General features: G+C 37.4%; 1 protein-coding gene across 2 annotated transcripts; it reads left to right on the top strand.

Moving 5' to 3' along the window:
- On the top strand, positions 24,914-26,158 carry LOC109851225 (vegetative cell wall protein gp1-like). 2 transcript variants are annotated; one of them, XM_020421261.1, is made up of 3 exons: positions 24,914-25,462; positions 25,532-25,591; positions 25,661-26,158. In XM_020421261.1, exons 1-3 carry the CDS (start codon positions 24,929-24,931, stop codon positions 25,880-25,882), a joined length of 816 nt encoding a protein of 271 aa, XP_020276850.1. In that variant the 5' UTR covers positions 24,914-24,928; the 3' UTR covers positions 25,883-26,158. The 2 variants fall into 2 exon arrangements, with proteins under 2 accessions (XP_020276850.1, XP_020276849.1); XM_020421260.1 differs by having other exon boundaries at positions 24,914-25,438; positions 25,508-25,591; positions 25,661-26,155.

The raw sequence follows: 72,089 nt of genomic DNA, 5'->3' as shown, positions 1-72,089 counted from the left end.
TCCTCGTATACCCATCGGAGGAATGAGAGAAGCAGTTTAACCTCTTATAGTTATCGGAGGAATGAGAGAAGCAGTTTAACCTCTTATACTCATCGGAGGAAAGGGTTCTCATTCGGCTTATTTTGGCGTTATGATGCCAGTGTCAAACAATGCTTGAATGCTGTTCTTGGGAGTGAAGCAAGCCTGGTGGGATGAATGATCCTCCTGTGGTATGTACAGTACTTTGGATCCAAAGTATTGTTAGCTTCCTCCTAATTTGTAATATGTGGCAGCTTGATTTTTTTATTTTCAAGGAGGCATTTGAAGATAGCTAGAACCTCTTCATCCTTGAAGGAGTACTCTTTTTAGAGTCTCGAATCCGGAGTCCTTCGCTGCTTCTGAGGTTGCTGTTATGACATCTGATTAGCGTCAACCACCGCTGCAGGTGCCTTTCCCTTGCCACGAGAAGCAAAATTTGAGTTCGGGGGGTTAGTCGTTGGTTGGCCTCTTTTAAGCTTTTTTCTTTTGAAAAAGCGTTCGGCCTGTTTCCCGCATAGTTTTAATTCTTTCAATATTGTGGATGACACGACTCCTAGGGCTTCCAACACATCAATGGAGAGATTGTTGTGGCATGTCTGCAAGATGAATTCCTTTGTGACAGGATCTCTGCAATTCATTGCCTTGTTACGGAAGCATTTAACAAAGCTGTCAACTGACTCCCCATCCTTTTGCTTCTCATCTAAAAGGGCTCCAATCGACACTTTGGTATCATCGTCGAGGATTTTGGCCATTTGTTTAGCGTTGATCATGAACGCCTCATGAGATTGTCCTGTGCTAGATACTGTATTATCAGAAGCGATCGTGGAGTTAGCGTCTGACGTTTCATCCTCCGAGGAGTATCCTCTATCCGGTCTAGGTCGTCTAGTTCCTGACCGTAACAAAGCGATGCGCTAATATGCCTCCAAGAAAGAGTCAGGGCTGTAATGCCTTGTCGATTTTCCTTTATTGGCCACATTGATGGTAATTTCTGGAAGCTCGTCATCATGACCAGGAGATTTCTTCTTGTAGAAGCGTCTTGATTTAGATTTGGATATTTCGATGGAGATTCTTTCAAATACCAAGACCCTCCGTGGAGCGGCCTTGGGGCAGCTACATTCTGATAATACTGTCCTGATTAACCTCTCACAAGGACACTGAGAGTCTAATTCTGGGGTACTTCTCTTTTGAGATTTATTCGTACCCCCAGCCCGATAATATAACTCATCAATGTTGTAGTTGGAGCAACATATCAGTTGTTGGTTTGAGTCTCTAGGTATAACATTATCGTTTGACAGTCACATTTTCTTTTGAATAGGTAATACCTTGTTGGTGTTCACAAGAGTTGCACGTTTGGGACCATGCCCTCATGAGGGTGCGTCCTTAACGTGCTCCCGGTTTTCTACATGCACCCCCAAATGGGCGGTTACAGGAATGGTCTTGTTGGGAGGTCGTGTATGACCCCCAGTCCGGTGAGTTGTTCTAAGTTCATTCACTGGGCCCAAACATTCTCTGACCGAAATTTGCCTCGATCCCCATGCAAAGGACCAAGGAGATTTGTGATCTTCATCTTGAACTGAGAAAGATCCACGCTGCTGTGGGACTTCACCAAAGGTACTGGATCAACTTAAACAGGAATGGAAGCGGACGGGGATTTAGAAATGGCAGCGGGACGTGATGCAAGTGCCTACCAGGCTGAGCTAGCTCAGCCATGGTGCAGGCTAGCTTGAGGTGGCTCGGTCTTGGCCGAGCCACCCTTTGCGGCCGAGCCACGCTTGGCTGGCTCATAATTTTTGGGTGTCTCAGCACTTGTCTAAATCGCTATTTTAGATTTTGACCTCCATTATTGATGTGGCTTTGGTGGTTTCTTGGCCACCTTATCCTCCTTCATGTCTTGTGCCTTTCGTGCTAAGTCACGCGCGCAACTGTTTTGGATGCGCTCCTTGAGAGTTGAACGAGTCCTTTTGATACGGACCTATTCGCTGGTTGATGACTTAGAGGAGGGGCTATTTGCTTGATGTTAAGGTGCTTGGCACTCCCTGAACATCAGATCCGTATGATAACGGATCCCATTAATCGGCTCTAAGGCCTTAGCAAGCTAACGTGCGAGGCGTTGACATTGCCTCTGACGAGCCCTCTTTGTCAGAATTGGCGTGCCTTCTTTAAACAACTCCTAGACTAAAGAGGAGTTGTTGTGATCTAAAATTTTAGCTTCCTTGGATGCTGGAGGAGCGTTGTGAGGAGAAGCCTTAGCAATAGTTAGGCGGGAGTTACCCCGAGCCCTCTTTGATGCCAATATCTTCCTGTACTTGCAGGATGAGGAAGATCTTGATGAGGATGAGGAGAGGTATTCCTCAAACTTGGTCTGGTTGAACTCGTACTTGACCTCTTCGTCAACCAGGATCTTGATCTGTGGTTGTAACACGACAGTCTTCGCAGCGAGACTGTTGGCTCTCACTGTGGTCGCCAACGTGTTTGCGTCGAAAGTTATTTTTATTATTGAATCCATTATACGTTTATCGATTACAGATCCAAAGTAAAATTAGTCTTTTTATAAGACTTTCTTACACAGTAAAAATAAGAAAAATACAACTCTCTAGAAACACATGCAGAGGACATTTATTACCCGCTGCTTGCGTGGGATCTTTACCTATGCCGGAGATGCGTTAGTCCGTGGACCGTCACGGATCAGATCTGGTTGACAAGACGAAAATTTAATGCTATTGCTTCACAAAGGAAACGATCGCAGAGGTGATAATCTCAACCAAGTGAGATTACAACTCTTCTCGAGATCAAAACCAAGTTTGATCCGGAGGAAAGGGGAATGTGCCTCAGATCTCTCAAAATCTCCCTCTTTATGCTGAAGAACTTCGCCAAGATCTACTAGCCTCTCTGAAATTCATGATTCACTCTTCACAGGGATAGCACCTCGTCTAAATTTCAGATCCCCCACGTATAGGACCCTAGCCTTGTATTTATAGGTTTCAGATGCAGCGTTTTAGGATAGGAATTGATGATTTGACCTTATCCTTAGTTAACAACCATTTAACCATATTTAGAGATGATATCAAAGTAGTTGGGAGACTCTAAAACAAACAAATCACGTGAAAAATCGTCGAAAAACGCGTTTTGGGCACTTCTGGTCGCGAGCCACCCTACGATGGCTCAGAACTGTACGAGCCACCCTATGGTGGCTCGGCCTTGGCCAAGTCGTTTCGATGCGACTCGACCGCCAGAGGCTTTTTCATTTTGGTCTTGTTGCGTCGTTTTGCGCATTTCATCGTTTTGTTGACTCGTACGCTTTGTTGACTTATTTCGTGCACTTATTAGCTCTTTTACAACACAGATAATCCTGTTTGACTCAGATAATGGCGTTCATCACCTTCTCTTCATTTTGAGTTATGCACAGGAACCTATAGGTAATTTTTAAGCTTACATGGGTCGATTCCAAGAGGAGTGGGGTCGGTGGTAAAGCCTAGTGAGAGGTAGTAATTCTGAGCACTTGAGGAAGTCAACACGGGCTAGGCCAATACTAGAAGGTCTATTGTGTAGTTACAAGTGCGAGTTGTAAACATTTGTCGGTGACCGTAGAAAACCGAATTGTGAGGTGTAAACGTTTTTGGGTGAATGTCGAAAAACCCATTGTGATAGTGGAATTCTCCCCGGGTGTCGGGAACTGAGACGTAGGTCGGAAGGACCGAACTCCATGATCATATTGTGTATTTGAGTTTGCCTTGGTGTTATATTTGTGCTCATTATTTATTTCGCCATTGCTCATGTTTATTTCTCTCTTAGATTAATATCCTTGCATATAATCTTCTTGAATATCATTCTTGCTAGGATAATTAGTTAATTAGTTTTTAATTGGCATTAAATCGGATTAGATTTGCATATACCTTATTCACCCCCCTCTAGGGTACTTTCAATTGGTATCAGAGCTTGGTGCTCTTTGATTTGTGGCTTAACCGCCTTGTGTTAAAGATTCAAGCTTTCATATTGTTCCTAATCTTGTTTTGATAATTTTCATATTATTTGCACAATACATTATGGATATGCATGGTGCATCTAGCTTAGGTTATGCTATTAATGTTGCTCCTAAATTAGATGGTTTCCCTTATGCTCAATGGTGTGTTAGATTTAAATTATTTGTTCGATCTAGACACTTTGATTTGTGGGAAATAATTGATTGTGGGTATATTTTACCCACTTCGGAGAAATCTAAGTGGAGTAAAAATGATCATAAAATATTTACCATGAACAAGCTCTTGTTAGAATTTTTATACAATGCTTTTGATTCATCTTTATCTAACAAGCTTGCTCATTTTGATAGTGCTTACAAATTAACAAAATTTGTAGAAGCACATCAAGGGAACTTGAAGGAGATTCGACGCATTTTGGTGGAATCGACTTCAAGTAAGGTTGGAGCACCATCATCTTGCACACGGCCATTAGGCGATAGCCCTAGTGTGATAAGCGAGTCCGATTCCGATGATGAACTATCTATTAAAGAACTCGCATGTGCATATGACAGGTTAATGCATGCTTACACTAAGTTGCATAATAATTTTATTGATTTAAAAATCAAGCATGTGAATTTAAAATCCGATCATGAGACGCTAGCTTCCAAATTTAATATAATTAAAAAAGAGAATATAAAGCTTAAAGAAAACAATGATATGTTAAATTTAGAAAATAAAAAATTAACCTCATCAATTGCTAGCCTATCTCATGCTAAGATTGATGCCATACTAGACGTGAAAACTATTAAAAATGAATTTAATTCATTTAAGAATGATCATGCTCATTCTATGATAATCATATTTTTATTACAATTTTATACCCTCATTATCTATTTTATATGAATAAATATACCACTAATAATTATTTTTATCTTTAATTGCAGGTTAATGAAGAATAAATCTCAAACTCCCATCTCTCAACAAAGACCCTTGAGTAAATGAAGAAATAAGAGAAATTCAACAAAGACTTAGTGAAATATTTGAATTTTGAAGGACAAAAGCCCAAATTTGTTCCATTCCTACATGAATTGTCCTCTGAGATTTTGATAGCTTGAAGGGCCAAAAGCCCATTACACCCATGAAACTCCAAGTGGACCGACTGCAGAGTTGATTTTGGAAATACAAATGACCGGACCCAGCTTTGATTTTTTTTACTTTGGACTTGATTGCTGCAATGGACTGCTGGACTGCTGAATTTGGATGGGCCGGAGTTGCTTCTTCATTTTCGGTTTTAATATCAAATGAATTAGGCTGGACTTGCTCAAATAAATGAATGGAATTTGGTTGCTGTAGATTTGTTTGGAGAAAAAATGGGCCGGACTTGATGATCATAATGAAGACCGGATGTGCTGCTGCAGCTTTAAATTTTAATCACAAGAGAATCATGAAAATGGGCCGGACTTGATGATCATAATGCTAACTTGATTTTCATTTATTTTTGAAAATCAATTGGATCTCCTATGTTTGGGATAGAGAAGAACAAAAAGCAAATTCAAATGTGAAGATTGCTTTGCTTGGGGCTCAAGATAAATCCAATGGCTCATATTCATTGATGATTACTATAAATAGGGGTAGAGAGTGAGGGGTTAGGGGTGTAAAAAATTTTGTAACTCCTTTTGGAGAGGAGGACTACTCTTAATTGAGAAGGCCTTCCAAAAATTATAACTTTAGTTGCAATTAATAATAATAATTTTTCTCCTCTTTAAATTTGTTTTTTCTCCTCTTTATTAAATGATGAGGATGGAGATGAAGAGCAATTTGAAGGTTTGCATTTCTTTTCTCTTTTATTTCTTTTTTGTAATTTCTTTATTATTGTTTATTAGTTAGATTTACATTCATGCTTGTAGTGTAGATTTATTTTCTTGTCTTTTTATTTCTTTTTGCACTTTAATTTGTAGAGTAGATTTATTTTTCTTGCATTTAATTTCTGCAATTTATTTTGTAGTTTAGATTTTTATTTTCTTTGTAGTTAGATTTATTTCTTGTTCATAGTTTAGATTTTTCTTTTCTTTTTATTTTTGTAATTAGTTCTTTTTCTTGTTTTTATTTCTTAAAGATGTGAATTTAATTCTTGTAGGAAGTTTAGAATTATATGAAACTAGTCTAATTTCCTTTATATTGTATGAATTATTCTCTTGTACTTAAAATGTTCATGTTTAGGATAATCAACTAGAGAACTAATCGGTAGAAGAAGAATTTGATAATCTATGCTTATCTTAAATGGTTTGATAGGTTATGCTTATGAATTCTAGGATTATTATCATGTTGTTGTTCTTATCATGAATAGTAATTTTAACTTAGATGATAATTTGATAGGTTACACTTTCCTTAAATGGTTTGATAATCTATGCTTAATAAATCTAAGTTGAAATATGATAAAAAGAGAATAGTTTATATTTTGTAATTGAAATTGGTTAGTGAATTATATTCTAGATTTCTTACTTCTTTTGATTCCTCCATCTTGACTTTCTTAAATTTTCTTTTCATTCTTGGTTTTATTTCTTGATTTTATTCATTCATCTTTCTTGCCTTGTGATTTCATTTATTCTTTAATTCTTTCTTCTCTCCTCTAAAAATTTAATTTATTATTTTTTGCATATATTCACAACAATCACTCATCACAATCACACTTATTCTTTATTCCTAATTGTCACGCACAAAACATAAGAACCATTTCTAATAATCTCTTAAAATCACCTTCCTTGTGGGATCGATAACTTTTATACTATAACTTGATCAATTGTGCACTTGCAATTTTGGTACATAATTATGCCGCATCAAGTTTTTGGCGCCGTTGCCGGGGAAGGTGCTAAAATAGGATTTTATTAATTTGGTTCTTTAACTTGTGTGTTTTTCTTGTGAAGAAACCACTTGGAGCTTGAAAATCTTGGATTGAAGATCAAGAATTTGGAGCATTGCTTTCGGGTAAGTCTTCTTTCTAGTTTTTAATTCCACCCTTTTTAATTAGCTTCACAATTAGAGACACTTAGGATTTAAAAAAAAAACAAAAAGATTTTATTTTTATTGACCATAATAAAATTCACCTTTCACTTGGACATTAACTAACAAGATAATAAATTCAAACATGAGCCATCTTCTCACATTTGATTGTTGTTGACCATAATTAAAAAAAAGATTTTCTTTTTATCATCCTTTTTAGTCGCTTTTAATTTCTAGGGTTGCATTTCATATAGTGTAGGAATTCACCAAAGTGATTGTAGCACTTGATTTGGCACACACTTAAAACATTCCTAAGGGCAAAACCCCAATCAAGATAAGGTAAGGGATTTCATCACCCTTTCCTTAGCCCACAAATCACTAATTCCTTACTTCACAAACCCTAGCATTCTAAAAATCATTAGACGTTGGCCCCTAAGGATTCGAGCTCAATAAGGAATAAGAAATCCTTAAATGAACCGGTTTAAGTTTTCTCAGAATAGTTGGTGTCTAAGGCAAGGTTTAGGGGTTACATAAAGCGCTCTGCAAGGAAAGTGGTACTTAATTAATATTTGATCAACCTCTAGTACTATCCTTACCTGGCTAACTACCTGGGTAAAACTTTGATCTTTTCACTGTAGGAGTTTTTGGTTAGGAGCTGGTCTAGTGGAGTTAGGTTAACCCTAGAATTAGAGTTGATTGAAAAGTGATTGCTTTGATTTGTTTTAGTTAGGATTTTTCTTTTCCTTTATCTTCTCATAAAAAAAACTAATTTTCTTTCTTTCTTTCCTTAAAAAAAACTAATTTTCTTTCTTTCTTTAAAAAAAATATATTTTTTTTATTTTGGTGTATGCAAATTTGGGTTCGGGATAATTCTCATCGCTTAATCCGTGTTGAACCAATCCAAGAAATGGCAAATCAACCAGTTCTTCAGGATATGTGTTACCCCACCAGAAATGCAATTCCATCTTGCATAAGACTCCCCGAAGTAAATGGAGCAAATTTCGAGCTTAGACCGCATTTCATAAACATGCTTCCCAAATTCCTAGGTAATGAAACAGAAGATGCATATATATTTATCTCGGAATTTGAGGAAGTATGTATTATGATAAAAATGAGAGAATTAACCGAAGATGCGATTAAGCTTAGATTTATTCCATTTGCTTGCTCTTAAGGACAAAGCTAAAAAATGGTTGTACAGCTTACCGATAAATTCCATCTCAACTTGGGAGGAATTTGTCACCGTTTTTCTCAAGAAATTTTTCCCTATTCATAAAACGGTAAAGCTTAGGAACAGTATTCAAAACTTCAAAATTGTCTCAGGAGAGCCATTCTGGAAATACTTTGACCGATTTAAAGATCTTTTAATCTAATGTCCTCATCACGGTCTAGAAAAATGGCGATTGTGCCAAGTCATATATGAAGGATTGGACTATTCTTCAAAAACATCTTTAGAATTGATGTGTCAGGGAGATTTTATGAGGAAAAACGCAGATAAAGCTTGGGAATTTCTAGAGAATTTATCCGAAAAAACAATACAGTGGGAACACTGTGATGACAGGGTTTCATCAGTTCCCCAATCTAAGTCTAGTGATCTTTCCCTGGAGTCAAACATTGCTTCTGAAGCGAAGATGGCGACGATTATGCGGAGGTTAGAATCCTTAGAAGTTAAGGAACGAGCTCCGGCTCAAATCAATCATATTTCTGCCCCGGGATGTCATAACTGTCAGTCTCCTACCCACGTTTCAGAGGAATGTCCTCTTCGCTTTAGAACAGATGAATGCTGCATTTCAGCGCCCTAGAAATGATCCATTTTCTCCAACCTACAATCCAGGTTGGAGAAATCATCCCAATTTTTCTTGGAACCAAGGAAATTCTCATGGAAACCAAAACTTCATTCTCGCGTCGAACCAACAATTCCCTAGGGGAAACACTGTCCCATTGAACGCACCGAACAATTTTTCTAACCCACCTTTTCCAAACCAACATTCTAATCCTCACCAGCCCACAAATCAATCAAATTCTGATCATGATAAACTTTTAAGTGTCTTAGAAAAGGGTTTAGAAGCTATGATCAAAGCTTCTACACAAACTACCAACATGTTAACCCAGTCATCCACCACTCTAAATTCCTTCATGCAAACCACCGGCCAAGTGCTCAACTCGAACACTCAAGTCATAGCTCGGTTAGAAACCCAACTTGGGCAACTAGCCACTGCCGTAAGTGAGAGAGAAAAAGGAAAATTCCCAAGTCAACCTGTTGCCAACTCTAAAGACACTGGATCCAGTTCCAACAATCCAGCCCAACTGAATGCAATTCAAACTCCGAGATTAGGAAAACAAGTAGACAATCAAGTTAGAATGCCACCGGATCAAACCCCTTCTCCCATCCAACACACTCCTTCCGATGAAGCAATTCCTTCCGATGACCAAAATGCTGAACTTGAGATTGAGCCTGATCTAGATAGGTATAGGCCCGTTGCCCCCTTTCCAGATAGACTCAAACCTAGGAAAAACTCCCCGCAGGTTGAGAAAATCCTAGAAACATTCAAACAGGTCAAGATCAACATCCCTCTCCTAGATGCAATCGAACAAATTCCCTCTTATGCAAAGTTCTTGAAGGACTTATGCACTAAGAAAAGAACCACCAATGTCCCCAAGAAAGTCTTCTTAGCTGCCAACCTCAATGAAATTTTTTCAAAACCCATGCCGTTGAAATACAAGGACCCTGGTTGTCCCACAATTCGATTTTATTGTCTTAGAAACACAGCCCGTTTCCAATCTCAAAAGTCAAATCCCCGTCATTCTAGGAAGACCGTTCTTAGCCACCTCAAATGCTTTAATAAATTGTAGAACCGGTCAGATGAAACTATCTTTTGGGAATATCACTGTTGACCTTAATATCTTCAACCTAGGAAGGCAGCCTATTGATCCATCTGATGAACCCATGGAAGTGAATTTCATTCAAGGAATATCCAGTGAACAACAAGAGGGAGAGTGTGAGTCTGATACAAATGCATCTGATTTAATGATTGAGGAACTTTCTGATGACGAACTAGAGATAGAACCGCTGGACAATCATGTTTTTGCTGTTGGCTGGCAACGAGAACCTTTAGAGATAGAACCCCGAGTCCAGCTTCGCCCATCTGTGGAGGAACCCCCTAAGTTAGAGCTCAAACCTCTACCCGAAAATCTAGAGTATGCCTACTTTGGGGAGAACGAGTCTTTACCAGTTATCATTTCTTCTGATTTGACTACCGGTCAAAAGGAAGCTCTCTTAGATGTTTTAAGAGAGAATAGGGAAGCCATTGGATGGACCATGGCTGATATCAAAGGGATTAGTCCAACCATTGTTCAACACCGAATCCATTTGATAGATGATGCCAAACCTACTAGAGATGCAACGTAGGTTAAACCCAGTGATGAAAGAAGCCGTAGGAAAGACATTCTGAAATGTCTCAATCATGGGATCATTTATCCCATTTCTGATAGTTCATGGGTGAGTCCAGTCTAAGTTGTTCCAAAGAAATCTGGGATCACCGTGATCCAAAATGAGGCTAATGAGCTGATTCCCACTCGAATCTAAACTGGATGGCGAGTCTGTATTGACTACCGAAAGCTCAACTTAGCCACTCGGAAAGATCACTTCCCTCTTCCTTTCATTGACCAAATGTTAGAGCGTTTAGCAGGACACGAGTTCTATTGTTTCCTGGATGGATATTCAGATTACAATCAAATCCCTATCGCTCCCGAAGATCAGGAGAAAACCACCTTCACTTGCCCGTATGGAACATTCGCATACCGACGCATGCCTTTTGGCCTGTGCAATGCATCGGTCACATTCCAACGTTGCATGATCAGTATTTTTTCTGACATGGTAGAGCGATTTCTCAAAATTTTCATGGATGACTTTTCCATCTTTGGTGACACATTTTCCCAATGTTTGCATTATCTTAAACTGGTCCTAGAACGGTATAGGGAGAAAAATCTGACTCTCAATTGGGAGAAATGTCATTTCATGGTCAAACAAGGCATTGTCTTAGGACATGTAGTTTCGAATAGGGGAATCGAAGTGGACAAATCTAAGGTAGATCTCATTTCTAATCTCCCTCCTCCCAAAACAGTCAGAGATGTCAGATTGTTTCTTGGTCATGCTGGTTTTTACCGACGTTTCATCAAGGATTTTAGCAAAATTGCTAGACCCTTGACCAATCTTTTAGCCAAGGATACATCATTTGTCTTCTCCCCCGACTGCCTTAAAGCTTTCGAATATCTGAAAAAGGAGCTAACCATAGCTCCTATTATTCATGCACCGGACTGGACCTTACCCTTCGAACTGATGTGTGATGCATCTGATTCTGCGATTGGTGTTGTCTTAGGACAACGGTTTGATGGAAAACCGCATGTGATCTACTACGCCAGTAGGACTCTGAATGATGCCCAACAAAATTATTCTGTCACAGAGAAAGAGTTTTTAGCTGTAGTATTTGCCTTAGAAAAATTCAGGTCCTACCTCATCGGTTCCTTAACCAAAGTTTTCACTGATCATGCCGCACTAAAGTATCTTTTGACCAAAAAGGATGCTAAAGCACGGCTCATTAGATGGATTCTCCTTCTTCAAGAGTTTGACATTCAAATTCTTGACAGAAGGGGAACAGAGAACCCCGTAGTAGATCACCTTTCTCGACTACCAAATACACCAACATTAACCGTTCCGATCAATGATCATTTCCCTGATGAACAACTCCTACAAATCCAATCTGTCCCATGGTTCGCTGATATTGTGAATTACATAGTCATGAACCAGATCCCTTCTCATTGGTCCAAACAGGATAGATCCCGTTTTCTCTCCTAAGTAAAATACTTTTACTGGGATGATCCATATCTGTTCAAATACTGTCCTGATCAGATCTTTAGGAGGTGTGTTCCCACTGAAAAAACTAGGAGTGTTCTATCCTTTTGTCATGAGCAAGCCTGTGGGGGCCACTTTGGCCCGAGAAAAACAGCTGAAAAAGTTCTCCAATCTGGGCTGTATTGGCCCACTCTCTTCAAGGATTCATTCGAGTTTTGCAAAACCTGTAACCGCTGTCAGCTTTTAGGAAAGGTCACTAGAAGAAATATGATGCCCTTACAACCCATCTTATCCGTTGAACTTTTTGATCTGTGGGGTATCGATTTTATGGGACCATTTCCAAATTCCTTAGGAAATGTCTACATTCTAGTAGCCGTTGAATACATATCAAAATGGGTTGAGGTGGTAGCTTGCAAAACTAATGACAAAAAGGTCATTGTCAAGTTTTTGAAAGAGAACATTTTTGCCCGGTTTGGAGTACCTCGAGCGATCATCAGTGATAACGGTACACATTTCTGTAACCGTTCTTTTGAGGCTTTGATGAGGAAATATTCAATCACACACAAATTATCAACTCCTTATCACCCCCAAACCAGTGGACAAGTAGAGGTCACAAACAGGCAGATCAAACAAATCTTAGAAAAAACAGTTAACCATAACAGAAAAGATTGGTCTGTAAACTTGTGTGATGCTCTGTGGGCGTATAGAACAGCTTTTAAGGCCAATTTGGGGATGTCACCATACTGATTAGTGTTTGGGAAAGCTTGCCACCTACTAGTGGAGTTGGAGCATCGAGCAATGTGGGCGATAAAACAGCTAAATTTTGACTCAGACTCGGCAGGTAAGAACAGATTGCTCCAAATAAATGAGTTGGAAGAAATTCGGAATGATGCATACATAAACTCAAAAATTTACAAAGAGAAAACAAAAATTTTTCATGACAAATCAATTTTGCAAAAAAATTTCTCTCCAGGACAAAAAGTTTTATTGTACAATTCAAAATTACATCTTTTTTCGGGAAAATTAAGATCAAGATGGACATGTCCATTTTTGTTAAACAAGTTTTTCCACATGTAGCTGTCGAGATAGAAAATCCTAAAAATGGTAATATTTTTAAAATAAATGGTCAACGTCTGAAACCATTTTTAGAATTTTCTACACTCGGAGAGAAAGAGGTGTTGGTTCTTCATGAACCTCATTATCTGTAAAAAAAAAACTAGTTTTTATTTTGTTTCTTAAAAAAATAAATAAATAAATAAATAAAAGATAATAAAAATTTGTTTCTTAAAAAAAAAAACATAACAACATTTGAATAAGTAACATAGGTTTAAAAAAATAATAATTACTTACAATTTTCCTCTTATTTGATTTCTTCATCCTCATACTAATAGTAATTGCAGATCCTTATCATCATTGTCAACCGAACAACTGTAAGTTCTTCAATTTTATCTACTTTACTTTATGCTTTAGCGAATTTGCATTGAGGACAATGCAAAATTTAGGTGTGGGGGTGAGAAATACATATTTTCCTCTTTATTTTACCTTTTTAGTTATATTTTTCTTTCTTTTTGTTAAAAAAAATTATAAAAATATTATCACTTGCCAAATTAATAGTATATTTTTCTTTCTTTTTGTTAAAAAAAATTATAAAAATATTATCACTTGCCAAATTAATAGAGTTAAATAATAATTGATCAAATTGATAGATTTTAAATTTTCTAATTCCTAGTTAGTGACATATTCAAGTTCACCTTTTATGATAACTTCAAATAAAATTCTTAAGAAATGATTTTTCAACTAGTATACTTTACTTAAGTCTTACCTTAGATTTTTAATTAAAAATAATGAAATTTTTGCATGCTTAACTTAGAGTTGAAAATATTTTTTTCAAGTCATCTTGATTTACACATTTTTTTTAAAAGACTATATATACTTACACATATATATATATTAAAAAAAAACTAACCTTATAAAAAAAGAGTGCGAAAAATGGGCACAAAAAAAAAACTCTTAAATTCAAGGTGATTCTATCTTATAAAGCCTAAGTTGACTAAGCAATTAAGCCCAAGGAGTATCTCTATACTTAATGACCTAAGCCCAATTGGGTTGGGATTCATTGGCCCAAAACTCGTTAAATGGTCACTTAGAAAGCCCGTTAAAATAGAAAACAATCACCAAGAATTAGAGAGTGAAAAAAAATATATATACATATATATAACACTAACAATTGTTTTTATATATTGTTGTTTTGTATATATGGTCTTGAAAAACAATTTTTGATCAAGAGACTTGAAAGTTATTTAAAACAAAGAGTTGGCATGTTTTTTTCAAAACTTTTTAATTAAATTTCTAAGATTTGACTTGGTTTTGTATTGCTATAATGAAAAAGATTTTCTAGGGGATTTACATTGGAGTTATATATAAAAACGTTTTCTTGATTATTAACTAGCTTCAATTAGATTGTTTAAATATATTAAGGAGAATCTGTTATTTACTGACTTATTTAACTTGGCAAGTTGACCGAATTTTATGGGTATATTCACTGCAAACCCTCACGAGACTACAACTCGTCCACTAGGGTAACCTAGGGGTTTAAAGGCTTGTTGTATTCGCTAAATACAACCGCGATTCCTGCGAAAATGAGTTAGGATTTTCTTTTTATTTTCTTTGCTAGAGGACTAGCAAAAGTTTAGGTGTGGCGGTATTTGATAATCATATTTTTATTATAATTTTATACCCTCATTATCTATTTTATATGAATAAATATACCACTAATAATTATTTTTATCTTTAATTGCAGGTTAATGAAGAATAAATCTCAAACTCCCATCTCTCAACAAAGACCCTTGAGCAAATGAAGAAATAAGAGAAATTCAACAAAGACTTAGTGAAATATTTCAATTTTGAAGGACAAAAGCCCAAATTTGTTCCATTCCTACATGAATTGTCCTCTGAGATTTTGATAGCTTGAAGGCCCAAAAGCCCATTACACCTATGAGTCTTCAAGTGGACCGACTGCAGAGTTGATTTTGGAAATACAAATGACCGGACCCAGCTTTGATTTTTTTTACATTGGACTTGATTGCTGCAATGGACTGCTGGACTGCTGAATTTGGATGGGTCGGAGTTGCTTCTTCATTTTTGGTTTTGAATATCAAATGAATTGGGCTGGACTTGCTCAAATAAATGAATGGAATTTGGTTGCTGCAGATTTGTTTGGAGAAAAAATGGGCCGGACTTGATGATCATAATGAAGACCGGATGTGCTGCTGCAGCTTTGAATTTTAATCACAAGAGAATCATGAAAATGGGCCGGACTTGATGATCATAATGCTAACTTGATTTTCATTTATTTTTGAAAATCAATTGGACCTCCTATGTTTGGACTAGAGAAGAACAAAATGCAAATTCAAATGTGGAGATTGCTTTGCTTGGGGCTCAAGACAAATCCAATGACTCATATTTATTGATGATTACTATAAATAGGGGTAGAGAGTGAGGGGTTAGGGGTGTGAAAAATTTTGTAACTCCTTTTGGAGAGGAGAGCTACTCTTAATTAAGAAGGCCTTCTAAAAATTATAACTTTAGTTGCAATTAATAATAATAATTTTTCTCCTCTTTAAATTTGTTCTTTCTCCTCTTTGTTGAATGATGAGAATGGAGATGAAGAGCAATTTGAAGGTTTGTATTTCTTTTCTCTTTTATTTCCTTTTTGTAATTTCTTTATTATTGCTTATTAGTTAGATTTACATTCATGCTTGTAGTGTAGATTTATTTTCTTATATTTTTATTTCTTTTTACACTTTAATTTGTAGAGTAGATTTATTTTCTTGTATATAATTCTTGTAATTTATTTTGTAGTTTAGATCTTAATTCTTTGTAGTTAGATTTATTTCTTGTTCATAGTTTAGATTTTTCTTTTCTTTTTATTTTTATAATTAGTTCTTTTTCTTGTTTTTATTTCTTAAGATGGGAATTTAATTCTTATAGGAATATTAGAATTGTATGAAACTAATCTAATTTCCTTTATATTGTATGAATTATTCTCTTGTACTTAAAATGTTCATGTTTAGGATAATCAACTAGAGAACTAATCGGTAGAAGAAGAATTTGATAATCTATGCTTATCTTAAATGGTTTGATAGGTTATGCTTATGAATTCTAGGATTATTATCATGTTGTTGTTCTTATCATGAATAGTAATTTTAGCTTAGATGATAATTTGATAGGTTACACTTTCCTTAAATGGTTTGATAATCTATGCTTAATAAATCTAAGTTGAAATATGATAAAAAGAGAATAGTTTATATTTTGTAATTAAAATTGGTTAGTGGATTATATTCTAGATTTCTTACTTCTTTTGAATCCTCCATCTTGACTTTCTTAAATTTTCTTTTCATTCTTGGTTTTATTTCTTGATTTTATTCATTCATCTTTCTTGCCTTGTGATTTTATTTATTCTTTGATTCTTCCTTCTCTCCTCTAAAAATTTAATTTATTATTTTTTGCATATATTCACAACAATCACTCATCACAATCACACTTATTCTTTATTTCTAATTGTCACGCACAAAATACAAGAACCATTTCTAATAATCTCTTAAAATCACCTTCCTTGTGGGATCGATAACTTTTATACTATAACTTGATCAATTGTGCACTTGCAATTTTGGTACATAATTATGCCGCATCATTTTACTTCTATTTCCAATGCATATGTGCATAACAATGAGTTGAATCATGTTAAAAATTACATTTCATCCTTAGATTCAACCCTTACTACATGCATTGAGAATCATAAGAAGCTTGTGAATATGTGTTCTAGGTCTAATAAGTCAAAATCATCCACTCATTATGCACACATATATAGCAAAGTTTACAAGAGCTCTATTTGCGGCCGTAAAGGCTATTTAGCTAATTTTTGCTATGATGCACATAAACACTCTAAAATAAAAATCTAACTCCATGTGCATCTGACAAAGTTTCCTCATCACACACACACATGCACATGCACCCATTGTTCATCATAAGCATGCTCATCTGTTCAAGTGTGAATATTGTGGTAGATTTGATCATTTGGCCAAATATTGTTTTAATTTGAAAAAGTTTTCACATTTACAAAATAATTTTAAAAGACCATTTTTGTTTGCAAATATTTCACGTGCACAAATTGATGGTCAACATAAGCAAGTGCACCCGTTCTATTGTACATATTGCAATCGGAATGATCATTTGAGTGATTATTGCTATGACCGATCCCGTGCACTAAATGCGCCCAAATGGGTTCATAACCCTAAAGCTTTGAGCTTAACTGATAGTGGTCATGTCCCTAAATCTTTCGGCACCAAGAATGTTTGAGTGCCAAAACATTTTTTATTTTTAAACCAAGATTTTTTTTGCGTTTTTATTTTTCATTTCTTGGTTTTGAAAAACATTTTTCAATTTTTTAAAATAAAACAAAATTTAAGTCAAGACTTTTGTTTTTCATTGTATTGGTTTTGTTTTTGATGAGAGGTTTGTGTTTGAGCAACCCCCCGGATTTATTAGTTATTTATTTCCAAATTGTGTTTAGCGGGTGCTAAATGTTTATATGGGCTGAAACAAGCTCAAGAGCTTGATATAGTTGCCTCTTTTGCTTTCTTGTCACATTTGACAAAAATTGATATTGGTTTGTTTTATCCTAAGCGTATTTCCTTTAGTATCATTTGTGGCTTTAAGGATTTATTAATTAATCAATGGTTTTGATTTTTGGTTTTAATTTTTAGTTTTTAATATATATTTTATAGATATGTTTTAGACCCTTGTGACACTTTGTCTTAATGATACACATAAGTGTTCACTTGGTCTTCTTCAATGTGAGTGGTGTTTGCCATACTCATATTGAATATATTCTTTATGCCTTTTTTGATAGGGAGAGCTTTTCCCTATTTCATTTATTTTTTTTATTCTCACCTATGCTTTATGATAGGGGGAGCTTTCGCTATCTTCATTCTTGTTATTTCCCCCATTTTTGATGTTGACAAAGGGGGAGAAACATTATGAGTATAGCTTTGGTTTTATGCATGATGTTTATGATTTACATATTCTTTTGTATCATGTATATTTTTTATCTCTTTGTGTAGATTATTTGTTATCATAAAAAAGGGGGAGATTGTTAGCCTTGTTAGGTCTCATGTTTATGAGCCTACTCCCTAATCTTGTTTTTGTTGGCCTTCTTGTTTTGATGATGATTTACAAATAATTTACTACTAATGTTGTTTGTCTAGTGTTTGTGCATTCCTATGTATTGTAGACAAACAACGTTGTTGGAGGTTGGATGGATTAAGCCTACACGATCATATCAAGAGGAGGTTGGCGGAATTGTAGAGTGAAGCAACGTTCCATTCAAGTTAAAGATCAAGTTCAAGCTTCATCCGCATGTGTACCAAGTTGAGCTATAATGAAGATCAAGATCAAGCTTGGGTAATCTAGTTTAGATTTTATATTATGTGTGTTAGTACTTTAAGCTCAATTATATACACACATACACGTTTTGGTTTTTGTATATATATATAGTTATATATATACATATATGTTTTGGTTTGATTTTTTAGATATGAAACAAATATATATTCATATATATGTTCATATGTTTCATATTCTATCATATTTGAAAATATATTGTGTTCTTGGTTTATGGACTTGATAATATGTTTTTATATCTTTTCCTAAGTCTATAAAGCCATACAAAAGTTTCCAAAAGTTGTGTTTATGTCAAAACATCAAAATTCATGTATATCAACTTTTCATGTTTTAGACATACTTGCAAAATAATGAGTTTTCACAATTGAGAAATGAAAATTGAAAATATATTTTTGTAACATGTTTGTTTTCATGTTTATAAACATTTTGCAAAGTTTCATCAAGTTTGGAATTGATTTGTAATGTTTAATGGAATTTACAAAATCATGTTTTTTTTGTTCGTGCATGTTCGTGCATGTTTTATAAAACAGATAAGTTTTCATAAATGGGAAGTGATATTCAAGAAATTATTTCTTTAACATGTTTAACTACATGTTTAGAAACTTTCCTCAAAATCTTACTATTTTTGGAGTTGATTTACTGTACCTAATTGATTTTACAAAATCGTATATGTCTGCAGTTTTTCAGAAACTGTAAATCTGTGTTCAAACATTTATTTCTCTCAACTGGGAAATTCTTTTTCAGAAATTCTTTCTCTAACATGTCATTCTATATGTCTAGAACCTTCCCACAAAATTTTATAATTGTTGGAGCTGTTTTACTATTTGTTACGGATTTTATAAAACCGGATATACCTGCTACAGTACCACCGGTCGACCGCGCTACAGTACCGCCGGTCGACCGACGAACTGTCTGGAAAATTTCTCCGCTTCTGACCTTGTTCGCGGTCGACCGCGATTTTCTTCGGTCGACCGTTATAGTTCCAACGGCTCTTTTTAGAGCCGTTGCAGAATGGTTTTTTGGGGTTTTTGGGGGTTGGTTTCTTCAAGCCTATATATACCCCTTTGCCATAACTATTTTCTATTATCTAAGAGAGTTTTCAACCAAGTTTAAAAGAGTTTTAACAAGGATTTTAGTTTGGTTTAAGTGTGTTTAAGAAGCTTTTAAGCATTTGGAAGTTTGAGTTTGAGAAATCAATTTCACAAGAGCTTGAGGAGATCATCTATTGGTGTTTGAGCATCCAACTCTTCTCCTTCCACTCTTGATCTATTGAGAAGTTTTCTAAACTCAATCTAGCTTTACATTTTATTGTTTGATTATCATTTTATTAAGCTAGTGTTTATATTGAGTTTAGTTGATTTTATTTATCTCTTTGTACACACACAACCATTGAGCTTATTGTATTTACATTCATAGTATAATTGGGTTGTGGGATTGTGTAACCTAGAGAGTGAGCTTATAATTCGTTCTCATTCATTATAGAGAACAAACACTTTGTATTGAGCCTATTTGTGAGGATTCACTTGTAATACACTTGTACACTTGTTTGAGTTTGTCTTTGGCGTATTTGTTTTCGCATTCATCTTATATCGCCAATTGTGCATTGCTCATTTATTTCATCCACTATCTTATTTAGATTATTTACCCTTGTGTTGTTTATATATCCTTGCATATATTTCTATCATATAGGATATATCTCATTGTTCATGTTGCTTATCCTAGCTTATATTCTTGTTGTATTTCATACTTGCTAGGATAACTTGATAATTAATTTTAATTGGCATATAATCGGATTAGATTAACATAAGACCCTAATCACCCCCTCTAGGGTCTAACAGTTTTGATGATTACAAATAATTCCTAATAACATGTGTCGAGTATTTGCATTTGTTTTGTTAGGTAATCTACACAAATATTTGTTGGAGGTTGATTGGATTGCGCCTACACGATCATATCCATTGGAGGATGGAAGGAATATCGGAATGAAGCAATTCACAATGCAAGTCGAAGATTCAAGATCAAGCTTCATCCATGTTACCAAGATCGAGTGTCATGAAGATCATTACTTGGTATATTTAGTTTTTAGGAGTTTATACTTTGTGTGTTGGTACTTAAAGCTTATATATACACACATACACGTTTTGGGTTTTATAGCTTTCAAGTTTATATAAATATGAAACAAATAGTTATTTTTATATACTTACATATTTCATATTTATTGTTTTTGGTCTAGCTATACAAATATGAAACAATAGATATATTCATATACATACTCATACGTTTCATATTTATCATTTTGGTTTTTATAAAAATGCATATATTATGCAAAACATCATTTTTGAGAAAATATTATCTTTGTGGATTATAGACTTGATAATATTAGTTTGTACCTTTTTCTAAGTCTATAAACCCATACAAAAGTTTTCAAACTTTAGTTTAAGTCAAAATGTCAAAATCACGTGTTGTTGAGTTTTCACATTTTTGGACTATTTTGTAAAATGAAGAGTTTTCATAATTGAGAGATGCAATTTGAAAATTTCTTTTTGTAACATGTTTATTTTTATGTTTATAATTATTTCCCAAAGTTTTATATTTTTTGGAATTTATTTGCTATTTTTTAAAGAACTTTAAAAATCAGATTTTATACATAAACAGTGCATGTGCATGTTTATAAGTCGACTTATGTACTGTAGCAAGTCGACTTATGAATTGTTCTGGAAAATATAGTTTTTTTTCTGCTGAGTCGACTTATACTTCAAGCAAGTCGACTTATATATAATAGGTCGACTCATGATTTTTGCAAGTCAACTTATATGAGTTCTTCAGCCTGTAACGGCTAGTTATAAGTCGACTTATGTACTGTAGCAAGTCGACTTATAACAATATAACGGGTAGTTTTTTTTTTTTAGATTTTTAGGTTTATGTTTTTTTATCCTTTTCCTTGGTTTTCTCTTGGTTTTGGGGCTTGTTCTATGATCCTATATATACCACATACCCTCTAATTTCTAAGGGAAATTAAGAAAAATTTTAAACAAGTTTAAAAGTTTGTTTAAGTTTTGTTTCAAGTTTGTGTTGGTGTGAAGACATTTTCACAAAGAGGAGGCTTGCAATTTTGTTTGAGGAATTCATCCTCATTCTCTCTTCTATATCTCGTTGTGAATTGGAGAAGTTTTCTAAACTCTATTATGTAGCCTTTTATTCTTGAATTTTCATATTTATATTTGCTAGATTAATTTGAATTTGATTTCATTTTACTCTTTGTTTACACACACATAACCATATTGAGCTTTTAGTAATTTGTACATTATATAATTTGGGTTGTGGTGAGTGTTATTTAGAGTGTGGGCTTACATTGAGTTCTCATCCATTGCAGAGAATAAATTATTTGTATTGAGCTTTTATTGTGTGATCACATTGTAATACACAAGGATACCGAGAGTAATGTGTGGTGAGAGACGAGGTCGATTTCAAGAGGAGTGAGGTCGGTGGTAAAACCTAGTGAGAGGTAGTAATTTCGAGCACTTGAGAAAGTCAAAACGGGCTAGGCCAACACTAGAAGGTGTATTGTGTAGTTACAAGTGTGAGTTGTAAATATTTGTCGGTGAGCGTAGAAAACCGAATTATGAGGTGTAAACATTTTTGTGTGAACGTCGAAAACCCATTGTGATGGTGGAATTCTCCCCGGGAGTGGGGAGTGGAGACGTAGGTCGGAAGGACCGAACTCCGTGATCATATTGTGTGTTTGAGTTTGCCTTGGCGTTACATTTGTGCTCATTATTTATTTCGCAATTGCTCATGTTTATTTCACCCTTAGATTAATATCCTTGCATATAATCTTCTTGAATATCATTCTTGCTAGTTGCTCATGTTTATTTCACCCTTAGATTAATATCCTTGCATATAATCTTCTTGAATATCATTCTTGCTAGGATAATTAGTTAATAAGTGCATATAATCTTCTTGAATATCATTCTTGCTAGGATAATTAGTTAATAAGTTTTTAATTGGCATTAAATTAGATTAGATTAGCATATACCCTATTCACCCTCCTCTAGGGTACTTTCAAAATCGTATCTCCAAGTAAGTTACTATTATAATGCATTGACCTCACAAAACAATTTTTATAGCATTATATAAATGATACCCAAATTATATGTGCAACAATAAATATTTTATTAATATTCAAGAATATTTCATAATACATATTGGATGTTCAAAGGAATATCATAACTACTCTAGCACTAAAGTGCATATAAGCAAAGTTACAACAAATATTATTAGAGTTTAATCTACTCCTCTATACAAATGGGAGAACCCAATATTCACTATTTATGATACAGTAACATTTACTGTAGCAAAAAATAAATCTGAACACTACAGATTTTTTGAAAAAATACTACTGTAGTACACAGAGATACTATAGAAAAGGCGGAGGTACTGTAGCATTTCAAAAATCCAAAAAAACCACTGGAGCAGTTAAACCGAGATTACTGTAGCAGAAAAAAAGTATGTCGTGCTTGCTCGGTGTTCACACTAGTTTATTAGAAAACCATAATCCCCAACCCTCATCATGACTTTGGAGTTTTGGAATAGTGGTATAGACATTTGATTAGAGCGATCCACGTTCAAATCCCACCGACCATAAATTTAAAGAGGATTTTTTATTAAAAAATTAATAATATTTCATAAGTCTAGGTTTCGGCCCATAGACCTCCCAGTAACTAGGATCTCTCCACATCGCTCATGTGTTTATTAGCACTCTGCTTTCTGCAGGGATATATCGTATCTATCACTCTTCAGGGCTTGGTGCACCTTCTCAGTAGAAGCAAGTAGAAGCAAGATGACTAGCTTTAGATAGTGTAACAAATTGCATAATGCTCAGCACTGACTATATGCTTTTGTTCCTTCTATGAAATGCGTTCTGGTTTCTTTTTTGGGTAAATTTCACAAAACCACTCGGGGATTTGCCGTGAAACCCCCAACCTGTATTTAGACACCCTAGAGGTTAGAGGGTTTTTGTGGGAAACCCTCCAAAGTTCATGGGGGTTTTTGCAAAATTTACCCTTTTCTCCATGGCTGATTTCATTAAATGGTGACCTGAATATCACAATATTTCTCAGCATGTATCTATTTAATTGCGATGTCATTAGTAAAATCTTCACTTTTCCTAGTCTATAATTGTCCCAGAAAATCATTGGAGGCCTTCTCTGCATTAATATTTTTCTCAAATTTTTGTTTATTAAAGCGTTAAGAAAATCAGATAAGTATTTATTGGATATGCATAAAAACATGGGTTTCCTTAAGGTGGGTTTAGTAATGCACTCTATGTAATAATTCAAACCAATTTTGCAGCTTCACCTGAACCAGTCGTTAAATCGGTCTAAACATTTTGGGTGCACGATATTTGGCCGCATGTAACCGGGTCCTATTGTTTTATTTATGACCTCAAAAACAATATGACTCCAGGCTGTTTGGTTTGCTGCCATAGAAATTGTATTTAAGTGTCAGTTGCGTTCAAGTTAAATTTTCTCAAAATTACTGAAAACTAACCGATTCGACCATTTGCCCGCCCCTATTTGGTATGGTTTTAAAATTTATGCAATCTCAATTTTAGAGGCTTGATTTGGGGTATCAGGTCTCTTTTGGACTTTTATTTGAGTTTAATCGCAATAGGAGGTACAGCCCAAACACCTGCATTTTATGCTTATAGATCTGTGTAAATCAATTGCTATCCGAGAAATTTTTCGGTTGTACGTAATCAAAATTAAATTTACTAGTTGCAATAAAACAAACAACTGCGACCAATATATCACACGGTTGCATGCTACTACGCAACGAACTAAACAATCCTGAGGCATTTCTTAAGTCGTTTGTGTTTTACTGGGGAGCGTACGGTCAATGTTAGGGACAATGCTTTGGCCACCTGTTTCACTTAGGCACAAGTTGTTATTTTATATATTTATAATAGGTAAAATATCATGAAACCCCCTTATGTTTGGGTGTTTCTCAAATAACCCCCCTCTTAACGTTCAAATTGACATAAAACCCACTCTTGTGCTGGGGTTCTCTAAAAAAACCTATTTAGCTTTCAATGTTTCTCAAGCCCCCAATCCTCCTACTCCACCCTCAAAATCAAAAAAAAAAAGAAACCAAAATACCCAGCACTACACACACAAACACAAAATGAATCGTTAGCGTACATGGCTAAAAATATCCCTCGTGGCCAAGTTTACCCACCCACATATGAAATTAAATTTACGCCACAAATTTTTTGAGGTTGGGGGTTGGGGGTTTGGGGGGGGGGGGGGCGGTCGAGGATGCAGGTGGGGTTGTGCCATTTGAAAGTCTGGAGGGATTATCTGAGCAGACCCCAAACATAAACGCGAAGTTTTCTGATAAATTTTACCTTTATATATCATCTTGCTTTGATTCCGTGTTTTTGGTGCTAAGAAGATGAACTAACCGTAGAACGAAGGAAAGGACGAGCTAATACCTGAACACTTCACTCTAACCACACACATCCGCAAGCCAACAACCAACCTAACTCTGAGCCAAGTCAAAAGATATGTAACAAGTGAACCTATAAATATTCACTCAATCACTCAATCCAGATCAAACAACTTAATTTCCTTGCTACAATACAATGGCTTCGCCTCGTAGAGTTCCTTTCTTCTCTATGAGTCTCCTCATTGCACTCTTCATCACGAGCAGCTTCACGAGCGAAGCTGCTCGCCTTCTACTCGAATCTCCATTACCTGAAATTCCAACAATCCCTAAGCCGGAGCTACCTCCAGTACCTGAGATTCCAAACCTGCCCAAGCCTGAATTCCCACCTTTACCTGAATTCCCAAAGCCTAAATTGCCTCCATTGCCTGAGATTCCAGCTCTCCCGAAGCCCGAACTACCTCCTCTACCAGAGTTGCCTAAAGTTGAATCACCACACTTACCGAAGATACCTACCATCACTAAAGCCGATGAAGCACCACTTCCCGAGATACCAACCATACCGAAACCCGAGATTCCTGAATTACCTCCTTTGCCTGAAATTCCAAAACCTGAGTTACCCCCACTTCCTGAGATTCCAACCCTTCCAAAACCTGAACTACCTCCTCTACCAGAGTTACCTAAGATTGAAGTGCCACCTTTACCGAAGGTAACGACCGCCGCTAAAACCGAGGATCTACCAGAGTTACCTAAGATTGAAGTGCCACCTTTACCGAAGGTAACGACCGCCGCTAAAACCGAGGAAGCACCAATCTTAGATGCACCAACTATACCGAAACCTGAGATTCCAGCAGTACCTAAGGTTGAATTACCACCTTTGCCTGAACTTCCTAAACCTGAGTTACCCCCACTTCCCCCAGCAGTACCTAAGGTTGAATTACCACCTTTGCCTGAACTTCCTAAACCTGAGTTACCCCCACTTCCCAAAATTCCAACTCTTCCAAAACCTGAACTTCCACCACTTCCGGAACTACCAAAGCCCGACTTACCTCCACTACCCGAGATTCCAACTCTTCCTAAGCCTGAGATTCCACCACTTCCTGAATTACCAAAGCCTGAGTTGCCACACTTACATGAACAGCCAAAGCCTTGAGTTTCCTTCTCTCGGCCAACAACTCCTATGATTCCATGTGTTATCAAAGTCCTCTCTTTTCATCATTACTTTGAGCTTGGAAGCAAATTATGAAGATTATAGGAGTATGAGTTGAAGTTTTACACAGATTATGGCTCTCTTGTTTACTATTGCTTTTATTAGTATTTTTTAATGCTATATTTTAGTTGTCATGTGTGAGACATGGTTGATGTTATTTCTTTCTTGGTATCTATGGCTTTAAAATTGTTACTCATATGTTATATGATTGATGTTATTTGTTTCTTGGTATCTATGGCTATGAAATTCTTATTCATATGTTAGATCCCCCCCTCCCCTCTCACATGCGCGTGCATGCATACATGTATGGGACACACTTCCCCTTGTGCTCTATCAATGAGATTTAAGATGCGATTTCTTTAAAATAGACATTTTGACGACAGTACGTTACAAACGACAATGCTGTTCAATGAAATTTTAACCAAAATGTCGCCTTGACACTAGTTACTGGAATCAGTGTTTATGGGGGAAAAAGTACAATCTTAAATTTTTTAGAAGGTGACATCAATAAGGAAGTAAATCCTTAAATTGCGTTTCGATGAAAAGTTTCTAAATCTTTAATATTTTGAAATAATTAGTCCCTTAAATATTCATTGAAATTGTTATTCAGTTCACCATTTCTTATCCGGTTACTTAATTCCATAATTGATTGGAGGGATTAGCTAGAAATAACTTATAAACATTGGTCAACCTAATAACAATTTTCAATGATTTGAGGGACTAGTTTTAAGACAACTTATAAGATTTGGGTGAGCTTTCTGTTGGATTATTTAACGATCTACACATGAATAATTGAACTAGAAATTCAGATTAAAGTTACCGTTCACCGTCGAAAACAATGGAAGTCTTCTTCTCTCTCCTCCGGTAGTCAACAATGAGAATTTGGTCTCTTTTCTGTGTACGGTTGAGAGGAGAGACTCCTACCCTTAAATAGATATTTGTAATTAACCCTACCCATCATTGTTTAATCACAACCGTGGGATTACACTCCGATCGATACTATCCTTTAGATATTCAAGATAACCACCCAACTTGCTAAATATGAAACTATCTAACCAGACCATGTGGTTAGCGTCCTGATCCTAACTTGAATCGATGCCAACTTTAAATCAAATCCAAAAACGAGTAGGTTGGGTCACATGGGTTTGTTGGATTAATCGAACCCAAAAATCTCCCACTTGGCACAACATACCTCATTTTAAATTTAAAAAACATTTAATTTTTTTTGAAAACTTTTAAATTCGTGTGCGCACCCGTTTATTTTGGAAAACAACTTGTTGTAATGATTCTAATTAGGATAGTTTCCAAAATATTTTCCTTAAAACAAAAGTACCACTAATGGTTGATCGTGAAAATACTATATGCTCTAATATGGCACAAGGTCACTCCACGGTCCAACCGCTAGTACCGCTAATGTTCTAAATACATTGTCCTTATGGTGGTTTTAGTGGAGTGTAATAGAGCTGTACATCCCTTATGGTCAGATCCGATGTACGCCCTTAAGTATCCTCTGCAACATACACAAACATGTATACCGTTCTGAAACTTTTACCGGCATCCGCCATTTGAAAACTATTACCTTTAGTCCAGAACGAAACCCTCAAATATGATGTCCAATCACATTCAGCTTCTGCACAAATATAAGAGTCTCTTTACTTTAATCTCTATGACTCTATGGACCACTATCTTTAATTCGAGTTTCTTTACGATTAACTTAAAACTCTTTACTTAAAACTTTAGTTTTCTTTACTTTAAAAATATATATCAAGCAACAATGACTAATAACACAATGCTTGAAAATATCAAACTGGTAACAAAATCAGCACAATAATTTCTTTATGAGCTCAAAGCAATCCAGAATATAGTACTTGAAAATAAAACAAAACTACTACGACAACTAAATCTCACTGATGATGTAGAATTGAAAGACTCTAAGACATCCATACTGGAGACATGTTCCTTGAAGAGCCCTGTAGAAATTCCCTTGGTCAAGGGATCAACAATCATCAACTGAGTCGGCAGATGAGGAACCTCAATCAATCCTTGTTCGACCTTATCAAGGACTAACAAGTACTTCACACCGAAAAAGTTCTTATTCTTTACAAACTATATGACTGCTTGATTATCACAATACAACTTTACTGGTCTCTGAATGACATCCACCACCTTTAGTTCACTGATAAAATTCTTGAGCTAAGAGGCGTGCAATGTTGCTTCAAAAATAGCAACATACTCTGCCTCCATAATGGATATCGTCACTAAGGACTGCTTGATACTTTTTCAGGAAACTGCTCCTCTAGCAAGCAAAAATATATAACCTGATGTTGATTTCCTGCTATCAGCACATCATGCGAAATCTGAATCTAAATAACTGACGACTTCTAGATTTTCAGACCATCTATAGATCAACATGAAATCCTTGGTCCTCTGTAAATACCGCAAAACCTTCTTTACAACTTTCCAATGAGCTACACCAGGATTTTGCTGAAACCTGCCTAATATTCCCACGATATAACTGATGTCTGGCTTTCCAATGAGCTACACCAGGATTTTGCTGAAACCTGCCTAATATTCCCACGATATAACTGATGTCTGGCCTGATGCATGATAATATTCCCACGATATAACTGATGTCTGGCCTGATGCATGACACCGCATACATTAGACTGCCAACTGCATAGACATACTCCTCAGAATTCACGAGCCTACGCTCAACTTCATTTCACGGACATTAAGATTTGTTGAACATATCTCCTTTAACAACTAGGGCTTCACCTGGTGCACAAAACTTCATATCATATTGCTGAAGGACTTTCTCAATATAAGTCCTGTGAGATAAGCCCAACAAGCCTTTAGTCTGATCTCTGTGGATCTTGATGCCCAAAATATAATGAGCATCTCCGAGGTCTTTCATATCGAAATGCCTCGAAAGAAAATCCTTAGTTTTATGTAGGAGATGAATATCGTTGTTGGAAAGTAATATATCATCTACATAAAATACTAGAATGAGGAATCGGCTCCCATTGATTTTGAGGTATATGCAGCGATCGATAGGATTCTCTCGTAAGCCATTTGATATTATTACTTGATGAAATTTGAAGTACCACTGTCTAGAAGCCTGTTTGAGACCATATATTGACTTCTTCAATCTGCAGACCATATCTCCCTTAACTACAAACCCTTCAGGCTACACCATAAAGATTTCCTCATTCAGATCTCTATTCAAGAATGCCATCTTGACATCCATCTGATGGAGCTCAAGATCAAAATAGGCGATGAGAGCAAGAACTATCCTGAGAGAATCTTTCTTAGATACTGGAGAAAAAGTGTCGATGTAGTCAATCCCTTCTCTCTGCTTGAAACCCTTGGCCACTAGCCTGGCCTTGAATCTTTCAATGTTTCCTTTAGAATCCCTTTTGGTCTTGAAGACCCATTGCATTTCATCGCTCTAGCTTTGTTCGGCAAAGGTACCAACTCCCAAACAAAGTTTTTTTCCATTGACTGAAGCTCTTCTTCCATACCCTTCAGCCAATTAGATGCATGAATGTTGTCTCTTGCTTCTGAGTATGATGAGGGATCATCAGATTCTGGATCAATGCATCCACTTTCCTGAAGATAGACCTCATAGTCATCAGGTATGACTGATCTTCTGACTCTAGAGGATCTTCTAACAGGTTGTGGCTCTTCCGCAGGTTTAAAGATTTCTTGAACTGGGGGAGAAGGTGGAATGCTATCTGGAAGAGTAGGGAATCTAGAGATGGTTTCTAATAGCTGAAACGACTGTTCATCTTCTAAAATTTCCTCAAAACTCAGACCACGATGTTCTGAAGAAGCATTAGGGTCTTCCAGAAACTCAGCATGTTGTGTCTCGAAGAACTAGGTAGACCGAGAAGAACAATAGAACCTGTAGCCCTTAGATCTTGCAGGATAGCCGATAAAGTGACACGACACTGTTCGGGTTTCTAATTTCTTAATGTCTGGATTATAAAGCCGCGCCTCCGCTGGACATCCCCAAACACACAGATGACCAAGACTAGGATCCCTGCCAGTCCAAAGCTTGAACGCGGTCTCAGCTACCATCTTACAAGGGAGACGATTGATGATATATATAACTGTCTTCAATGCCTCACCCCAAAAACTTCCAGGCAAATCTGAATGACTCATCATGCTACAAACAACATCTTGATAAGTACGATTTCTTCTTTCATCTACTCTATTTTGCTGCAGAGAACCTGGGAGAGTATACTAAGGAATAATGCCTTGTGACCTCAAGTACTCAATGAAGGGACCATGATTTGTGCCATCCAGATTGCTTTTACCATAGAATTCCCCACCTCGATTAGAACGCACAGATTTAATCTTTCTTTCTAAATGTTTTTTTTAACTTCAGCTTGAAAGATCTTAAAAACATCCAGTGCCTCATATTTGTGGTGAAGAAGAAAAATATAGGCATAACGCGAAAAATCATCTATGAAGGAGATGAAGTATCACTGACCACCATGAGAGGGAATGGGAAAAGGTCCACAAATATTTGTACGAATGAGGTCAAGGAGACCTTCACTCTTGGAGGCTTCAAATTTTCTCAATTTAGTCATCTTTCCCTTGATATAGTCAACACAAGTACTAAAATTAGAGAAATCTAACTGTTCAAGAACACCAGACTTTACTAAGGATTTCAAACGCTTTCTTGAAGCTTGTCCTAATCTCCAGTGCTAAAGTATGGAAGAATTGCTATTAAGCCTAGGACGTTTTGTACCAGAAGAAGATGAATTCTTAGACATACAGAGAGGGGAAGAAAAAGATGCATCCTTATTTAATCTATAAAGACCGTTAATTAAGAAACCATGTTAGATAACATCCAAACCTTTTCTTATAGAAACATAATTATTCTCGAAAACATAGCTATAACCAGATCCAGAAAGTCTAGAAACTGAAATAAGATTCCTTCTCATAGAAGGTACATAGAAAGTGTTTGATAAAACTAAGAAAACGCCAGAATCCAAACGCAGACTGAAAGTCCTAACGAGCTCCACCTCCAAAGGCTGTGAGTTTCCCAAAAACAACTGCTCATTTTCCCTTGCCTTCCGACTATGGATTATTCCCTATAATGAAGTTGAAATGTGCACAGAGGAACCAGAATCAATCCACCAAGAATTTAAGGGAACATCAACTAAATTTGTTTCATAACAAACATGAACTAAATCCCTACCTCCCTTCTTCTTCAACCACTGCTTATACTTCAGACAGTCTCTCTTCATATGATCATGTTTCTTGCAGAAGAAACATTTAACCTTTTCTCTTGCTGAAGAAGTGCTAGAAACAGTGGAAAAATTACCAAAAAACTTCTTCCCCTTATTGTGCCCTTGATTCTTAAAGGATTTCTTTCCTGCCATATTTGGTTCAAACTTATCATGTGCCAGATTTGCCATCTCAACTTTTCCTGTTTTTAGCCACTCTTCCTCAGCAACACATACAACAATAAGCTCATTCAAGTCCTATTTCCTGCCTTGAGAACTGTAGTTTACCTTAAAAGTGTCAAATTTACTTGGTAGAGAAGCAACTGTAAAATAAACCATCAGATCATCCTCTAATTGAAGTCCCAACTCCCTGAGACGAATGTTCAACTGAGAGACCTTCAAAATATGCTGACGAACATTACCACTTCCATCATATTTTATATTAATGAGTTTGACCAGATAACTGTACTGTCTCGCTCTAACGGATTCCTCAAACTACTTCTTGATAGTCTCAAGCAACTCCTTAGCAGTTTGGCAAGCCGGAATCCCTCCACGAATAATCTGGTCCACCGATGCTCTATTGATCAGCATTGCAAGCTTGTTGGCTTTGATTCACTTAGCATGAGATTTCTTTTTAGATAGACTTGATGACTCATCATACTCTTCTGGCTTATCTTCAGTGAGAACATAGTCGTAGTCAAGACATCCAAGTACTATTTCAACTTACATCTTCCAGTTGCCATAGTTAGAACTGGTGAGGGGCTTAATCCCAATCAGATGCTTCTGGATAAACTGTTCGTCCATCTGTAGTAAACCATGGATGTATAAATCAAATGAGACCTTTAATTTTATTAACTTTAATATCTCCATATCCAATTTAGGGTTAGAATGGATGGGTCAGAGTGTTTTACGTATGCAACCTTCCACTCTACGGACAGACGGGTGCATCATCTCATCACACCTTTGGGCAAGTGATTTGACATGCTATTCGCACCCCAAATGTGATATGTAATCACCTACAATACTAGCCTACACAGCGTCGGGTTGATTTGAATACTTCCTAACCTGTGAGCAATAGGATTATTCTCCTCTTACTGACCTGTTTCAACTATCCTGCACAACTTATCATGTAGGGGATTTCCTAGACACCTTTGGGCAAGACTAGTAGTCCATCCACATGTAAGTGCAACCTTCCAGTCCAAAATGAGACTAAACTCAACCTTAGAAAATTAGGGTATTATAGGTTAGTCACCTTTAGGCAAGACACTAACCTACTCTACCATAATTTCTAAGTGACTGTTTTACTAATCTACCTTAATCCTATAGGTTGATTGTTTTCATCGAAAGTAGTCTTTATTATCGAGTTCATTGCAACTTTGATCATTTACAATGAATTCAAACAACAAAAATAAAGATTACAACTTTTTAGAAAATAAACACAAGAATTGTTTATCAACTCTTGCTTGCGTGGGGTCTTCACCTGTGCCGGGGATGTTGATATCCGTGGACGATCGCGGATCAGATCCGGTTGCCAAAAAATTGACAGAGCTTCTACTTCACTAAGAAAGTATTCGCTTGAAGCACTAAAATTGACCAAGCGAAATCAGTAGCTCTTCTTGAGATTAAGACCAACCCTAATCTCAAGGAACGGACGGGAGAAATACGAGTTCAAATCCTTCAAAAGCCTTCCTGTTTATGTTGAAGTTCGCTGGGATCTGACTTGTCTTCACTGTAAATTCATGCTCCTTTGACTCCTCAATCCAGCAGCACCTCGCTCTCTTGATAAAATTCCATCCCCGTGAAATAAGCCCCTAGGCATGTATTTACAGGCTTCGGTTGGAGGGGTTTCGAAGAAGAACGATGGATTTGGCCTTATCCTCTTTGACAACCGTGTAACCATGTTTGGAGATGATATCTAGATAGTTGGAAACCTCTGGAACAGAAGAAATCATGTAAAAATAGCAAAAAACATGTTTTGGACGTTCTGGACGTTCTGGACAGCTTTGGGCGCGGGACAGACCATGGTGACCCGCGCGGCCGCGGCTCACCAAGAGGTGACAGGTGTGCCACATAAGTTCCGAGCCTTGTTTGAGTTCTTTCGGTGTTTCCCGACTTTCCCGGACTTGTACTTTCTGCCGATTTGCATATTTGGTTGTCTTGTTGACTTGTACGTTTCGCTGATTGATGAGCACGAGCTGACAGACGAGCGTGTTCAGTCACTTGGAGCTAACTGACGTGTGCGAGCTGACTGATGAGCGCGTTCGGTCACTTGGAGCTGACCGACGCGCCCGAGCTGAGTGATGAGCGCGTTCGGTCACTTGGAGCTGACTGACGCGCACGAGCTGACTGACAAGCCCGTTTGGTCACTTGGAGCTGACTGATGCGCGTGAGCTGACTGACGAGCGTGTTCGGTCACTTGGATAATCCTTCTTGACTCGGATGATGATGTTCATCGTCTTTTCTTTACCTCGAGCTACGTGCGGACACCTATAGGCATTTTTTGACGCCTACAGGTACCCCCTCTAAAGTATTTCAGACTCATTCTTTTATCGAAGAGACTAAAATGCTTTGGATGTGAGAGGCCTAACCTTCAGTCGGTGTGAAAGGACCTGTAATTGGCTTCAGCTCTTGATCTTCCGGCGCTGCGTTTATCGTCTGATCGTTGTTGAAGTCTTGAACTGAAGTTGGTATGTAAGTTTCTGAACATAGCTCGTGTCATTGAGTTGACGTTGAACTGATCATCTTCGTCGGGAATTCATATCTAGATCGCAATTGAACTCCCTGAATCATCCTTTAATCCAGAATTTTTCCTTAGCCTTATTTAGGCGACATTATCGATGCGTTGACCGGCATCAACCTTTACAGTAATGCGTTGTCTGGTGTTGACCTTTGTTGTAGCACGTTGATTGGTGTTAACATAGTTTATACTCGTACGTTAACTAGAGTCTATACAGTTTAAGCTCTTAAGGTATTGGAGCGTGACGATCCTAAATGTTAGGGTTGCAGAACCCTCTGTTAAAGCTAATTCATCTACATATATAGATTTTATCCTGAAGTTGTTGGATCCTCAAGTCTAGAGACAAGAGATGGTGTCTCAATGACTCTCACATTTATAGGATTTTTGGCAAACCCTCAACCATCAACGGATTTGATAAGCCTTTAGCGACTACCGTTTAAGTCGGACTAGCATGCAGATTGTTTAAGTTCGTTCTATATGTAACGTTATGCTAAAAGAGTTAACTCTTTTAGTGCTATGATATTGAATACGTAGACTTCGTTTTTCTTACGGGAATAGACTACTCGACAACGCGTATTAGGCGCTGACTTATCCCTTCTTAGGATTTAGAACAAAAATCCCCAGACTTGGATTCTGGTGTATTTTTCAATCGGTAAAAGACTAAATCAGTAACACGTGTTAGGCACTGACTTATCCCTACTTAGGCTTCGGGATAAACTTCCTCGCGCGTGTAAGTAACGGATTATGGTGTTATTAATAACAACCTGCTATAATATCGAATATGTGGGCTTTTGTTCTTTTTACGATTAAGGACTAACCGACAACGCATGTTAGGCGTTGACTTATCCCTACTTAGACTTTCGGATAAAATTTCCCAGATTTGGATTCTGGTGCCTTCTTCAATCGGTGAAAGACTAAACCGAAAACGCGTGTTAGATGTTGATTTATCCCTATTTAGGATTCGGGATAAAATTCCCCGTACATACGAGACACAAATTTTAGGAGTTAAAAAAATGGTGTCTTCTCTTAGGGCAAAGACGAACCCGATACTCGAAAGGAATAATTTTATATTCTATCTCCAGTTACAAAGAAAACTCAAAGTGGGATTTCCACTTCAAGAATCCGGGAAGGTGAAACTAAGAGTGAGATCTCTACTCCGAGAATTAAAAAGATTCGGATAATCCTAACTATCGGAAGGTTTGATTACCAAACTAAAGATGAATTTCTCATTTATCGAGAGTGAATTATGGTTTTGATCTTAACTGTAGGAAGGTTTGACCAAGCGGGAGTTTGAGGTGACCCTAACTGTAGGAAGGTTTGATCACTCGATTCGTGGACCACTCGTTCATTGGAGGAATCAAGAGGGGATTTTGGTTGTGGTCCTAACTGTAAGAAGGTTTGACCAAATAGGAGTTTGAGGCGACCCTAACTATAGAAAGGTTTGATCACTCGATTTGAAAGTGGACCTCTCGTTCATGGAAGGAATCGAGAGGAGATTTTGGCTTTGGCCCTAACTGTAGGAAGGTTTGACCAAATGGGAGGTTTGAGACGATCCTAACTGTAGGAAGGGTTGATCACTTGATTCGTGGACCTCTAGTTCATTGGAGGAATCGAGAGGAGATTTTGGTTGTGGTCATAACTGTAGGAAGGTTTGACCAGGTAGACAGTGGGAGTGGGAGTACAGATCACTATGCGAGTGTTGACTTATACCAATCACTCAGTGGGGGTTCTTGGTGTTAAGTGATAAGAACTTAACACGAAGGGGTTTAACAATTCGTCAAAGATTGACAGATCAAAATTCTAAGCATTATGTTCGGACTCTAACAATGGAAGTGTTAAGTGCACAGATGTAGCAGGATTTTGAGTGGATTAAACCAGAAAAGATTTTTTAGTGGACCCACCGTCAATTAATTTGACCAATGAGGGATTTTGTGCTAGAAGATTGTAAATCGTCAACACCAGTGAGAGTTTTTTTGTGAGGGAAGATTGATCTAACGAAGTGATCAAATCTCATCTCAGCAAAAGAGTGCTTGGAAGTTGGTGGAATTGATCCCGACAATGAGATGTGTTTCACCCTTGAACATTCAGAGTCCGAGTGGGAGTTTCTCATTTATCACTTCTTTGTAGTGATCGAGTTATCCTTAAGAATACACCATATAGCATTCTTCCGAGAACTTCCCGTTACATGAATCATCCACCCCCAGCTTTCTTTACGAAACCGGGTCTAACATTATACTTAGTTGGATGACCAGGTTATCCTTAAGAATATCAGGCATGACACTCTCCAGGAACTTCCCATAAAAGAAATAAAATAGTTTAGACTCATATACCTGTTGGAGTATTGAGAAGCAGTTTATACTTGTATACTCTTCGGAGTGTCATTCGGCTTAATTTAGCGTTATAACACCAGCTTCAACCAAGGTTTGGATGCTATTTTTGAGAGTAAAGTAAGCCTTGGTAGGATGAAGGACCCTCCTATGGTACGCACAATAGTTTAGATCCGAAGTATTGTCGGCTTCCTCCTGATCTGCGATAGGTGGTAGCTTGATCTTGTTATTTTTAAGGAAGGACTCGAAAATGGCTAGAACATCTTCATCCTTGAAGGAGTACTCTTTTTGGAGTCTCAGATCCGGAGTCTTTTGCTGTCTCCGGGATTGTTGTTGTGACGTCTGATTAGCATCAACAGCAGCTGCAGGGGCCTTCCCTTTACCACGGGAGACGAAGCTCGAGTTCGGAAGGTTAGCCGTCTGTTTGCTTCTTTCAGCTTTCTTCCTTCTGAGGAAGCGTTCGGCCCGCTCTCCGCGCACCTTCAACTCTTTCCAGGTATTGGAAGGTGCTACTCCCATAACTTCTAACACGTCCAAAGAGAGGTTGTTGTGACAGGTTTGGAGGATGAAGTCCTCTGTGATCGGATCTCGGTAGTTCATCGCCTTATTCCGGAAGTGTTTGACGAAGTGGTCGACCATCTCGTCGTATTCCTGTTTCTCATCAAAGAGTGTCCCGATTGACACCTCGGCGTCATCATCAAAGAAGTGAACGAGGAACAGGTTCTCCAGGTCATCCCAGCTGTTGATGCTTCCAAGCTTGAGACGACGGTACCAATCGAAGGCGGGCCCGCGAAGGGTGCCAATGGATGACCGAGCCATCAATGCTTTATTGTCGGAGATTATGCCCAAGTGGGAATTGAAGTAGATCAGGTGCTGAGTGGGCGAACCCTTCCCGTCAAACAGCGTGAAGTTAATTAGGTTAAACTTTACCGAATACGGGATCGACTCCCACTCTCTTGGGTAAGGACACAGAATATCAGTCTTCTTCACCTCTCGAGCAGACATTAGAGCGTTGATTTTACTCTCGAGATCTTTCATCTTCTCGTCCTCATTTGTATCATGCTTTGGACGATTTCTAAGAGGAGCAACGTGGCCACCCCCGGCATTGTTATCTTCGGTGAGACCACCCCCAGCGTCGTTACCTTTAGTGGGGCCACCCCCAATGTTTTGATCAACAGGAGGGTTATCTGCATCAAGGTGTTCGTCCATGTCTGAATCGTCACCTATACGGTAGGCATTATTGTGACGACTAGATTCACCAATTTGATTAGATAAGGCCCGAATCTGTTGGTCATGCTCTTCCCTCATCCGCAGCATAGCCATTTCCATTTCGAACTTGAAGTTCTCTTTTTGCTTGGCTAAGGCATCCTCGATGATTTTGGTCATTTGCTCGGTATTGATCATAAACACCTCGTGGGATTGTCCTGGGCTGGATACCGTATTATCAGCAGCGACTGTAGAGTTAGCATCTGATACTTCATCATCCGAGGATAACCCTCTATTCATCCTCTGATAGTCCCTACGTCTAGTAGTCCCTGCGCGTAGCCGAGTTAGATGATGCGATACGAGGGGGTCAGAACTAGAAGGTCGAATCAACTTTCCCTTGTCAGCCATATTAACTGTGACTTCTGGAAGTTCGTCACCTTGAACGACCGATCGTTTCTTGCAGAAATACTTTGGCTTAGATTTAGCCGTTTCGTCGGAGATCCTCTACAATACCGAGACCCTTTGCGGAGCAATCTTGGGGAAGCTACACACTGATAATACTGCCCTGATAATTTTGGCATACGGACAATGAGAGTCCGCTTCTCGGTTACTCCTTTTCCGAGAGTTGTTCGTACCCCCAGCCCGATAGTATAACTCATCGGTCTAATGACCGGAGCAACCCTTTGTGTGTTGGCACGACCCCCCAGGTATAACGTCGTTGTCAGACGAGTACGCTTTCCTCTAGAAATTCAATGCTTTGTTAGCATCTTTAGGAGTCATATGTTTGAGGCTACGTTTTTGTGAGCGTAGGATCTCGACAGGCTCCTGGACTTTGACACACAATCCAATGCGGTCAGTTACAGGGATTTTCCCATCATGTGATCTCTTCCACTGCTTAGGAGGATGATTACGACCCCCAGCCTGATAAACCGCTCGAGATTCATTCAATGGGCCCAAGCGCTCTCTGACTGGAGCTTTACCTCAATCATCGTGTGAAGAACCAAGGCGATCTGTGATCTTAAATCGGGACAAATCCACGTTGTCGGGTAGCACTACTGGAGGCACGAGATCAATTGAAGTAGGGGCGAAACTCGATGGAATCGGAAAAATAGGTGCAGAATGTCTCCTGTCTTGGCCCTGATGCGGGCCAGACCTTGGTGACCCGCGGTTGAGCGGGTCAGACTTGAGTGACCCGCGACTAGGAGGGCCAGACTTAAGTAACCCGTGGCTTAGAGAGTCAGAATTGAGTGACCCACGGCTAGGAGGATCAGACTTGAGTGACCCGCGGCTTGGAGGGTCAGATTTGAATGACCCGCGGCTAGGAGGGTCAGACTTGAATGACCCGCGGCTTAGAGGGACAGATTTGAGTGACCCGCGGCTAGGAGGGTCAGACTTGAGTGACCCACGGCTTGGAGGGTCAGATTTGAGTGACCTGTGGCTAGGAGGGTCAGACTTGAGTGACCCGTAGCTTGGAGGGTCAGACTTGAGTGACCCGCGGCTTGGAGGGTCAGACTTGAGTGATCCGAGGCTTAGAGGGTCAGACTTGAGTGACTAGTATTTTTTGATCTTTTCGGCCGCCGTCTTGGACTTTGACCTCCATACTTTGTGCAGTCTTGGTGACTTCTTTTTCACTTCTTCCTTCTGCAATTTTTTAGCTTCTTGCATAAGGATTCTTGCATGCGCAAGCAATGCGCGATGTTTCTGAATTCGCTCCTGAAGAGTTGAGCGGGTCCTTTTGACGCGGGCCCATTCATTCTTCACTGGTTCAGAGGAGGAGGGGTTGTTCGCCCGTTGTTGTGGCGGTTGTCGCCTTCTAGACTTTAGATTCGCTTCGTAGCGAATCTCGTCAATTGGCTCCAAAGCCTTAACAAGTTGGCGCGCAAGTCGTTGGCGTTGCCTTTGGCGTGCCCTCTTTGATAGAATTGGCGCGCCTTCAACAATTGACTCCTTGATGGAGGGAGGATTCAGATCTGTAGATCCGGCCTCATTGGACGCTGGAGAAGCGTTACGATGTGCAACTGTAGAGGCATCGACGCAGAGATCTTCTTGGGTCTTCAAATCTGAAGACCAGTGGACCTTCCTGGATTTGCGAGGAGATACGGATCTAGAAGAGGAGGAAAAGTACTCCTCGTACTTCTGCTGGTCGAACTCATATTCGACCTCTTCTTCAACCGGGATGAGGATCCGAGGTTACGACACATCAACCTTCGTAGAAAGGATGTCGGCTCCCACTGTGGTCGCTAGTTTATTTTCGTCAAAAGTAGTCTTCATTATCGAGTTCATTACAACTTTGATCGTTTACAATAAATTCAAACAACAAAAATAAAGATTACAACTTTCTAAAAAATAAATACAAGAACTGTTTATCAACTCTTACTTGCGTGGGGTCTTCGCCTGTGCTGGGGATGTTGATATCCATGGACGACCGCGGATCAGATCCAATTGTCAAAAAATTGACAGAGCTCCTACTTCACCAAGGAAGTATTCGCTTGAAGCACTGAAATCGACCAAGCGAAATCAGTAGCTCTTCTTGAGATTAAGACCAAGCCTAATCTCAAGAAATGGACGGGGGGGATTACGGGTCCAGATCCTTCGAAAGCCTTCCTCTTTATATTGAAGTTCGCCGGGATCTAACTTTCTTTCGCTGTAAATTCGTGCTCCTTTGACTCCTCAATCCAGCAGCACCTCGCCCTCTTGATAAAATTCCACCCCCGTAAAATGAACCCCTAGGCCTGTATTTATAGGCTTCGGTTGGGGGGTTTTCAGATAAGAACGATGGATTTGGCCTTATCCTTAGTTGACAACCGTATAACCACGTTTGGAGATGATATCTAGGTAGTTAGGAACCTCTGAAATAGAAGAAATCCCGTGAAAATAGCAAAAAATGCGTTTTGGACGTTCTGAACAGCTTTGGGTGCGGGACAGACCACGGTGACCCGTGCGGCCGCAGGTCACCAAGAGGTGACAGGTGCGCCACGTAAGTTCCGAGCCTTGTTTGAGTTCTTTCGGTGTTTCCCGACTTTCCCGGACTTGTACTTTCTGCCGATTTTCGTATTTAATTGTTTTGTTGACTTGTATGCTTTGCTGATTGATGAGCGCAAGCTGACTGACGCGCGTGTTCGGTCACTTGGGGCTGACTGACATGCGCAAGCTGACTAACGAGTGTGTTCGGTCACTTGGAGCTGATCGACGCGCGCAAGCTGACTGATGAACGCGTTCGATCACTAGGAGCTGACTGACACGCGCGAGCTGACTGACGAGTGCGTTCGGTCACTTGGAGCTGACTGACGCGTGCGAGCTGACTGACGAGCGCGTTCGGTCACTTGGATAATCCTTCTTGACTCGGATGATGACGTTCATCATCTTCTCTTTGCCTCGAACTATGTACGGACACCTATAGGTATTTTTAGACACCTACATTGATCTAATACTGTAATCCATTTTATCATGAACCCAAATATTTAACCTACCTGAATTAAGGATATAATCAGGGTAAATCAATTATCTTTATGTGCATACAATAATTTTTTATGAATTGCCCAAATTTCTATATTAAAACTTTTTAAAATGAAAAGAAAAAATGTATAGTTGAAAAGTACACAGAATAATCTTTCCAAAGACTATTTATGGGACAAAATCAGACTTAAAACGGATCTGTAACGACCAAAACAAAATGAATGGTCAAAACTATAATGGGTCAGGTCTGGAAATTAATGGGTCTGACCCATTTCATAATGGGTTGGGTCAAAATTTTAATGGATCCAATCCATTACTGTAGTGGGTCGGGTCTATTTAATAATGGATCGGTTATGGCTTAATGGGGTATAGGGTTATATAACTCAAATAATAAATAGTAGTTAATTATACTAATTAATCTAATTATTTACTAATTAATTAATTAATTAATTAAAACCCTAACCCTACATTACCAGAGGATGCCGCGCTAGCACCCACACCACCCTCCGCTGCGGGCCCATGGCCGCCGCCGACTGCAACCATGCCGCCGCCGCAACCCCGCCCCACGACGTTCTTCGCGCGAGGAGCAGCCATGGCCACGTCCATGGACGCAGTGGGCATGGGTTCAACGTTGAAGAAAGCAAATAGAAGAAGAAATTCCTTTGATATTCTACGGGCATACAAGACAATAAACATGCGGCCACGATATTCCTTGACGGCCATGATTATTTTGTTCATCCTGAGCTACCAAACCAATTTTCCCACTTTGAATGTATAGTGATCACGAGCAGAGCTATTGCTTGACAAAAGAGGCCACAGATTATACCTAGCCATAATCACTTCTAGAATAAAAAGATTTTTTTTATTTTAATCTAAAAATAGAAACTTTAATTCTAGATAAAAAATTCATGCACAAACTGTGCTCTGATACAATTGTTGGATTATTTAACGATCTAGACATGAATAGTTGAACTAGAAATTCAGATTAAAGTTATCGTTCACCGTCGAAAACAATGAAAATCTTCTCATCTCTCCTCCTGTAGCCAACGATGAGAATTTGATCTCTTTTCTGCGTACAGTTCAGAGGAGGGACTCCCACCCTTAAATAGATATTTGTGATTAACTCTACCCATTATTGTTTAATCACAACCGTGGGATTACACTCCGATCGATCTTATCCTTTAGATATTCAAGATAACCACCCAACTTGATAAACATGAAACTATCTAACCAGCCCATATGGTTAGCATCCTGATCCTAACTTGAATCGATGACAACTTTAAATCAAATCCAAAAACAAGTAGGTTGAGCAACATGAGTTCGTTGGATTAATCGAACCCAACACTTTCATAGCAAATTAAATGAATATTTTAGGTCTAATTTGAAAATATTAAAGATTTAAGAGACTAATATCGAAAACACCCTAAAATCATAGCAACGCTAACAATGTTCAAAATGTGAAAACTTTTGATTATAAATCTACAGATAATTCAGCAAACTCACATTATTATCCAACAAGCCAATTTCTCTGCTATGTTCCTTATTCTGGCAACTAAAATTTATAGTTACCATCATCATGATGAATTTTGAGGTTTGGCAACCAAGCATAGATCGTACTTTCTTCCTGTGGCTATCTCTAACGATTCACTCATGTCAAGATCATCAGGTTTCATAATTGTTTGAATCTCCCAGTCAAAGTAAAACTATAGAAACATAAGCATAAACTCAATGGCCATTGTAAATGTCATCCCCCACAACATTTTCTTATATAGGAGGACTGTCACGCCCCTAAAATGCACAGCTTATTTTGAGATGCATGACAATAGCAACACGTGCACAAAGCACATGCTAAGCCTGCGGTGCACTTCCATATTACAATAAAATTTTTTAAAAAAACTTTATTGATAAATAGAGAAGTCTCAGAGCACAACTATATTATAACAAGTTCACTCTAATGAGTCAAAAGACTCTTATTACATATGCATAGTAGCAAGACTCATATAACTTTAACTTTCAGCATCAAACACCCTAAAAGATCCTTCTCAAGTTCCAAAGCTTTGAGATACAGATAGAGCTATCTAATTTTTATCTGAAAAAGATTGAAAAACAACGGGGTGAGTTTACACTCAGTGAGCAGAAAACTTATCATTAGCGGATCAGACAAGTTTAAGAATTTATCAGGTGAGTTTACACTCAGTGAGCAGAAAACTTATCATTAGCGGATCAGACAAGTTTAAGAATTTATCAATACTAAAATTTAAATTTATCATTAGCGGATCAGACAAGTTTAAGAATTTATCAATACTAAAATTTAAATAAGCTATCGTAAAAAAAAGACGATTAAGAAACACATAATATTTCAAATAAGAGGAATTTCCAAGAATAGATGTGATATCTCATAAAAGAATATTCACAAATTATGAAACAATACGAATGAACTTTATATACTTCTAAAATCGTAATTATCCATCTAAACCCACACATGCAAAACTTCCTCGGTTGTCACACTAAGGCTACGATAGGTTGCACATCAAATCACTATAAGTTAACCCAGAGATAGAATGTACCTAACACTACCATAGGTTGCCCAAAGACCACTTCACTTTTGCCAAAAAGGCCACTTTAACAGTGGTCGGTACATTCAATAGCATATGGTAGGCTTAATTAAACAAATCACTTCAATCCATAGTGGACTTCTAAGGATTTTTGATATTTAAAACACTTTTCTTTTCGCTCAAAGTATCAGTCATAATTTCCACTTGTACAAAAAGAAATATAAATGCTTAAACCCTTTTACAAACTTTTCTCTTATCAATTTCATGAAAATAGAATATTCATGAATTTAAACGAATAAATAATTTTTTTAAAATAGAACTCTTCAAATAATGCATTTGAATAGTAAATTTAAAATGATATATTTTCAATAGTCTCATATACAAAACAATATTTATCTTGAAAAAGATAAATAGCTATCACATTCAAATTTGTTAACAATTACTATAAATGAATAGAATAATATGTCTGATCCCTAATTTCTCTACACAAAAATAAAATTATCATTTAAATAATATATAATAGAAAATAACTAATGAGAAGAACACAAAAATAAAATTATCATTTAAATAATATATAATAGAAAATAACTAATGAGAAGAAATCTACTCACCTCAAGAGATTTGATAACAATTTGGAGAACCGTACTCCAAGAACCTACTCCTAGATCAAACCTATAATCATACAAGATGCATAAAAACTAAAGATTCCATACTCAAACTATTTTGGGTATAAAACTAATATTTCTAGTTTCTAGGGGGTTTCTAAAATTTATTTCTATCTTTTTTAACAGAACTTGGGCCTAACAGCAACTTTTCTAGTTTAAAGGGGTCAAAATGAAAACCTTTCCATTAATTAGGTTTTGTACAAAATCACCTTTTCAAAGATTCTGTACTCGAAACTAATATATGTATTTCTAGGGGTCTAGCAATAATTTTCCTTTTCTTCTTCCTCTTATCTCTTTCATTTTGACTGCTTATGAACCCAAATGGGTTTTCTTGGGTTCGGCGGTCATAGAGGACACCACCGATGAAACCGACGACCGTGGATGACCGGAGTTCTTCTGATGTCGCCGGAGATAGCATCGATGGCCGGAAAAAGGTTATTATTTATCTATTCTATTTATGTTTCTAACCAAAACAAAAATAACTAACCTCTTAGAAGCTAGCATTCGTCCTCTTCCTTCTCTGATTCTTCCAGAACACTTTCTTTCTCTTTTTGTTTGTGTGCATGAAGCTATGATGGATTGATTTACTTAGGGTTTTCAAAGTGCCCTTGTATTCTATAACTCCTATCACATTTAATCATATTTAACTCATTAAATTACCCAATTGAAACATGGGTTAGAGCTAGAGTTACAAAACCATTGATTTTTTTAATTTCTCAAATGATTAAAAAAATGGTTCTTTACATCCTCCCCACCTTAAAATAAGTTTCGTCCTTGAAACTTTACGTACCTTAGTTTTCAAAAAGTTGAAGATACTTCTGCTGCATCTCCTCTTCAAGCTCCCAAGTTGCTTCTCTATCAGAGTGATTCTTCCATTGAACCTTCATGTATCGAATTTTATCTCGCCTGAGCACTTGTTACTTTTGATCTACAATGCGTTCCGGTTGCTCCTCATATGTTAAGTTTTCTTTTAGCTTATAGGTTCCAATTATATAACTTGATCTGAATCTCGAATAAATTTCCTCAGCATAGATACATGAAACACATGATGGACTGCAGCCAAAGTAGGCGGTAAAGCAAACATATAAACAACCTCACCAACTCACTGAAGAACTTTAAACGGTCCTACAAATCTTGGACTCAGCTTTCCTCGAATTCCAAATCTTTTCACACTTCTAGGTGATACCTTTAAAAATACATGATCACCTTCTTGAAATTCTAAGTCTCTCTTCCTCCGATCAGCATAACTCTTCTATCTACTTTGTGCATTTCGGATATGCTCTCTTACTAAGTAAATCTTGTCTATAGCTTGTTTCACTAACTCAGATCCAAGAAGTTTTCTTTCTCCAACATCATCCTAATGTATAGGTGAACGACATTTTCTTTCGCATAGAGCCTCATACGGTGCCATCTTAATGCTTGACTGGTAACTATTGTTATATACAAACTCTGCCAATGATAAATGCTCCTTTCATGATCCTTTCAAATCAAGGATACAACATTTTAGCATATCCTCAAGAGTTTGAATTGTTCTCTCTGATTGACCATCTGTTTGATATGCTGTGCTAAAATAGAGTTTACTCTGAAGAACTTTGGGCACACCTTTCCAATACTCCGCTACGAATCTAGGATCTCTATCAGAGACTATCTCTACGGCTACACCATGAAGTCTGACTACTTTAGCAATGTACGAGCTTCTCCAAAGAAAACTTCATATAGATTGGTAAGAATTGAGCTGACTTAGTCAGACGGTCCACTATGACCCATATAACGTTGTTACCTCTTGCAGATCTTGGTAACCCTGTGATAAAATCCATTATACTTTTCTCCCACTTTCACATTGGTATGTCGAGATTTTGAGTTAATCTGGCTGGTCTCTAATGCTCAGGTTTTACTTGCTGACATATTGCACACTATGAAACATATTTGCTAATATCTCTCTTTATATTATTCCACCAGTATATCTCCTTCAAATCTTTCTATATTTTGGTTCCACCAGAATGCATTGTATATCCAAAACGATGAGCCTCCTTCAAAATCTTCTTCTTTAATTTTGGATTACTCGGAACACAGAGTCAATTTCTGAACCTAAGGGATCCATCACAGTGTATTACAAAATCTGGTTGTTTACCATCTTCCACTCCTTTTCGGATGGCTTTCAAATCCAAGTCATCTTTTTGGTTAATCTTAATCTCATCAACTAGAGCAGGTTGTACCTGGATGTTATTTAATTCGGACGATGGTTGTTGACATCGGATCTCAATTCTCAATCGATCCAAATCTTCTAATATATGCCTTTGTCGAGTAATGAGACAATCTATATTACTCTTTTGACTAAGGGAGTCAGCAACTATATTTGCTTTCCCTAGGTGATAATTATTACTAACATCATAATCTTTAAGTACCTCCAACCATCTCCTTTGCCTCATGTTCAACTCTTTTTGAGTAAAAATATATTTTAAACTCTTGTGATCAGTATAAATTTCACAATGTACTCCATAAAGATAATGTCTCCAAATTTTTAAGGCAAAAATAACAGCCGCCAACTCTAAATCATGAGTTGGATAATTTTGCTCATAAGGTTTCAATTATTAGGAGTCGTAAGCTACCACTTTTCCATTTTGCATGAGCACACATCCCAAACCTTTATGAGAGGTATCGATATAAACAATAAAATCTTCTCCTACAATTGGTATAGTGAGAATTGGTGCAGATACTAGTCTGTTCCTTAACTCTTGAAAACTCATTCCGCATCATTCAGACCAAACAAATTTGATTCCCTTTTGAGTCAAACGGGTCAAAGGTGAGGCAACACGAAAAAATCCTTCTACAAATCTCCGATAGTAACCTGTCATGCCAAGAAAGCTACGGATTTCATGAACATTTGTTGGTCTTTTTCAATTCACAACTGCTTTAATTTTTTTCTGGATCTACAGAGACTCCATCCTTCGAAATAACATGTCCTAGAAAAGACACATTATCTAACCAAAACTCACACTTCTTAAATTTTGCATAGAGCTTTCCCTTTCTCAAAACACTGAGCACACACCGTAGATGTTCCTCATGCTCCTTCTGGTTCTTCGAATATATCAAGATATCATCTATAAATATCATCACAAAATAATCTAAGAAGGGTTTGAACACCCTATTCATGAGATCCATGAAAAATACAGGTGCATTCGTTAACCCGAATGTTAACACAAGAAATTCATAATGACCATAACGAGTATGAAATGCAGTCATTGGAATGTCTTCAGCCTTAATCTTCAATTGATGATAGCCCGATAGTAGATCGATCTTGGAAAACAACTGAGTTCCTTGTAATTGGTCGAACAAATTGCCAATTCTTGGTAAGGGATATTTATTCCGTATAGTCACCTTATTGAGCTCTCGATAATCAATACATAACTGCATACTTCCATCTTTCTTCTTCATGAATAACATTGTGCGCCCTAAGGTGAAACACTAGGTCTAATAAACCCTTTATCCAGAAGTTCTTGCAACTACTCCTTAAGTTCTTTTAGTTCTGTTGGAGCCATTCTATAAGGGGCCTTTGAGATCAAACTTGTGTCTGGAACTAATTCAATAGAAAATTCTATTTCCCTATCGGGTGGCATTTCGGGGAGATCTTTTGGAAAGACATCAGGAAATTCACGCACGATAGGAATTTGATCCAGACTAACTTCTTTCTGGCTTAAGACTTGCACTGATGCTAGAAAATCAGTGCACCTGCTTCTCAACGTGCGATGAGCTTAAAGGTCTGATATAATGTGCATAGGTTTTTACACCTTACTGCCCTCAAAGCAAAACTCTGATTGATCAAGAATTCTAAACACTACACTTTTCTCTCGACATAGAATAGATGCATGATTTCTAGATAATCAATCTATTCCTAGAATGATGTCATAATCATGCATATTAAGGATGATCAGTTCCGCTGGAAGCTCCATATCCACTATAATTATTTTACATTTGCAATACTTATTAGCTATTACTATGCTATCTCCTCGTGTGCTAATGTATATTTCATGCTCTAGTGTATCACATGACAACTCTTGTTGTCTAACAAATTGTGCAACAATAAAAAAAATGCGAAGCTCCAGAATCAAATAGTACTCGAGCAAAAATAGAAAATATAGGTATAGTACCTGACAGCACATCATTATTTGCTAGAGCCTCTTGCTCGGTTAGAGAGTAAACTCGAGCCTTCACTTGAGGACGTTGATCACGTTGAAAGGTCTTATGACCTTGAGTTTTATTCAACTTAGGACAATCAGCAATCTTGTGAGCCTTTTTACCACACCTCAAACAAGCACATGTAACTCTCCAACAATTCTTAGCTTCATGATTAGGCTTGTCACATATGGTGCATCTCATCGACTTCTGGTTCATAGTCTGCTTTCCTTTTGAATCCACATTTTATCTCTTATTTTGCTAGTTCTTGTTGTGACCCCCACGTCCGTCCGATCTAAATCTCTTCTTCATATCATCATTCTTGTGATCATCAACCGAGAAAATTTCTTTTCATTCCTTTTCAATCACTAAACCTATCTTCAATACTACTGCATAAGTGGAGAGTTCAAATAAGCTCACTTGAAATCTTATCTTAGGTTGCAGACCCTCCTCAAAATGATGTGCCATATCTTCTTCAGTTGCAACAAACTAGGGTGCAAACTTGGATAGATAAGTAAACTCCTCCTCATGCTCAGCCACAGTCTTATCATTTTGCTTCAGCTCACGGAATTCCTTCTCCTTCTACTGAGGAACAATTTTTGGAAAGTATTTTTCATAGAAGACTTTCTTAAATTCTTCCCAAGATATTTGGTCAGCACTATCTCCCAGAATCCTCTACTGCATTTGCCACCAGCCTTATGCATGACCTTTTAACATATATATAGCATAAGCCACTTTTTCTCCATCAGGACACTTCATATAAGTAAAAATTTTATTCATCTCTGTGATTCAGTCTTCAGCTACCATAGGACCAACACTTCCTTCGAAGGTAGGTTGTGACAACCTCTTAAACTCTACCATACTACTTCGCAATCGAGGATGATCATTGTCTCAAGAATTTTGTTGTTTGTTAAGTTGTTGCTGCTGATTTTGCATCACAGTAGTGATATTTTGCATCATCTATAACATAGCATTTGCATCCATTTGATTTTCTTCAGAACCAAATACACGTACATTTCTACCACCAAACATTTGCCTCAAAGTCTGGTGCAAACCACTTTCTCGAGTTGAAGTAGTGTCTGTGTTGTTCCTAGCCATCTAGTTATAAAGCAAACAAATTATATATATATATAATAATCCCTAAAATCAATTCTAATTTTTTTCTAAATGCTACTATCTATAGATTTATGAGCCTAGAATTTCAAAACCTAAGCTCTGATACCACAACTTGTCATGCCCCCAAAATGCACAGCTTATTTTAAGATGCATGATAACGAGAACACGTGCACAAAGCACATGCTAAGCCTGCGGTGCACTACTATATTACAATAAACTTTATTTCAAAAGAAACTTTATTGATAAATAGAGAAGTCTCAGAGCACAACTATATTATAACAAGTTCACTCTAATGAGTCAAAAGACTCTTATTACATATGCATAGTAGCAAGACTCATATAACTTTAACTTTCAGTATCAAACACCATGAAAAATCCTTCTCATGTTCCAAAGCTCTGAGATACAGATACATCTATCTAATTTTTATCTGAAAAAGATTGAAAACAACGGGGTGAGTTTACACTCAGTAAGCAGAAAACTTATCATTAACGGATCAGACAAGTTTACTAATTTATCAATACTAAAATTAAAATAGGCTATCGTAAAAAAAAGATGATTAAGAAACACATAACATTTCGAATAAGTGGAATTTCTAAGAATAGATGTGATATTTCATAAGAGAATTGTTTGCATCGAAAATCAACTTCATTGTGGAATCCATTACAATTGTTTATGAGTTATAGACAACAAGAAGGAGTCTTTTTATAAGACTTTTCTTACACAAATAAATGAGGACTTCCTAGAAGCATACGCATGATCGTTTATTGATCGCTGCTTGCGTGGGATCTTTGGTTGTACCGGGGACGCATTAGTCCATGGACCACTAAAAATCAGATCTGGTTGATCGTGAAGAAGGCTTATCGTTCCCGTTCCCTTATAGAAACAACAATGGAAGTAAATATCTCAATGATACGAGATAATACCCTTCTTATGATCAAAAAAACAATATGATCTTGAGGGAACATGTGACATGGTGCTGATTTCTTGAAAGATTCTTCTTTATACTGAAGAACTCGCCAAGAACTCACCTTTTGATCTAAAATTCATGGCTCTTTACTCTCAAAATGTCAGAGCTTCACCTTTGTTCCGTCAGTGCGTCAATCCCCTCTCCTCCATTTCAAAAATGACGAAGGGGGGTATTTATAAGGCTTCAGACGTCGTGTTTGTGGATAAGAATGTATCTTCAATTAATAACAGTTCATGTTTAAGGATAGCCTCAAGGAAGTTAGGGAGGCTCCAGAATGAACGAATCTCGTAAATCTATCGAAATACGCGTCATCAGGAAACTGATCTGTACGAAACACCCCTGTGTGTTTTGCACCTGTGCAAAACACTCAGGTGTGTTTTGCACATAGTACGAAACACTCTTAGTGCGAAACACAATGTTGGCTGTGTTGTTTCTCCGTCATTTCGTCGTTTCGCACGTTTTGTATGATTCATCGACTCGCTTTGCTTCTTTACAACATCAGATGATCCTCTTTAAACTCTGATAATGGTGTTCATCATCTTCTTTTCATCTCGAGCTGTATGCGAGAACCTATATATAATTTTTGACGCTTACAAATACCTCCCTCCAAAGTGTTTCAACCTCATTCTTTTATAGAGGAGTCTGAAATACTTTGGATATGATAGACCCAGCCTTCAATTCTATGACTTCTTCAGCTTTCAGTTTATTCGGTATTTTTTTGAATAGTCTGAAATTCTTTCGGTGCTGCGTTTATCGTCTAACTGTTGTTAAAATCTTGAACTAGAACTGGTGTGTTGATACTTGAATTAGCTCGTATCGCTAAATCGATGTTGAACTGGTTATCTTCGTCGGAAGTTTGTATCTGAATTGCGATTGAACTCCCAGAGGTAATTTTAACTTGGAATTTCATCCTGAGCCTTATTTTGGCAAATTTATCGACGCGTTGACCGGTGTTGATCGGCGTTGACCTCCATTACAGCGTGAACACAGTTTATACTCATACGTTAACTGGAGTCTACATAGATTAAGCTCTTAAGGCATTGGAGCATAGAGAATCAGTTTATATTCATGTACTCATTGGAGTTTATATTCTATGACCGTCGTCGCAAGATGCTTATCTAAGCATAATAGGATTTTGGCAAACCCTCAGTCATCAACGGATTTGATAAGCCTTTACCAACTATCGTTTGAGTCGGGCTAGCATATAGATTGTCTAAGTTTGTTCTACATATAACATTGTGCTAAAAGAATGAACTCTTTTAAACTTAGTGTTATGGTATCAAATACATAGACTTTGTTATTTTTTTACGGAAAAGACTAACCAGCAACGCGTGTTAGGCGTAAGCTTATCTCTAATTAGGGATCGAGATAAAGTTCCACATGCGTGTAAGACATGGATTTTTATTGCTACGATGTTGAATACATAGACTTGGTCGTTTTCGCAGGAACGGACCACCCAGCAGCATGTGTTAGATATAGACTTATCTCTAATTAGGGATCAAGATAAAGTCTCCCATGCGTGTGAGACATGGATTTTGGATGTTGTAAGATTGTGTCTTTTCTTGGGGCAAAGACGAACCCGGTGCTGGAGAGGAAGAATTTTATATTCTATCTCCTGCTTATCTTCTCTTGGAGCGAAGACGAACCCGATGTCGGAGAGAAATTTTTTTATATTCTATCTACTGTTTGTCTTCTCTTGGGGTGAAGACGAATCCGATGCCGGAGAGGAAGAATTTTATATTCTATCTCCAGCTGAAAAGAAACTCAAAGTGGGATCTCTACTTCGAGGATCTGCAAGGTAAAACTAAGAGTGGGATCTCCACTCTGAGAATCAAAATATTACGGATAACCCTAACTGTTCAAAGATTTGATTACCCAATCTGAAGGTGGACCTCTCGTTTATCGAGAGGGAATTCTAATTTTAGCCCTAACTGTAGGAAGGTTTGACCAAGTGGGGTTTGAGATGACCCTAACTATTCAAAGGTTTGATCGATTGGTTTGGGTGGAGAACTCTCGTTTATCGAAAGGAAACTCTGGTTTTGGTCCTAACTGTTCAAAAGTTTGACCAAATGGGGTTTGAGACGACCTTAACTATTCAAAGGTTTAATCCCTTGATTTGCTGGAGAACTCTCGTTTATCGAAAGGAAACTCCGGTTTTTTCCCTAACTGTTCAAATGTTTTACCAAATGGGGGTTTGGAACGACTCTAACTATTCAAAGGTTTAATCGTCTAATTTGAAGTGGACCTCTCGTTCATGGAAGGAATCGAGAGAGGATTTTGTCTTTGGCCCTAACTATTCAAATGTTTGACCAAATGGGAATTTAGAATAACCCTAGCTATTCGAATGTTTAATCGTCCAATTTTAAAGCGGACCTCTCGTTCATGGAAAGATTCGAAAGGAGATTTTGACTTTGGCCCTAATTGTTCAAAGGTTTGACCAAGTGGGAGGTTGAGATGATTCTAATTGTTTAAATGTTTGATCCTTCAATTTGAGTGGACCTCTCATTCATGGAAGGAATTGAGAGGGGATTTTAGCTTTGACCCTAACTGTTCAAAGGTTTAACTAAGTGGGAGTATGAGACGACCCTAACTGTTCAATGGTTTGATCGCTCAATTTGATAGACCTTTCGTTCATGGAAGGAATCAATATGGGATTTTAGTTTTGGCCCTAACTATTTAAAGATTTGACCAAATGGGAGTTTGCAACAACCCTAACTGTTCAAATGTTTAATCGTCCAATTTGAAAGTGGACCTCTCGTTTATGGAAGGAATTGAGAGGGGATTTTTGCTTTGGCCCTAACTGTTCAAAGCTTTGACCAAATGACAGTGGGAGTGGAGGTACAAATAATAGTGAGAGTGTTTATTTGTATAACTCTCTGTGTCAATATAGTAGGAGTTTTTGGTATCAAGTTGCAAGGACTTAACTCGTAGGGGGGGTTTGAAAATCACTATAGATCAGCAGATAAAAATTTTGAGTGTCATGTTAGGACTTCAACAGTGGGAGTGTTAAACGCTAGACATAATGGGAGTTTGAATGGATTTAACCATGAAGAATTTTGGTAGACCCATCATCGATAAATTTGATCAGTGAGGGACTTTATGATGGAGGATCGTGAAATCGAGCATTCCACAATTATACCATAGGAGTTTCGTGAGGAAAGATTGACCCGATGAAGTTATTGAATCTCGTCTCAACGAAGGAATGCATCCAACAAAACACAGCGAGGATATTGGATGGAATTGGATCATGGTGACTGAAAGCGCAACCAAAGAAGTTTGAAGGAAAGGATATATTTTGTTATCTTCCACTTCGCAAGAGAATACTGGTTATCGATGACCAAGAAAGGTTCAGACCGTTTGTTCTTAAAGGATTGAAGCTAATGGGATGTGCTTCATCCTTGAAGGAATTTAGAGTCAAAGTGGGAGGGTTTTAATCATCTTGGTAATGATTAAATAACCACAGTATGGGATTCGTAATCATCATTTTTGTAATGATTAAGAGTGGATTATTCAAATGGTTAGCTTTCATCTGGAATAATCAGCTCATTTCGGCTTATCCTTAAGAATACCATGCGTAGTACTCTCCAGGAACTTCCTATTAGTGGGCAACACTACCATTCTTAATATAGAATCAAGTATTGGTTCCTGACTTCGTATTCTCCTCGAACTTCGTATTGACCCCCAGATTTTTTGACGAAACTGAGTTTAATGAGAGCACATAATTTTTTAGCCACGTTGTTGGGTTATCCTTAAGAATATTATGTGTAATATTCTTTAGGAACTTCCCGTTGGAAATAAGAGAAGCAGTTTAACCTCATATACCCGTTGGACAAAAGAGAGCAGCTTAGCCTCATATACCAGTAGGAGGATAAAGGAGAAGTAGTTTATACTTGTGTACTCATCAGAGTCAAGGGAGAATTTTAACCTCGTATACATGTCAGAAGTTCATGGAGAAACAGTTTACACTCATATACTCTTCGGAGTATTGCTGAAGCAATTTATACTCGTATGCTTATCAAAGTCTGGGAGAAGTAGTTTATACTCGTATACTCTTCGGAGTCAAGGGAGAAGTTTAACCTCGTATACCTATCGGAGGTTCATGGAGAAGCAGTTTATACTCTTATACTCTTCATAGTATTATAGAAGTAGTTCATACTCATATACTTATTGGAGTCTGGGAGAAATAGTTTATACTCGTATACTCTTCGGAGTCATTGCCATCCTCATTTTGCTTGTTTTGTCGTTATGATGCCGACATTAACCAAGGCTTGGATTTTGTTTTTAAGAATAAAGCAAGCCTTAGTAAGATGGTGGACCCTCCTATGATATGCACAGTATTTTGGATTCAAAGTTTTGTCGACTTCCTCCAGATTTTTAATAGGTGGAAGCTCGATTTTGTTGTTGTTTAGGGGGTACTTGAAGATGGCTGGAACCTCATTGTCCTTAAAGGAGTACAGCTGTGTCTGAGGCGGATGTTGTCATGATTGTTGCTGATATGGTATCTGTAATGTTTGATTAATATCAACACCAGCTACCGGCGCTGCCAGTTGGCTTCTCTCAGTCTTCTTTCTTTTAAGAAAGCATTCAGCTTGTTCGCCGTATAGTCTTAACTCCTTCCAACTTTTGGATGGCACAACTCTCGCGGCTTCCAGGACATCGAGTGAGAGATTATTGTGGCAAGTATGGAGTATGAACTCTTCTGTGACCGGATCTCGATAGTTCATCACGTTGTTTCAGAAGCATTTAACGAGGGTGTCGACTGACTCTCCGCTCTTTTGCTTCTCATCCAAAAGGGTTCCGATTGACACATCGATGTCGTCATTGAAGAAGTTGTTGAGGAACAGATTTTCCATATCATCCTAGCAGTTGATGCTCCTTGGCTTAAGACGTCGATACCAATCAAAGGCGACCCCGCGCAGGGTGCCCATGAATGACCAAATCATCAAAGGTTCATTCACAGATATTATACCTAAATAGGATTTGAAGTAGACCAAGTGTTGGGTTGGCAAGCTTTTCCCGTCGAATGGTATGAAGTTGATTAAATTAAACTTTGACAGGTACAGAATTGACTCCCACTCTCTTGGGTATGGACACGAAATGTCGGTCTTCTTTACTTCTTGAGCGGACATCAAGGCATTCACCTTATTCTCCAGCTCTTTCATCATCTCGTCGTCGCCTTTATTTCTCTTCGAGCGATGTTGAGAAGAAGCAATTGGCCCACCCCCAGTATTATTGAGGGGTGTACTTGAACTACCCCCAGCGTTATTGAGGGGTGCATTAGTCTTGATGACTTCATCCACTTCTAGATCACTGTCGTCCGCAACATTCTGAGTGTGATGGCTGGATTCGGCTCGCTGATTGGTCTCAGGTGGTTGAAGTCCTTGAGTTTGCAACTCTCTCATTTGCTGCATAGTCAACTCCATCTCTGTTTTCATCTCAGCTCTAAACTCTTCTTTGTGCTTGGTTAGAGCGTCTTGAAGTATTTAGGCTAATTAATCCGATGTGATAGTGAACGCCTCTCTGGTTAGTCTCATGCTAGACATTGTTTCGTCTGAAGCGATCACGGAGCAAGCGTCCGATACTTCATCATCTGAGGATATTCATTTATGCATCCTCTAATAATACATATGTTTGATCGTTCCCTGTCGGAGCCGAGTTATACGTTGGGATATTCCAGGATAAGAATCAGGACTGGAGTTGGTTGAACACCGTTTTGACTTTCTTTTATCCGTCATGTTGATGGTGACTTTTGGGAGTTCATCATCTTGAACGGCTAATCTTTTCTTGCGGAAACACCTTGGCTTGGGCTTCGACACTTCAATGGAAAGTCTTTCAAATACCGAGACCCTCTGCGGAACGGTCTTAGGACAACTACACTCTTATAATACTACCCAGATAAGTCTCTTGCATGAGCAATGAGAGTTCGTTTCCCGGTTACTTCTCTTTCGAGACTTGTTCGCACTCCCAATATGATAGTACAACTCATCGGTATGATTGCTGGAGCACCATATGATTGGTTGGTGTGACTTCCCAGGTATGACGTCGTCTTTTGAAAGGCACGTTTTCTTTTGGGGATGTGACACCCTATTAGCATTTTCAGGAGTCGCACGTTTAGAACCACTCCCTTACGAGTGTGGAGTCTTAACGGGCTCATGGGCTTCAATACGCACCCCCAAGCGGGTGGTTACAGGTGTTTTCCCAGACGGGGATGTCTTCGGCTTGACAGGAGGATGCGTACGACCCCCAGTCTGAATAGTGACTTAGGATTTATTCACCGGACCCAAGCTTTCTTCATCGAAGCTTTGCCTCGATCTTCGTGCAGAGGGCTAAGGTAATTTTCCATCGTAATTTTGAATTTTGACAGGTCAACACTACCCTGAGGCTCCATCAGGGGTATGGCAACAGACGGAGCAGGCACCAACGTCGACAGGGGCAAGGAAGCAGTCGTGGGGACACCTGTTGGCGCGAGACAGATGGATGTGTCTCGGCCTTGGCCAAGACACATTGTGGTGTCTCGGCCTTGGCCAAGACACATTGTGGTGTATTGGCCTTAGACGAGACACCTTGATGTGTCTGGGCCTTGATCGAGACACATGACTATGTCTTGGTCAGGGAGAGGACTTTTGGCTATTTTCGGGTCTTGATTCGGCATGAGTCTGGATTTTGGCACCCATATCTTGAGAGATTTTGACTATTCTTTAGCCACCTCTTTCTTTTTCATGCCTTGCACTTGTCGCACAAGAGCACGCGCACGTGCGACACGTGCGGCGCTTCTGGATACGCTATTTCAGGGTTGAACGAGTCCTCTTGATGAGAACTCATTCCTCCGTTGATGACTTGGAGGAAATGACAGGAAATTGCCGTTGAGAAGGCTGGATTACCTGACGCTTCATGAACCCTAAGTCTCCGTAATATTGAAACCCGTCGACTGATTCCAGGGACTTGGCAATTTGACGACCGAGACGTTGGCTTTGCCTCTGACGAGCCCTCTTTGTCAGAATTGGTGAACTTTCATCGAACAACTTCTTGACTGGAGAGGAGTTGTCGCGAGCAGAGATTCCGACTTGGTTGGATGTCGGAGAGGCGTTGTGAAAGGAAAATTCAGCAACGATCGGGCGAACTTTCTTCAAAGACGAGATCATCCTGCAATTACGGGGAGAGGGGGGCTTTGATGAAGATGAGGAGAGATATTCCTCGAACTTAGATTGGTCAAACTCGTACTCGACCATTGATCTTTTGTTGTGACACGACAGCCTCGGCAGAGAGGCTGTTGGCTCCCACTGTGATCGCCAGCGTGTTTGCGTCAGAAATCAACTTCATTATGGAATCCATTACAATTGTTTATCAATTATAGATTTAACAAGAAGGAGACTTTTTATAAGACTTTTCTTACACAAATAAATGAGGACTTCCTAGAAATACACGCATGATCGTTTATCAATCGCTGCTTGCGTGGGAACTTTGTCTGTGTCGGGGACGCTTTAGTCCGTGGACCGCCAAAAATCAAATCTGGTTGATCATGAAGTAGGCTTATCATTCTCGTTCCCTTATAGAAACAAGAATGGAAGTAAATATCTCAATGATACGAGATAAATACCCTTCTCAAGATCAAAATGATAGTATAATCTTGAGGGAACATGTGACATGGTGCGGATCTGTCAAAAGATTCTTCTTTATGCAAAAGAACCCACCAAGAACTCGCCTTTTGATCTAAAATTCGTGGCTCTTTACTCTCAAAACGTCAGGGCTTTGCCTTTGCTCCGTCAGTGTGTCAATCCCCTCTCCTCCTTTTCACAAATGACGAAGGGGGTATTTATAGGGCTTCGGACGCCGTGTTCACGGATAAGAATGTATCTTTAGTTAATAACAGCTCTCCCATATTTAAGGATATCCTCAAGGCAGTTACGGAGGCTCCGGAATGAACGAATCTCGAAAATCTATCGAATACGCGTCGTTGGGAGACTAATCTGTACAAAACACCCCTGTGTGTTTCGCACCTGTACGAAACACTCAGGTGTCTTTCGCACATGGTGTGAAACACTCTTGGGTGTTTTGCACATGGTGTGAAACACTCTTGGGTGTTTCGTACTCTGGGTACGAAACACAGTGTTGGTTGTGTCGTTTCTCCGTCGTTTCACCGTTTGGCGCGTTTCGTACGCTTCGTCGACTCACTTTGCTTCTTCACGGCATCAGATGATCCTCTTTAGACTTTGATAATAACGTTCATCGTATTCTCTTCATCTCAAGCTACGTACGGGAACCTATAGGTAATTTTTGATGCCTACAAGAATATTCACAAATTATGAAACAATACGAATGAACACTAAATACTTTTAAAATCGTAATTATACATCTAAACCCACACATGCAAAACTTCCTCAGTTGTCACACTAAGGCTACGAAAATTATAGCCCAATAGTATGGGAATGTGCATCAAATCACTATAAGTCAACCCGGAGACAGAATGTACCTAACATTACCATAGGTTGCCCGAAGGCCACTTTAATTTTGCGAAAAGGCCACTTTAACATTGGTTGGTACATTCAATACCATATAGTAGGCTTAAACAAATCATTTCACTCCATAGTAGACTTCTGAGGATTTTTGATATTTAAAACACATTTCTTTTCGCTCAAAGTATCAGTCATAATTTCCACTTGTACAAAAAGCAATATAAATGCTTAAACATTTTGCAAACTTTTCTCATATCAATTTCATGAAAATAGAATATTCATGAATTTAAACGAATAAATAATTTTTTAAATAGAACTCTTCAAATAATGCATTTGAACAGTAAATTTAAAATGATATATTTCAATAATCTCATATACAAAACAATATTTATCTTGAAAACGATAAATAGCTATCACATTCAAATTTGTTAACAATTACTATAAATGAATAGAATAACATGTTTGATCTCTAACTTTTCTGCACAAAAATAAAATTATCATTTAAATAATATAATAGAAAATAACTAATGAGAAGAAATCTACTCACCTCAAGAGATTTGATAACAATTTGGAGAACCGTACTCCAAGAACCTACTCCTAGATCAAACCTATAATCATACAAGATGCATAAAAACTAAATATTCCATACTCAAACTATTTTGGGTATAAAACTAATATTTCTAGTTTCTAGGGGGTTTCTAAAATTTATTTCTATCTTTTTTAACAGAACTTGGGCCTAACAGCAACTTTTCTAGTTTAAAGGGGTCAAAATGAAAACCTTTCCATTAATTAGGTTTTGTACAAAATCACCTTTTCAAAGATTCTGTACGCGAAACTAATATATGTATTTCTAGGGGTCTAGCAATAATTTTCCTTTTCTTCTTCCTCTTATCTCTTCCATTTTGACTGCTTATGAACCTAAATGGGTTTTCTTGGGTTCGATGGCCATAGAGGTCACCACCAATGATACCCACGCCCGTGGATGGCCGGAGTTCTTCTAATGTCGCCGGAGATGGCATCGGTGGCCGGAAAAGGGTTATTATTTATCTATTCTATCTATGTTTCTAAGCAAAACAAAAATAACTAACCTCTTAGAAGTTAGCTTTCGTCCTCTTCCTTCTCTGATTCTTCCAAAAGTCTTTCTTTCTCTTTTTGTTTGTGTGCATGAAGCTATGAGAGATTGATTTACTTAGGGTTTTCAAAGTCCCCTTGTATTCTATAACTCCTATCACATTTAATACTATTTAACATATTAAATTACCCAATTGAAACTTGTGTTAGACCTAGAGTTACAAAACCATTGATTTTTTTTTCATTTCTCAAATGATTAAAAAAACTACAAGGACAAATTCTTCTTTCATCAGTAGTAAATGTTGGAAACACAACATACAACAAGGCAAAATATTCATACGACAAGGCAAACCTTAGATACCAGTGGTGCTGAAGCCTGAGATACCACCTTTTCCTGAACTTCCAAAAGCAGAGTTACCCTAACTTCTTAAGATTCTAGCCCTTCCAAAGGCCAAGCAACCTCCTCTACCAAAATTGCCTAAGGTTGGCCCACTTTAGTCCCACATGGACTAGTTTGAAGAAGTGTTAGTGGTTTAAATAGAGAAAAATTCCAAGGCCCAAGAACAACTAGTGCTAGAATTTTGGCAAAGTAGATTTAGCCAACGCACGAGTTGCTCTCCGTGGACCCAATACTTGCACGCATCAACGGGCTCATGGGCCCGAGGCCTGACAAGCTGTGGTATCAGAGCATAGGTTTAGAAGTCTTTGGCTTAGAAGTCTATATATAGTAGCGTTTAGAAATAAAATTTAGAATTATTTTTAAGTATTATTGATATATTGTTTGTTTGATTTATAACTCGATGGCTAGGAACAACACGAACACTACTTCAACTCGAGAAAGCGATTTGCACCAGACTTTGGAGCAAATGTTTGGTGGTAGAAATGTACGTGGATTTGGTTCCGAAGAAAATAAAAGGCCAATGCTATGTTGCACATGATGCAAAATCTCACCGTTGTGATGCAAAATCAGCAGCAACAATTTAACAAACAGCAAGAATCTCAACACATTGATCATTCTCGATTACGAAGTGGTATGGCGGAGTTTAAGAGGTTGGCACCACCAACCTTCGAAAGAAGTATTGATCCTATGGTAGCTGAAGACTGGATCACAGAGATGGAGAAAGTCTTTACTTATATGAAATGTCCTGATGGAGAAAAAGTGGCTTATGCTATATATATAATAAAAGGTCGCGCATATGGCTGGTGGCAAATGCAGGAGAGGATTCTAAGAGATGGTGCTGACCTAATATTTTGGGAAGAATTTAAGAAAGTCTTCTATGAGAAATACTTTCCAAAGACTGTTCGCCAGCAGCTGGAGAAGAAATTCTGTGAGCTGAAGCAAAATGATAAGACTGTGGCTGAGTATGAGGAGGAATTTACTTATCTATCCAAGTCTGCACCCCAGTTTGTTGTAACTGAAGAAGATAGAGCACGACGTTTTGAGGAGGGTCTGCAACCCAAGATAAGGTTTCAAGTGAGCTCATTTGAACTCTCCACTTATGCAATGGTATTGAAGAAAGTTTTAGTGATTGAAAAAGAATGAAAAGAAATTTTCTCGGTTGATGATCACAAGAATGATGATATGAAAAAGAGGTTCAGATGGGACGGACGTGGAGGTCACAACAAGAACTAGCAAATCAAGAGGCAAAATGTGGATTCAAAAGGAAAGCAGACTATAAACTAGAAGTCGAGGAGATGCACCATATGTGACAAGTCTAATCATAAAGCAAAGAATTTCTGGAGAGTTACAGGTGATTATCTGAGGTGTGGCCAAAAGGATCACAAGATTGCAGATTGTACTAAGTTGAATGAAACTCTAGGTCATAATACATCTCAACATGATCAGCGTCCTCAGGTGAAGTCTCAAGTTTACTCTCTAACCGAGCAAGAGGCTCTGGCAAATAATGATGTGGTATCAGGTACTATACCTATATTTTTCTACTTTTGCTCGAGTTCCATTTGATTATAGAGCTTTACATTCTTTTATTGCTGCACAATTAGTTAAAAAGCAAGGGTTGCCATGTGATGCACTAGAACATGAAATGTATGTTAGCACACCAGGAGATAGCATACTAATATCCAATAAGTATTGCAAATATAAGATAAAAATAGTAGATATGGAGCTTTCAACGGAACTGATCATCCTTAATATGCATGATTATGACATCATTCTAGGAATGGATTGGTTATCTAGAAATGATGCATCTATTTTACGTCGAGAAAAAAAAGTGGTGTTTAGAATTCTCGATCAATCGCAGTTTTACTTTGAGGGCAGTAAGGTGCAAAAACCTATGTGTATTATATCAGCCCTTCAAGCTCATCGCATGTTAAGAAGCGGGTGCACTGGTTTTCTAGGATCAGTGCAAGTTTTAAGCCAGAAAGAAGTTAGTCTAGATCAAATTCCTATCGTACGTGAATTTCCCGATGTCTTTCCAAAAGATCTCCCCGGAATGCCACCCGATAGGGAAATAGAATTTTCTATTGAATTAGTTGCAGTCACAAGTCCGATCTCAAAGGCCACTTAAAAAATGGCTCTAGCAAACTAAACAAACTTAAGGAGCAGTTGCAAGAACTTCCGAATAAATGGTTTATTAGACCCAGTGTTTCACCTTGGGGCGCACCGATTTTATTTGTGAAGAAGAAAGATGCTAGCATGTGGTTATGTATTGATTACTAAGAGCTCAATAAGGTGACTATATGGAATAAATATACCTCGCCAAGAATTAACGATTTGTTCGGCCAATTGCAAGGAGCTCAGGTGTTTTCGAAGATCGATCTACGATCGGGCTACATCAATTGAAGATTAAGGCTGAAGACTTTCAAAAGACTGCATTTCGTACCCGTACGTTATGGTCATTATGAATTTCTTGTGTTACCATTCGGGTTAACAAATGCACCTGCATTTTTCATGGATCTCATGAATAAGGTGTTCAAGCCCTTCTTAGATCATTTTGTGGTGATACTTATAGATGATATCTTGATATATTCAAAGAACCAGAAGAAAAATGAGGAACATTTGTGATGTGTGCTCAGTGTTTTGAGAAAGGAGAAGCTCTATGCAAAATTTAATAAGTGTGAGTTTTGGTTGGATATTGTGTCTTTTCTAGGACATGTTATTTCGAAGGATGGAGTCTCAGTAGATCCAGCAAAAATTAAAACAGTTGTGAATTAGAAAAGACCAACAAATATTCATGAAATCTGCAGCTTTCTTGGCATTACGGGTTACTATCAGAGATTTGTAGAAGGATTTTCTCGTATTGCCTCACGTTTGACCCATTTGACTCAAAAGGGAATCAAATTTGTTTGGTCTGAAGGATACGAAATGATTTTTTAAGAGTTAAAGAACAGACTAGTATCTGCACCAATTCTCACTATACCAATTGCAGGAGAAGATTTTACTGTTTATAGTGATGTCTCTAATAAAGCTTTGGGATGTGTGCTCATGCAAAATGGAAAAGTTATACCTTATGGTTCTCGACAAGTGAAACCTTATGAGAAAAATTATCCACTACATGATTTAGAGTTGGCGGCTATTATTTTTGCCTTAAAAATTTGGAGACATTATCTTTATGGAGTGTATTATAAAATTTATACCGATCACAAGAGTTTAAAATATATTTTTACTCAAAAAGATTTGAACATGAGACAAAGGAGATGGTTAGAGCTACTTAAAGATTATGATGTTGGTATTAATTATCACCCAGAGAAAGCAAATGTAGTTGCTGACGACCTTAGTCGAAAGAGTAATATAGCTTGTCTCATTACTCGACAAAGGTATATATCAGAAGATTTGGATTGGTTGAGAATTGAGATCTGATGTCAACAACCATCGGCCGTATTGAATAACATCCAGGTACAGGTTGCTCTGGTTGATGAGATTAAGATCACCCAAAAAGATGACTTGGATTTGAAAGCCATCCAAAAAGGAGTGGAAGATGGTAAACAACTAGATTTTATAATACACAATAACGGATCCCTTAGGTTCAGAAATCAACTCTGTGTTCCGAATAATCTAGAATTGAAGAAGAAGATTTTGACGGAGGATCATCGTTCGGGATATACAATGCATCCTGGTGGAACCAAAATGTACAAAGATTTGAAGGAGATATACAGGTGGAATAATATGAAGAGAGATATTAGCAAATATGTTTCAGAGTATGAAATATATCAGCAAGTAAAAGCAGAGCATCAGAGACCAGCTGGATTAATTCAAAATCTCGACATACCAATGTGGAAGTGGGAGAAAATTACAATGGATTTTATCACAGGGTTACCAAGATCTGCAAGAGGTAACAACGCTATATGGGTCATAGTGGACCGTCTGACTAAGTCGGCTCACTTCTTATCAATCCATATGAAATTCTTGTTGGAAAACCTTGTGAAGTTGTACATTACTGAAGTAGTTAGGCTTCATGGTGTTCTAGTGGAGATTAAAATTACCCTAGGGGGATGAATAGGGTATATGCTAATCTAATCCGATTTAATGCTAAATTAAAACTTATTAACAATATCCTAGCAAGTATGATATACAATGAGATATATGCAATGATAACAAATAAACAAAGGGCGATATAAATTACGAGACAATGGCGATATAGAAATATGATAAGCAATGAGCACAAGAATAATACGTCAAGGCACTCAAACACATAATATGATCACGGAGTTCGGTCACCCTCGACCTACGTCTCCTCTCCTCACTCACGAGGAGAATCTCCACTATCACAACCGGTTATTAACGTTAACCGAAAACGTTTACAAGACACACCATCGGTTTTCTATCTTACCGAAAACTCTTACAACTCTCACACTTGTAACTACACAATTCACCCTCTAAGTGTTAGTCTAGTCCGTACCGCCTTCCTCAAGTGGTCGGATTTACCATCTCTCCCTAGGCTTTACTACCGACGTTACTCCTCTTGGAATCGACCCCGTCTCTCACCACACACTTCTCTCGGTGTCCTTATATATTACAAAGTGTATCTCACAAATAAAAACTCAAATACTAATAGTTTGTTTGTTTTCCAATATAATATGAGAACTAAGTGTAAGGTCACTCAATCACACCACCAACCCAAATTATACAATGTATAAAAATACTTAAGCTCAATGCTTGTGTGTGGGACAATAAATAAATATAAAATCTAAACTCAAATCGATCTAGCAAAAATATATAATATAAACAAATAATACAATTAAGCTAGATGAGGAGTTTATAAAAATTTCTCTAATAACAAAGAGGATGAAGGATTAAGGTTGAGCTCCTCAAATATGAAATTGAGATCCTCCTCTTTGTGAAACTTTCTTCACATAAACAAACTTGAAACAAAACCTTAAACACGCTTAAAACAATTATAAAACTTGTTTAAAACTTTCTTAAGTAGGTTAGAATGTTTAATGTAAAGGAGTATAAATAGGGTGGAAAAACTAAGCTTAAGAAACAACCAAAAATCAACAAAAACCACAAAACAACAAAAATCTGAAAACTAGATGTTACTATGCAACGACTCTATTGTAACTCGACTTATGACAGGTATGAGTCAACTTATATAGTATAAGTTGACTTGTTATATTATGAGTCGACTCGGTAGATTAAAAACACCATCTACATAACACTTTATAAGTCGACTTAGTACTGTAGTAAGTCGACTTAAAACGTGCACAGGACCTGATATGAACAGTAAACATCAACTTTAAACCCTCTTTAAAAATATCAAATAAACTTCAAAAAATGTAAAATTTTAAGAAATCTTTATAAACACGAATATAAAAGTGTTTCAAAAAGTATTTTTCAAATTGCACTTTCCAAATGTGAAAACTCATCATTTTACAAAATAGTCCAAAACATGAAAACTCAATATTTCAAGTATATTGAGTCTTTAATCTATAAATACATAATTTTGCAAATAAACATGATTTCATTCATTTTAAACTTGTTAAAGATTGATTTTAATGAAATCATATCAAGCACGTATAAATATGAAACAAATAAGTGTGTATATAACTATATTCATGTGTTTCATATTTATATAGCTAAACACATTATTTTCCAAAACAAAATCGATAAATAGGAAACTAGTATATATGTAAATGTATATAACTATTAGTTTCATATTTATACAATTTAAACTCAAAATCTATAAAACAAAAATGTGTATGTGTGTATAATGTTTGAGCTTTAAGTATAAACACACAAAGTATAAGATCTAAACTAAAAGCAATATACTCAAGCTAAGAGATCTTCAATATAGCTTGTCTTGGTTGCATATGAAGCAATGTTGGACCTTGACTTGAAATGCAAAGCTTCATTCCGATATTCCGTCAACCTCCATTGAATATCATCGTTAAGTGCAAGTCCATCCAACCTCCAATGGAGGATCCTTGTGTAGAATATCTAACAATCAAATATAAATACTCGACAAACATTGTTAAGAATTATTTGTTAATCATCAAAACTAGATTAGATAGTAGGCTCATAAACATGAGACCTGTAACGCCCTGCCCCGGAATCCCGAAGTCGGTACGCTACTAGATCTGATGGACTGGCCTCACAAACCACCACATGTCTTTTCAGCACATTTTGTCCTCACTCATGCGCTCCCTGGAAAACTTCCCAGGGGGTCACCCATCATAGAATTTCTCCAGGCCAAGCACGCTTAACTTTGGAGTTTCTAAGAGTTGGGTTCCCTAAAAGAAGATGCATCTTGATGGTATGAGTATTCCAATCAAATCTATCAATACTAATCACATCACCCTCTCAAGGGTTGGGGTATTACAAACTCCCCCACTTAAACTCGCAACGTCCTCGTTGCGCCAAATCATATCATCCAAGACCGTACCATCCGTGTGAGATTCTAGAGGTGGCTCCTACGGCCTCGAGAGGTTGCTCCCGCCCTCATGACGTAGCACTTTGCGCCGCATAGCACTTAGCTCTCATAATTCCGGTTGGCTTTGCTCTGATACCATTTGTAACGCCCCGCCCCGGAATCCCGGAGTCGGTACGCTACTAGATATGATAGACTGGCCTCACAAACCACCACATGTCTTTTCAGCATGTTTTGTCCTCACTCACGCGCTCCCTGGAAAACTTCCTAGGGGGTCACCCATCCTAGAATATCTCCAGACCAAGCACGCTTAACTTTGGAGTTTCTAAGAGTAGGGTTCCCTAAAAGAAGATGCATCTTGGTGGTATGAGTATTCCAATCAAATCTATCAATACTAATCACATCACCCTCTCAAGGGTTGGGGTATTACAAGACCTAACAGAGATAATATCTGATAGAGATCCTAGATTCGTATTGGAGTACTGGAAAGGTGTGCACAGAGTTCTTTAGAGTAAACTCTATTTTAGCTCAGCATATCATCCACAAACAGATGGTCAATCAGAGAGAATAGTTCAAACTCTTGAGGATATGTTAACATGTTGTATCCTTGATTTGAAAGGATCATGGGAGGAGAATTTACCATTGGCTGAGTTTGTATATAACAATAGTTACCAGTCAAGCATTAAGACGGCACCGTATGAGGCTCTATACAGAAGGAAATATCATTCATCTTTACATTAGGATGACGTTGGAAAAAGAAAACTTCTTGGACCTGATTTAGTGCAACAAGCTGTAGACAAGATTTACTTAGTAAGAGAGCATATCTGAAATGCACAAAGTAGACAGAAGAGTTATGCTGATCGGAGGAAGAGAGACTTAGAATTTCAAGAAGGTGATCATGTATTTTTAAAGGTGTCCCCTAGAAGAGGTGTGAAAAGATTTGGAATCCGAGGAAAGTTGAGTCCAAGATTTGTGGGACCGTTTGAAATTCTTCAGCGTGTTGGTGAAGTCGCTTATAAGCTTGCTTTATCGTCTTCTTTAGCTGGAGTCCACAATGTGTTTCATGTACCTATACTGAGGAAATTTATTCGAGATCCAGATCAAGTTATAGAACTAGAACCCATTGAACTAAAGGTAGACTTAACATATAAGGAGCACCGAATGTATTGTAGATCATAAGGAACAAGTGCTTAGGAGACGTACTATTCGATATGTGAAGGTTCAATGGAAGAATCACTCTGCAAGAGAAACAACGTGGTGGCTTAAAGATGAGATGCAACAGAAGTATCCTCAACTTTTTGAGAACCAAGGTACATAACGTTTCGAGGACGAAACTTTATTTAAGGTGGGGAGGATGTAAAGTACCATTATTTTAGAAAATGAAGAGTCTCGTAACTGTAGGTAGTAAACGAAGTTATTAAGCATTGTAAGTATAATCAATATGGGAGTTTAGAAATCCAAAAGCCATGGAAATTTTAAATAATACTAATAATAATAATGAAAGAGTAGAAGCTTGAGAACTAGAGAAAGGAAGAGAACGAGGAAGAACAGAGCTTCAAACATGTTAGTTTTATTCTTTGATGGTTTATTTTGCGTACAAAAAAAAACTCACACCTTTCTGGCCGTCAGCGTCATCTCCGACGTCGTCGGACGATCTCCAACCATCTTTAACCTAGATCTTGCCAACAATGGCTAATCTTGTCGTAGAGCCTAAGCCAAATCAAATGGGTTCTGGGGCATCGAGGAAACAGAGAATGGATATGAGATTTGGAGAGCAAATAGGAAATTTCCATTTAACACCGAAGTTTCTAGAAATTAATTTCTAGTCCAAATTAAAACGCATAAGAAAAATTAGTTTCTGGATACATTAACTTCCAACCTTTCAGGATAGAAAAATTTATAATTAAGTCTAAATTTTGTTTAAGAACAAAGGATAGAAATAAAATTTTAGAGAAGACCCTAGAAACCATAGCATTATTTTTCATACTCAAAGTAGTTTATAATTAGAATTTTTATTAATTATACATATTGTATGCATATAGGTTTGATCGAGGAGTAGGTTATTGGGGTACGGTTCTCCAGATTATTATCAAATCTCTTGATGTGAGTAGATTTCTTCTCATTAGATATTTTCTATTATATATTATTTAAATAATAATTTATTTTTTTGTAGAGAAATTATGGATTAGACATGTTATTATGTTCATTACTAGTAATTGTTAACAAATTTAAATTGTGATAGCTATTTATATGTTCATTACTAGTAATTGTTAACAAATTTAAATTGTGATAGCTATTTATCTTTTACAAGGTAAATATTATTTTAGTATATGAGATGTGATAGCTATTTATCTTTTACAAGGTAAATATTATTTTAGTATATGAGATTATTGAAAATATATCATTTCAAATTTACTGTTCAAATGCATTTATTAAAGAGTTTTATTTGACAAAAAAATTATCTATTCATTTAGATTCATGAATATTCTACTTTCATGAAATTGATATGAGAAAAGTTTAAAAAAGTGTTTAAGCATTTATATTGTTTTTCATACTAGTGAAAATTATGAGTGATATCTTGAGTGAAAAGAAAAGTGTTTTAAATGTTAAAAAATCCTCAGAAGTCCGCTATGGAGGAAGTGATTTGTTAAAGCCTACAATATGATATTGAATGTACCGACCAGCATTAAAGTGGCCCTTTTGGCAAAAGTGAAGTGGCATTCGGGCAACCTATGGCAGTGCTAGGTACATTCTGTCCCCAAGTTAACATATAGTGATTTGATGCGCATTCCCATGCTACTGGGCTATAATTTTCGTAGCCTTAGTGTGACAACTGAGGAAGTTTTGCATGTGTAGATTTAAATGGATAATTACGATTTTAAAAGTATTTAGTGTTCATTCGTATTGTTTCATAATTTGTGAATATTCTTTTATGAAATATCACATCTATTCTTGGAAATTTCTCTTATTCTAAATATTATGTGTTTCTTAATCGTTTTTTTACGATAGGTTATTTAAATTTTAGTATTGTTAAATTCTTAAACTTGTCTGATCCGCTAATGATAAGTTTTCTGCTCACTGAGTGTAAACTCACCCCGTTGTTTTTTAATCTTTTTTAGATAAAAATTAGATAGTTTTATCTGTATCTCAAAGCTTTGGAACATGAGAAGGATCTTTTAGGGTGTTTGATAATCATATTTTATTATAATTTTATACCCTCATTATCTATTTTATATGAATAAATATATCATTAATAATTGTTGTTAGATTAGTTTGCACATAAATGAATGGAAATATAAATAAATATTATTAAATGTAAAAACAACTCAAAATCTCTCTTCTCTATTTTTGTAGCATTTTAGAAGCACATTGAAGCAAAAAGCCAATAGAACCGGACTGCTGGACTTGGTTGTAGAGGCTTGGAATTTCAAAATCAAACATGAACTTGGATGCAAATAGTTGGAATGTAGTGGGTTTTTATGCAAAGATTTGAATTAATGACCGGATGTGGTGGATTTTCAAAAAAAAATCACTGCTGCAGACTTTGGACTTTGGGCCGGATTTGTTATAGTTGATTTCCATTAACCATCTCTTCAATTTAGATGCTTTGATTTTGAAGAATAGGTCGGACCTGTGTGCTGCATATTTTGATCTCCAAAGGACTGAAGAAGAGCTCCTTGGGCCAGAATTGTTCTCAAATGAATTGCATTTTTTTTCTCAGCTTAATGGGCCGAAACCGAACTGGACTTGCAAGCTCTTCAATCATTTGTTTTGGGAAGCTCCAATGGGCTGCTGAATTGATTTCGAAAATCAAATGCAAGGATTGGGCCGGACTTGTATGCATATGGAAAGACTTTGGACTGCTGCAAAATGCAATTGGTCGGACCTTGAGAGTTGGCTTTTAACATGAATGGGCTGGTGCTGCAGCTTTGAATTACAAGAAAATCATTTGGGCCGGAATTGATTAGATTTTCATTTTCATGTGGGCCGAACTTGTATTGGGCTGCAGAAAATTGTATTGGATTTTGATTTTCTTTTGAAAATCAAATAAATCATATAGGCCTCTTATGTTGAAAAAGCAAATTCAAAGGTGGAGATTGTTGTTTGGGGCTCAAGACAAATCCAATGACTCATATTCATTGAAGATTACTATAAATAGGGGTAGAGACTGAGGGGTTACGGGTGTGAAAATTTTTGTAACTCCTTTTGGAGAGGAGGGCTACTCTTAACTGAGAAGACCTTCCAAAATTATAACTTTTATTGTAATTAATAATAATAATTTTTTCACCACTTTAAATTTTTCTCTTCTTCTCTTTGTTGGATGATGAAGATGAAGATGAATATGGAGAATTATTTGAAGGTTTGCATTTCTTTTTTTTTTCTCTTTTATTGCTTATTAGTTTAGATTTATTTCTATGCTTGTAGTTAGATTTTATTTTCTTGTTAAATAGCCAAGAGGCTAGAACCCTCTTGCCTTAGATTTATTTCATACTTATAGAGTAGATTTATTTTCTTACATTTAATTCTGGCAATTTTATTTTGTAGTTTAGATTTTACAATTTATTTTGTAGTTAGATTTTAATTTCTTGCACTATTCACCTTGAGGCTAGAACCCTCTTGGGTTTAGTTTTTCTTTTTGTTTATTTTTATTTTGTTTGATTCGCCTTTAGGCTAGAACCCTCTAGGGAATCACCCTTTTCTAAGAAGTGGGTTCAATTTTAGATTATCCATATCTATAATTGAATCCACCATCTTTAATTTTTTGTATTTTCTTTTATTCTAGAATTTTGTTCTTCATTCTTGATTTTTTATTTGTTTCTTGATTTTATTCATTTTTCCTTCTCACCTTATTGATCATACTCATTCTTTTTCAAATTCACTCTCACTTACACTTTGCACCTAGTTACACACCATTTTCACTATCTCAATCTCTTCACAATCACATTCACTCATCAATCTTATTTGTCACGCACACAACATAAGAACCGATTTTATATTTTCTCCTACAAAACACCTTCATCGTGGGATCGATATCTTAAATACTATAACTTGACACGGTTGTGCACTTGCAACCTTTTTGGTACATGTTTATGCCGCATCAGTGTTTGATGCTGAAAGTTTAAGTTATACGAGTCTTGCTGCTATGCATATGTAATAAGAGTCTTATGACTCATTAGAGTGAACTTGTTATAATGTACTCTGAAACTTCTCTATTTGTCAATAAAGTTTTTTAAAATAAAGTTTTTTAAAATAAAGTTTATTGTAATATGGAAGTGTACCGCAGGCTTAGCATGTGCTTTGTGCACGTGTTGCCGTTGTCATGCATCTCAAAATATGTTGTGCATTTTGGGGGCATAACACCC

This window comes from Asparagus officinalis, chromosome 8 (genome assembly GCF_001876935.1).
Source record: "Asparagus officinalis chromosome 8, Aspof.V1, whole genome shotgun sequence".
In the NCBI taxonomy this organism is placed as follows: domain Eukaryota; kingdom Viridiplantae; phylum Streptophyta; class Magnoliopsida; order Asparagales; family Asparagaceae; genus Asparagus; species Asparagus officinalis.
Note: the sequence above shows the minus strand (reverse complement) of the source record. Positions and strands in the feature narration are given on the sequence as shown.

Bases quoted from the DNA above. Each gene is read 5' to 3' on its own strand.
- LOC109851225 (XM_020421261.1), top strand. From the start codon at position 24,929: ATGGCTTCGCCTCGTAGAGTTCCTTTCTTCTCTATGAGTCTCCTCATT. The intron at 25,463-25,531 runs GATCTACCAGAG...GCTAAAACCGAG, and splicing joins CGACCGCCGCTAAAACCGAG to GAAGCACCAATCTTAGATGC. The intron at 25,592-25,660 runs GTTGAATTACCA...GCAGTACCTAAG, and splicing joins AGATTCCAGCAGTACCTAAG to GTTGAATTACCACCTTTGCC.